A 72,089-nucleotide genomic window follows, 5' to 3' on the forward strand; every position below is an offset into this window, starting at 1 on the left:
TAAGGTTTCTCCAGTTATTAAGTATAATTTCTCCTATTATTTTCCATAATTTCTGCGTATTATTTAGCTGTGCCTTGTATGTTGCAGACCTCTTCTTTTAAGACACAAGATCTTTTCCAGGATAAAAATCTCTAGTTATCTGATTTCAGAGGATAGTTGCCTGGAAATATAAGATTAAGATGGTGGAATGAGACAGACATCATTAGCCTATACATGTATGATTATGCAAATAGTGTGACTCTACATTGTGTACAGCCATAGAAACGAAATGATGTACCCCATTTGTGTACAATGCATCAAAATGCAGTCTGTAAAAATAAAAAATAATAAAATAATAAATGAAAATGAAAAAAGAATGCATATAGAGGATTATTATTTGTTCAACCACCTTTTCTATTTTCATCACCTCCCCATAACACCTCATAGGATAGAAATTTTTGCTACACCTGTTTGAGATGTTCATGGTATAGACACGTAATAGTCACTTTCTTTTCCACACACAAATGTTAGTTCCATAATGTTGTAGCCATCTCTTTCCTGTTTTCTTTTTCCTCTGAATTTTTCAACTATTGTTGCTGTTATGATTATTATTGCTATTTTTATTATTCATTTTCTTTCAGCTAAGGAATGACTTAGCAGAAATTGAGATAAACAAAGCCATGCATCTGATAATTAGAGGGATACCTTCTGGAAAATGTATTCTTAAGCTATTTTGTTTTTATGTGAACACCAGAGAGTATACTCATTCAAAACTAGATGGTGTGTCAATTATGGGCATGTTATCTTGATTTTGATGTGTTTTAGTGATTATTGATTTGTTCAGTTTCCCCTAGTTAAATCAAAAATTAAAATACAGCATTTCAAAAACTCATCTATTTACAAAAGCTTTGAAAATTTTGCCAAAATAAAACCATATGATATTTGATTCAAGCATCATTTTAACCGGTATTTATGGAAGAGCTAATATGCCCCATGCTCTGTTCTAGATACATGGGACAGTATAATGAACAGTTCATAAGATATCTGTCTTCATGGGATTTGCATTCTAATGGAAAGAGGAGGGACAATCAATAACATCAATATGAATACATCAGTTATATAGCACCTCAGAATATAATAATTGTTATGGAAATAAGTAGAGTGGTGCTTGGAAAGAAGATAATATCTTTTCTTTTTTGAAGGCCTGTTAGAGACATTATGAACAATCTGGCCTGCTGAACATTTATGTTTGTGATTATTATTTACTGATAATTCTTTATGTAAACTGATAACATGCAATGAATTTTTGACCACAGCTGATTGGAACAAGTTTCATTAAAATCCATTTTTTCCCATTTTTAAAATACACATTAACATTAGAAAATGAACCCACTAAAATAGCCACAGAATAATTTGCTTTAGTTTCTAAGCAAACTCATAAATGAGTAACTTAGAGGCTTAACTTAAATGTAAAAAAAAAAAAAAAACTGTCTGAATCATAAACTAGGGATCTTGTAGTTGGATGAAATTCAATTAACAAAATTACCATTTTTGTAATAAAGACATTTTGTAACTGATTAGAATTAGTTAAATGGTGCTTACTTATTTCATGTTTGATTTAACTCAAATAACTTCTTTCTCATGGAAGACAGAATTCCAAACAATATTTTAGATAAGGGACTAGAATATAATCAATGTAATAATTAATGAAATGTTATCCTAACCTTTCTTAAAAAGACTGTGTTAAAACTCACATTACCTTCAATATACCAGTATCCATAGCAAATATTGTCACCAAATTTTTGTATATTTAGATGCAAAATTTTCACAATGCTACAAAGAGTTTAGAATATTTGTTACTGAATAGCTTACTTTGCCATGCTATCCCTATACCACACATGGAAGAGTAGCTTCTGAAAGAGATTGCTGAGTGTGGCTGTATATGATAGGACCTCTATTTGATGTAACTGGCAATTTCTTTAATGGAATATGCTTAGAATTGCAGAGCAATTGGTTTCACTTCTTTTCTATAGTGGTAATAAGTGTTCCCACTTTCATTACTGTTACAATGTTAAAGACATATTCAAAACTCCTGAGAAAGAAAACAAAACTCACAGACAGAATCACAATTTATCTTTCAGAATAGCACGTTGTGTACTATATACCTAGGCACAATCAGCATAATTAAAACACGATTTAAATCCTACTTTGAAATTGACCCAACGTCACTTTTTTTTAATGAAGAATTCTGAAGGCAAATTCTCCATAAACTTATTTTTATCCTTTCAATTCAATACTTTATAAAATGGCAGCAGAACTCTAGAAAGCATTTATTACATTCAAAATAAAAATTTTAAATGTTGTAAATGTATATTTCATATACTTTAATGACTACATGATGACATTCGGTTGTTGTATTTGGCATTTGTACCATGTAGCTATGCTCCATTTATTATTTACACATTTTAAATTTACAGTTAGTTAAACTCTGTTCTAAAATATTTTCTTCTATATAAATACTGTAAGTATTCTAAAATCTAAGAAATCACACTGAAAAATCTGTTCTTAAAAAGAAGAATGAGTTAAGTCCCTGATATAATAAATATAATGCATATTTATAAACAAACACATCTGCATATTTACTACGATTCAACATTGAGAATTTTCAGACAAGGCTTTGCAGTTTTCATATGGGGTATGGTTAAAAATGCTAGGGGCATAAGAATATTCCAGATACACCAAAATATATTCTTAGATAGGTAATTCGTGTTAAAGCTTTACTTTTGGTAGACAAGTATCTGAACTGTGATTGTTTGCTTCAAAATAATCTATTCATTCATGCAGCAGTAGCTAAAGTAAATGTACATGTCCTTAATCAAATTGTCATGAATACATTAATCAAGATACCACTTTATGAAATCAGTGGTTCTAAGAGTAGAATGAAAATCAGCATTTCCAACATGATAACTTTGATGAAATTGTTAGGACTAATAATACTATCACATTAATCTACATAATTTTTGACATGTAAAGAACTTTTGAAAATTTTCCTACATTACATTGTTTTGTTTTTAATACATGAAATGTTATAAAATGTGACAGTTCTGAGCTTTAATTCTCATTATAATTTCATTTTATTAAACTCCAGTACTGATCTAACATTGAACAAACACACACAATAAAACATTTATTTGCCCTCAGACATTGGTTTTGGAAGATTTCCTTTGGATGGTTTCTATTGCAGTTTTATGTGATTCATTTCTGAAGGAAGATTACAGTAGTAGTAATATAAAGATATGCAAAACTCTGTGCTCCCAGGTTCAGCATTTATATGCAATATTTTATTTAGCTCCCAACCTTATTAGGCAGATCTTTAAGTTAAAATTATGTTAAATACTTTCCCAAGGTTTTAAACCTGGCAAATGAGACAAGGGATTTAGATTCGAGTTTTTAGGATTGTATCTATTCGTTTCTTGTTATTTATTGAACTATTTGTTAGTAACCCAAGCAAATCATTGAATGTCTGCAACATACAAAGATAAGTGGCAAATTATAATCTAAGATGAATTATGTAATAGATCTTCTAAAAGATATTGGTAGCAGATGAATGTAATCATGAGATTATAATATAAGACAACAAGAATTTTAACTATACCTGAGTCGTGGTGGACAATGGTATGAATTTTGGCATTAATTCAGGAATGGCCATTGGAATTTTCACTGTATTAGAGTTGACTATTTCCCCTCTCCTAATCTTTGTCATGGCAGGAATACAAACATTTTCGATGTATTTTTCTCTAAATCTTAAGATAGTAAAAATTAGGGTAGTTTTGATTTGCATTTCTCCTATTAGAGATGTTGAACATTTTGTCATATATCTATTGATTGTTTGTACATCTTCTTCTGTGAAGTGTCTGTTCATTTCCTTAGCCCATTTGTTGATTGGATTATTTGTATTCTTGGTGTAGAGTTTTTTGAGTTCTTTATAGATTCTGGAAATTAGCGCTCTATCTGAAGTATGAGTGGCAAAGATATTCTCCCACTCTGTAGGCCCTCTCTTCACATTACTGAGAGTTTCCTTTGCTGAGAGAAAGCTTTTTAGTTTGAATCTATCCCAATTGTTAATTCTTGCTTTTATTTCTTGTGCTATGGGAGTCCTGTTAAGGAAGTCTGATCCTAAGAATGGCGATTATCAAGAACACAAGCAACAATAGGTGTTGACGAGGATGTGGGGAAAAAGGTACACTCATACATTGCTAGTGGGGTTGCAAATTAGTGCAGCCACTCTAGAAAGCAGTATGGAGATTCCTCAGAAAGCATGGAATCGAACCACCATTTGATCCAGCTATCCCACTCCTTGGCCTATACCCAAAGGACTTAAAATCAGCATACTACAGAGATACAGCCACATCAATGTTCTTTGCTGCTCAATTCACCATAGTCAAATTGTGGAACCAACCTAGATGCCCTTCAGTTGATGAATGGATAAAGAAACTGTGGCATATATATACAATGGAATATTACTCCGCAATGAAGAATGATAAAATTATGGCATTTACAGGCAAATGGATGAAATTGGAGAATATCATGCTAAGTGAGATAAGCCAATCTCAAAAAATTAAAGGACAAATGATCTCGCTGATAAGCGGATGAGGACATATAATGGGGGGTGGGAGGGGTTAGCATTAGGATTAGGGTTAGGTTTAGGGTTAGGGATAAGTAGGGTGGTAAGAATGGAGGAAAGAAGGACTGTATAGAGGGAAAAGAGGGGTGGGAGGGAAGGGAAAAGAAATAATGAATCAAACATCATTGTCCTATGTAAATTTGTGATTACCCAAATGGTATGCCTTGACTCCATGTACAAATAGAGAAACAACATGTTTCCCATTTGTATACAATAATAAAAAAAGTCATAAAATGTTCATTGTTTCCTTTTAAACTTGAATAAAAAATTGTATTTTTATTAAAAAAAAGATAGTAAAAATTATTTACTTGACAAATAAATGATAATTTTTGAGCTCTACCTGAGTTTTTCCTGGTGAATATACTTCCTAGGTTTCAAGCCGGCAACTTTTGGTCTCAAATCACTTTTTTTTTTTTGGTTTTAGAGGAATTATTGTGCTTTGTCCCTGATATCTAGTACCAGGAAAACTGTAGCACCATGTACTCTGTTGTGTGTGTGTGTGTGTTTGTGCGCGCCCGTAGTTGTTTCAGAACATCCTGTTCTTGCTATTTTTCCTTGTTCTGATTTCCCAAAGAGGCATTCCTAAGTAGTTTTGTTTTCTTCAGAATACTATAACTGATTACAAGTCATTCATTTCACATAGATTCTACATTATAGGAAGATGATGTATTAATGCATGACACCTGGGCTTGAATTAGGATCCAGGTTCTCTGTAGCATATTCTACATGTATTTATTAAATAACTCAAAACCAAAATCAGATTTATTTTTATTAATAGAAACTGACTTGAATAAATTTTTGTGGACATGATTAGCCAAGGAAAAAAATCATAAAAAGAAAAAATATTCTAAATAAACTGATCATTTTTGATAAAAAAAATCCAACAGTCATAACTTTATGAATGTGAAAACTGCATAACATTATGGGTATAAATAGCAGTGACTTTTAAAAAACTGGACTTTTTTTGTTGATTTAATGAATAATCATAATATAGTTAATATTTTAATTAATACTTGACTAAATTCATAATTGTATTTTTATTGATTCTTTTTAATTATACTGACAATAAAATTTATTTTAATATAATTATACAAGCAGGGAATATATCTTATTCCAGTTAGGATCACATTCTCATAGATGAATATGATGGTGGGAATCACTGTGATGTTTTCATATACATACAAAGAAAATTATGTCAGTTTCATTCCACTGTCTTTCTTTTTCCTATCCCCCCCGCTTCCATCTGTTCCCCATTGTCTAATCTCTTGAACTTCTATTCTTCCCCCCCATGCCCTTATTGTTGGTTAGTTTCCGTATTTCAGAAAAAACATTTGACCTTTGACTTTTTGAGACTGGCTTATTTAATTTAACATTATATTGGTGAAAACACTATGGAAAGCAGTACAAAGATTCCTCAAAAAAACTAGCAATGGAACCACTGTTTGATATATATACCCATTCCTCAGTATGTACATATATACATATATATATATATATATGATTTAAAATTAGCATAGTATATTGACACAACCACATCCATGCCTATAGCAGCTCTGTTCACAATAGCTAAGCTATGGAAATAACCTAGGTGCCCTTCAACACATGAATGAATGAAAAATATGTGGTATAGATACACAATGGAGTATTACTCAGCCATTAAGAAGAATGACTTTATGACATTTGCCAGTAAATGGATGGCTCTGGAGACGATTATGCTAAGTATAATTGTGAATCTTATGAGCTTGTGAATCCTTATATTTTTAATCCTTTATTGAATTTGTTCATTCCTTCATTGGACAAATAATTTAAAGTATGCATTCTGTTCTGTTATTTTTCTAACTGCTAAGGATATATTATGAAAATGGAAGTCTGGCTCCTCATCCTTAAAGAACTTTCATTGAATGAGGAGCTATGAGATAAGGAGGTAAAGACAGTAATGGAAGAAATGAAGGTGGTGCTACTATAGAGGTTAATAGGATGGCTATAAAACCTGTGGAGAAGCTGGCATTTCAAAGGGATTTGAAGAAAGAACAGCAGACAAAGAATGGTAGGAATCTATTTCATGAAATACTATGCTCCAAGACTGCAAAGTAAGAAAGTGCTTGGTGTGTTCTAGGATGGTCAGAGCCTAAGACTGGGACTATGCAGGTAGAGAGAGATGGAAAACAGTATGATGTGTGCTTGGGGAGAAAGGTAAAGAACCTGTTATATTGAGACTCATAGTCCAAATTAGGAAGTGTGAGCAGAAGCCATTGATAGGTAGTTAGTAGCAAAGTTATACATTTCAAACCACATTATATTAAGTAACTGGATCCCATTGGGACAGTAGATTGGAGAGGAAGGGGATAAAACTGGGAAGAGGTGGGAGACCAGTTCAGAGTCTCCTATAATAATTTATGTCATAAGATGATGATGCTTGGACAATGGCAGTGATTCAGGAAGTTCTGGAGACTTGGATGCATTTGAGCAAAAACCTGCTTAGCTTTTTGGTACAGCTTTTAATGTAATGAGCCAAATCTGAACTCTGCTGAAGATCAATTGAAATTTTGCTTGCCTCAGCTTGGTATGACATAAGCTGGCTAAGCATTTGTTGCTCAAATGGTTACATTAAATGACTGCTTTTGCCTACAATGGAATAAGCAGGAGGTAAGAGGTGGGAGGACTGCCATGTTTGGTAGTGGATATTGTGTTTGCTGAGGCTCCTGCTGTCTGACTCTGGGTCCTTTCACCAGACTTCCACATTTGCAAGTAAGACTCCTAATCCCATGGAAAAGAAGCTTCTGGGATGAGTTTTGAAGCCTTTGGAATGGATATTTTCTAAATACAATCAAATATCTACTGACACGAAGGTAAGCACAGGAAAATTTCACAGAAAACTCATTTCCTTCAGGTTTCATTATATGGCACCCTTGTAAGGTTTTCTTTTTTTCCTTCTAACTTTTCCTTTTCAATTTCCTTTCAAGACGTTTTCCTCTCCAGTGTACCTCTAAGTATGAGGATCACAGCTCTCAAATCTAGTTATTCTACACTCTAACCCTATGTGATTTTATTTATTTTCATGGCTTTAAATATGTATATCTGAGAAGTGTTATAAATCTATTTGTTTGATTGTTTTTTTGGCTTGTTTTTGCAGTACTTGGTGTTGAACCCAGGGTCTTACATATGTTAGAACTGCCATTGAGATATGTCTGCAGTTCTTTTTATTTATTTTGAGACAGGATCTTGTTAGATTGTGCAGGTTAACTTTGAACTTGTGATACTCCTGCCTTACCTTCTTGAGTTGCTGAGATTTCAAGCATGTGCCATCAGATCTGGTTTTGATCTGATTATTGACAACCAATGTTTAATCACTTTCCTGATTCTTTCACTTTCTCTTTGTGAAATTTTTTCCCTCAGTTTTTTCTTGTTTCAGTGTTAGTAAGTGGTAAAACCTACATAATATTCTAGATTGAACCATAAATATCACTTTATCAAAAATGTCTTGTGCAACATCTCCCCAGTCTAAATTATATCACTGTAAATTGTTTCCCCAAAGCACTCCTCATATTTTTCATACTCTTTATCATAACTAGTCATGATATTTAATAATAGTACTTGGGTCAATATAATCTCAACCAATAGACCAAATGTTCCCTAACAACATGAATCTTGTCTATTTTTCTAACTATCCTATTATCTGCTGGGGAAGATCTGGACTTCCAAGGTAAGTACAACAAATTTGTTTTTTTCTTCTTCTTCTTTTTTCTTTAATGTTGGAAAATATCTTATTTCAAACCACTTCTAAACAAAATTAAATATACTGCATTTCCAATTCATTTCAATTATATTTGTAGTCAATAAAGTAAAAAACACATTAAGAAAGTCGTACTATTGACAACTTAGACAATTAGCAGGACCCTATCTCAAATTAAAAAGATAAAAATACAAAAAAAAAAGTTTTGAAGATGTAACTCAGTGGTGGAGCAACCCTACCTAGGTTTAATACCCTGTACCAAAAACCAATAAAAAATTTCTACTAAATAAACTTATAAATTTCAGCAATATAACATCACAATATTGGTTCTGAAAATGTGAACAAAATATTTTTTTAAAAAACTTACACAGAATAAAGTTTAAAAAAAGTCTTTTCAGAAATTTTATGATCTCACTTTATTTTCAAAATTGTGCACAGAAATATTTGAATTTTTTATTAAATGCACTAATTTCTAATTCATTAATTAGTCATGATCTCTTTCATGATACAGTTTTCTTACTTGCTTAGAAGGCATTCATGAATTAGAATTGAATATGAACTTTAAGAATGAAGAAATTACTTGACTTTCAAATATTAACACTGTAGTAAATTGGAATAATCTTAGGCAATTAGAAAATATTATTCAATAGATGATTTAAATAAACTATTTTAAGTAGGAAAAAATAATAAAAGTAAGAAACAATCATTGAAAAATATCTGAAAAAGTTATTTTAAGTAATTCCATTTTTTCTAAAGTTAAAAGGAAAGTTTGTTTTAAAATATGCTATGTACAAATATCCTAAAATGTTAGGATTTTTACCATACTAAACCATTAATTTACAATGTTTTCTGTAAATCTTCATATATGAAACAACCTATTTGTATTTATTATTATTAAAATAATTAAGGGTACCTAAGGGTTAATCCAAGGTAATTATTATCTTGTTTTAGGGATTTGTTTATTCATTATTTTATTTATTTTACTCTGAAATGGAACAATTTTATAAAAGTACAAAGTTATATATTTAAATATGCAAGATTCAGTAGATGAGAAAATGATATTCAGAGCACCATCTCCTTCTCACCTTAATGGACACATTAACCTTTACATTGTTCCCTCTTTATTATGTGTACTCAATGCAGCATGACACCTGAATTTTTAATAATAGTAAACATGTGAACTGTATGAAAACGTGGCGTGAAGAATGAATGATGCACCCATGACTACATATTGTGACTATGAAATATGTAACTTCCTTTTTAGGATCTCTTTCTTTCCTTATAGAATTTGTTTCTAATCAGGTCTTTTTCACAAAAGTAGAAAATAACTTTAAAAAAGTAACTAAAAATTCTTTCCCCTTCCAACAGGAAAATTTGCCTTGATAATACTACAATAAAAAATTCAAGACTCAGCTAAGAGCCCAATGACTCTCTTCTCCTCCTCTCCTCCTGTTTTCCTGCAAATTAAAATCCAGTTGCTCTGTCTGCAAAGCAGTTTTCCAGATGTCTCCCATATTCAAATGAAAAAAGACAGATGAAGCATAAAAATGGAAAAGGCTAGAAAAAATGAAAACCAGAAAAATTAGCCAGGTTGGGCTTAATGTAGTGTACATAATCTTGCCTTAATTTTCTTACTGACACCTGTTAGGATTGAAATAAATGATAAAACTTAGATCATTAGTCCTAAAATAAAATTCTGTTAAAGAAAATATCACACTGTTATGGCTACTCATGCAGTTTCAGTAGTGCCAAGTTAGTAAAAAATAATTATGTAGGATAGTGCAATCTGAGACATGTATATTTGTTTTTTCTAAAAGTTTATATATACAATTTTAATAGTGAGGCAGATGAACAATGAGGACTTTTTACAGATAAGAAAACAAATAAGCAGTTACTACTAAAATATCAAAAATTATCAAGATTTTTCTTTTAAAGCGCCAAAGAATAAAAGGCAAGCCTCAGAGAATCTTTGAACTTTTCTTTAGTGAGAGATAAGCATTGTAGAAAAGAAAAATGCTACCCAATTATCCAAAAAAAAAAAAAAAAAAAAAAAAATGCCATCAATATATAATTACTTCTTTTTCTTTCACAATAACAGAATTTATAATTTTAAATAAAGAAACTGCCAGGTCTATTTAAATTACCAGACTTGGAATCTAGAATATGCATGATTAATTAAGATGGAAGAATGCTGAAGAATAAAAGCAGAAAGTATGAAAAGGCAGACATGCAATGTCAGCAGAGAGATGGAAGTCCTAAGGAATAATCCAGAAGATATGCTGGAAACAGGAAAATTAAAATAGTCTTTGACCCATTAGGAAATTGGACACAACTGAGGACAGACTCTCACCTTGAATGTGTATCAACAGAAGATATTAAAATGCAAAATGAAAACTAACAAGAATATAAGATGAGAGAGAGAGAGAGAGAAAAGAAAAGCAAAAAAGAACAGATTACCCAAGGATCCATGGATGGTGGGACAACTAACAAAGTTGTACCATACTTGTAATGGAAATTCCAGAAGGAGAAGAAAATGGAACAGACAAAATATCTGCAACATTAGAGATTGAAAATTTTCCAAAATTAATGTTAGGCATCAAACCACAGATCCAGGTAGCTGTGAGAACCCTGAGAAGGATATATATCTTATAAACTATATACCTAGGTATATCATTCTAAATATGCCCAACCCCTCAATGTGTGTGTGTGTGTGTGTGTGTGTGTGTGTGTATGTGTGTGTGCACATGTGTGTGTTTTGCTATTCTAAGAGGTGTGTTGTGGTATCTTATTCATGTTATTCTGTTTTCATTTTCTGAATGGCTAAACATGTTGGGTGCTTTTTTACCATAGTGTCAGGGGCGGGCTCTGAGGGCCCCAGAGCCGCACAGTGGCCTGATCTCTAAGATGGCGCCTGGCAGCTTGCCAGACATAGCTGCACTCATATACAAGTTTTAGGAAGTAACTCTGGTTGGCTGTTGTACATGAGGCGATCCTGGTATCTGCCTGGAGACTGTTCCTTGATAGGCTGACTTTCCTGGTAGTCCACTCTCTGATAGGCTGATGTTCTCAATATAAGTCTGAGACTTGCGGAATAAACCCCTTTTGGTTCCTGTGATCAAGAAGAGCGTATGCGTTGTGATTGTCCCCGCGGGTGGTGGGCGATCATAAAGTAGATATTCTCTATTGAAGTACATTTATATGTACTTTGCCCATTTGCCCATTTTTAATTAGGTGGAAATCTAGTGACATTACTAATATGTATGCTAAGAACACAATGTACTGATTAAATATATAAATAAGATCTAAATAAAGACAGAAAAATTCTTTGCTCATAGATTGCAGGGCTCAATATTAACATGTAACTTAGAAACAAATTGATCTCTAGATTTAATGTCTTCTAATCAAACTCCAAGCTCAATTTTTTATATGTGTAGAACATTTAATTGCAAGTTTTATGATGAAATGCAATAGAATAAGATTTAAATGATTCAGGAAAAAATAAGAATAAAGTTGAATTGATAACTCTACCTCATTTTAAGATCCACTATAAAACTGTGGTAATCAAGAAATGCCATCTTGGTAGAGAGAAAAACACATAGGTGCATGAGATGGAATAGAGAAACTAAGAAAAAGACCTATAAATATGCTCAAATGGTTTTGGACATAGCTGCAAAACAATTCAACAGTGAGGGAGCAGCCTTTTAATAAAAGGTGTCAGAGCAACTGGATATCATAGCATGCGTGGACAAACAAACAAAGCAACAAATCCATCAACTTCAAACTCACAAATCACACAATATGTCCTCAAAATGGATCATAGATACAGATGTAAATCATATATGTATAAAGCTTTTAAGGTATGACAGAAAAAATCTTTAGAATCTATGTATTAATGAAGAGTTCTTGGACATAATATCAAATGAATAATCAATAAAAGAAAAAATGATATTCTGATCTTTGTCAGCATTAAAATGTTTGTTCCATGAAGAAAATAAAAAAAAAAAAAAGAGTGACAGATTTGGAGAGACTACTTGCAAACCACATGGGACAAAGTAATTATATCTATAATGTAGAAAAATGCTTTTAAAACTCAACATTACCCAAATGATATTTAAAAAAGGAGAAAACAGGTAATTCACTGAAGAACACACATGGAAATCAAATAAGTACATGAAAATGCGTAATATAATTGGCTTTAGGGAAACAAAAATTAAAAACACAATGAGATATCGCTATCTACTTATAAAGCACTCTAGGAGAAGTTTTTAACATTTAAATTAAAAAAATATTGACAACACTAAATGATGGTGAAGATACAGAAGAATTGGATCACTTTTATATGCTTGATGAGAATTTAAGATTGTAAAGCCTATCTTGAAAACAGTTACAGGGTATCTAAAAACAATTAATATTACACCCATTTACCTTATTACCCAGCAATTGCACTTTGGGGCATTTATTCCAGCAAAAGGAACACTTATGCACATACAAAAACCTACATATGGATGTGCATAACAGTTTTGTTTTTTTATAGTCCTAGACTGGAGACAACCTAAATTTTTCTCAATAGGTGAATGGTTAGATATACTGATTTATTAATTTCACAGAATAAGATTCAGCCATGAGAAAGAATAAACTATTGATACACATGACAATTTGGATGAATCTCAAGGTAATGTTATATGAAAAAAGAAAGCTAATCATAAAAATAAATAACTTATGATTCCACATGTTTAACATTCTCAAAATGACATTATGAAGATGAAAAGCAGACAAGGGACCACTGGGAGTTAGCAATGATGGAGTGGTGGGGGTGGATATGGCCATTAAGTGGTCAGATGAGGAAGATCTCTGAGAAGATGGAATGGTTCTAGATCTTGATTGCAATCATCCTCACATGAATCCACACATGTAATAAAATGATACAGAGCTATAGATACCAATTATGCCAAATCATATCCTAATGTTGATCGTGAACCCTAATTATGTGCGGTGTAATCATTGGGGTAAACTGTGAAGGGTGTAGAAGAACTCTCTGCATTACTGTGAAAGATACTATGACTGTCATTGCAGTCAGCTCATGATACTGCTGATGGTCTAAGAAGTCATCGCAAGTACCAGATAAGTGGATGCTGAACCACAGCTTGCTGGAAAGCCTACAGATTGCCTTAGGAGAACTCTGGACACAGCACCGTCATCGTCTCATCCATACAGAATCTTTTGTTTGTGTTTCCATTTGAAGATTCCTTAGATTTTTTTTAAACAATTAACTCATGTATTTTACTAATCAATACCTACTATTTTTAGCAATTCATAAGTATTGTTGAGAGTAAAGCACTGTCAGAGAAGGTTTTAATGTTTTGTTCACTGTGGTAACGTGACCATAAATTTCTTTGACTTTCAATGTCAAAAACAATGCTGTCTGTTGACTCAATCACTTTTCCATTTTTTTTTTCATAGCTTTAAGGCACAGTATAGTTATCATTTTAGTACTTTTGAGAATAGTTTCACATGAAGATTGGCAAACATCTTCTTTGTTTTTCTAAATATGATATACTGTTGACTCATTAACATTGAACTCAGGACCAACAGCACTGCAGCGCATGTCTGAGTGAAGTGCAGCTAGCAGCTCCCTGCAGTTCATCTAGCACACATTTTCTACTTAGGGCACAACACAGCCTCCTTGAACTTAGAACTCTAGACTGTTTCAGCACACTATACTTTGGAACTATGTTAATACCAAAATCTCCTACAAAACCCACAAAAACATACTGCACTAAGTTGACTGTAGGTACATATGTCTATAGTATGAGAGCTGAAACAAGAAAACAGCGTCTCTGCTCACTTTCAGATGGGAGAGTGCACATTTGAGGAATCAAGTCCTAGTCACTTGGCCCATGTCCCTGAATGACTAAGAAATCTCTTTTTAATTTAATTTTGTGGTTACCAATAAATTTCAGTGAGTATGTCAATTTGCAAATACAGAATTCATACATAATGAGGATTTACTTCCTTTCAAATTACAAAGCTAAAAATTTTTAAAAATTAAAGAAATTAATGACGGAGGATGGTTGTGCAAGAACAGTCCAGTGCCAGTAAATATAAAACACAAGGAAATGGCCCCTTGTGGAGATAATCAGTATAAAATCAAGACAGTTATCCAACACAAACCATGGACATTGCATATTGCAGGTAGATTATGGCACATATTTAGCCACACCTGCCACTCCTAATTTGAAAATACTAGATACACTGCTGTTTGGGGAATCCTTGGTCTATAAGTGTTAAGCAGCCTCGAATCCTGGCATAGTATTAAAAATTCACAGATGTATTAATTTGGAGTACTGTCAAGAAATATAAAGCTATTCAACTTCAAGTAACACTCTAGAAATAATTCAAAGGAATCCTAGCCAGTTCATGTGGTGCAATGCTAATAGGACAATTGCTTTTAAAAATGAGCCATTATATTACCAAATAGCTCTTTTTCACTGTTTAAGTTTTTAAATGTTATTATAAAGTGATTAGTACTGGCAGAGTAGATATTAATGAACTGCAGCAATTGTAGTTTAACCTCAAACTACAAGGTAAGCAACATATGTGCACATTCCACAGATTAAATAAATTAAATGATTAAATTGTGTCTTACTACAATCCTTGTCTCTTTAAGTTGATACTTGTTACAAGAAAAATAATATTTAATAATAAAATTATATTTAATTAGTGGACCAGTTTTTGCTGAAAATGAATGATCAGGAAAAGGGAAACGTAATATCGTCTTTGTGTTTGGCTTAAAGAATAACTTATGAAGTAACAAAAATGTCTCAAGCAGAGATCATGGATGTTTTTAATCAGTTACTGATGTCAGCTTAGCTATAGTTAGATGGGATAAAACCTAAGACAGCAGCCATTAAAATAAAGCTGTTCTTGGTTTTCAACACCTTTATCCTCTTATTTTGTCACATGCACACGCAAATGGAGGATATTATGATATGCTCTTTTGGAAGAGGTTTAAGTACTTGGTAACATTTTGGTGAGACACTCTTCTGTAACCTATTTAATTAACTACAAATTCCAGATTTATTACTGATAATTACCCTACTATTGCTTTCAAAACATACCTGTAGCTAATTCCATTACAGTTATAAGGTAACAGTTTTCTTGAAAATCAATATTCCATTTAGATGCTTGATTTTCTGCTGTTGGATAGTTGTGATTAATTAAGCTCAGTGTCACATAATTTTATTTAATGGAATTAAGAGAGTATAACTCCAGGTCACAGAGAATTGACAGTGGTTTCACAGTTCAAAGAATATCATCAATGCATCTTAGTTAATATATTAAAATTAATAACGGCAAGGAGTCATCCTTTGTTAGGCAACTCTTAACCACATGAAAACAAAATGTTCTTAATATATTGCTTATTTCAATTGCTGAACTGACTATTTCATAATGAGGACAACTATATGTACCTGCCTGTTCAAATATTCAATAAAATTAAATATTTATAGATACATATTTTGTTTTCATTAGTTACAAATAATCTTGACATATATATAGTGTGAAATATAGCCTCATAATCTGGAATAGTTAGGGTGAAGAACAAACTAAAATCATCTATACAACATTAAAAGAGAGAAGATTTCTCTGCTGTTCTGTCCTAGTAATAATGCTAATCACCAGATCTACTGTCACAGGAGTAAATGAGAATAGTTTTTGAATTGCATAGAGTGTTGCTAAGGCAGTAGAACTGCTGAAGATATTGTTGAAACAGACCTATAATTACTTTCACTTACACACAAAGTCATTGAGGTACAGAAAGATTAAATGACTTCCTACGTTGACACGAAAGTTAGCAGTGAGTTACAAGTTTCAAATCCCTAACTGCCTAGTTTTAGTGCTCATGTCACTTTCCTGTATGCCTCTCACCAAAAGTTTGCTAATAAATTTTAGATTCTAGATCCCAGCTAAAAATTTTAATCCTATTTGTGTTTCTGTTTGTTTGTTTGTTTGTATTTTTCCCTAAGACACCTCCACATTTGATGTTCTGTAAGCAAGTCTTGAACTCTTCAGGGTAGGAACTGCCCTATGTAGGGATCCTACAAGATTTTGCAAGAAAAATATGTGAGTATATATGTAAATATGTACATTCACATTTTATTATTCATATACTTTCAGAAGGTTCCCCAGCTGCCTGAACTTTACCTTATAGGTCATAATTTAGAAACTCATCCCCCATGACATAAGTACGCCACTGATTTTGTCTTTATTTAAAATGTGGATATTTTGTTAATCACTATTGCTTTTGCATTGATTTTTGTTTTAGTCAACTTTTTCACTGCTGTCATTAAAAAATCTGACTAGAACAATTTTAAAGGAGGGAAAGTTTATTTGAGGGCTCACAGTTTCAGAGTTCTTAGTTCATAGAAGGCTAGCTCCATTCCTCAAAGTTGGAGGTGTGGCAAACATGATGGAGGAAGAATGTGACAGAGGCAAGCAGCTCACATGGTGATCTGAAGCAGAGAGAGCGAGAGACTCCACTATGTCCCAATTCCCACCTCCTCCAGCTATACCTGACCACTTCAGTTATCAGTAAGTTAATCTCTATCAGGAAATTAATTCACTGATTGGATTAATAATATCACAACTCAATTATTTCCCTTCTGAATCTTTTTGCATTGTCTCACACATGAGTTTTTTGGGGTCAACATATCTAAACCGTAACAGTTCTTATTTTTAAAATAGTGCATTGACACAAATACACATCTCTATTTGTATATTGATTATATAATCTTCGATGCCTTTATAGCCATAAATACCATGAGGTGAGGGAGTCACTGGAAACATTTTCAGTTTTACACATGAAGCTTTTACATATGAAGGTAGTGTCTAATCTTGACTTTAGCACACTCCAAACATGCCCAACTTTAAAACATTGACTGTTTTATTGTGACAGCTGAAGAAAAGTGACCTGGGTCCCCTGTCTTGGTATATTACTGATTCTCTGAACACAAATGGTTTAAGTAATATTCAAAGAACCAGGGGACTGTTAATTTATCCCTAGCACAATAGTATAACAGCTTCATGGTTGTGCATTATTCTGAAATTTCTCATCTTGATATAATACAATAATATTAAATAAATTAAATAGATGCATTTCTTAAAATGATATTTCATGATAGAATTTCTATGCTTAAAATGGTAAGATTCTGTCTTCCCCAGATCTGTTTTTACTTTTTGAAAAGAAAAAAAAATCCTATGTACAACTGCAGATTTAGAGGGCCTGCAGGTATCAGAACATGTTGTGTATTATATCTCCTCAATGGTTTACCTATTATTAATACCTATGAATAACTTAATCATTTAATCATCTCCCCTTTAACCATTCAACTATAAGTTTCTGCAGCATATCTGTGGCATTGTTGGTGGGTCTTAAGCCCACAGGCTTCTACTTATGATCATGAAATCTTAAAGTTCAATTGCTGCTACAATTCACATAAATGACCTGTAATAGGTTATCAATCTGTTAGTTTTAATATATAAACGTGTTATTTCATAAAACGTTATACTATGAAATCAGTTTGAAATAAGAAATTAAGATGAAATTAGAAGTGGTAGGTATGAACTAACATTTTAGCTGGGGTACCTTAGTTTGCTTTGGTTAGGTATCACAGAGTCAGAATCTGGAGAGACAATGATACAAGTTTGGTGTCTGAATAACTCAGAAATGAACACCTGGAAAATGAGCTAAACAAGTAGAAAAATGCTGCTATTGTTTCTAAATACTTAGGTTCAATGAATTGTCATTAGTGATATGAATTCAGTTTGCAGTATGACAATAATCTTTATAAAAGAAGGTTGCTATGGAATTCTGTTGCTACTCATTTCAAGAATAAGAACATTCATTGTTCATAACACTGAAATCAAGCAAGATCAGGAGTAACATTCACCGAGTATAAGAGAACAGTAAAAACTTATGAAGTAATCATATATTTCATTTGACTTACAGAAGCTACCAAAATATTAAATATCTAAAAACTAATATAACTTCTGAAAGGATAAATTTCAAAGGCCTTGACTTTATTATTTTAGATATGTAATTTATATTTTTGGAAATATTAGGAATACCATTTTCTATGTGCATTAGCATTTTTATACTCAGTATGAATCCTACTCTGTTTAGGGAGTACCCATAAAGGAAACGTGACAGGGAGGTGGAAAGGGAGCAGAAAGTCTCACAGAACTTGAACATAACTTCTTTCTTGTAGCAAGTGGGTTTTCAAAAAAATATAATTGGATTTTTATTTAACTAATTATTTTTTATCCACTACTTATTGATTGATCTTCAAATGATCTGCAGTTCTCATGGCTAACCCATTTTATTTTGATCTCACATAATTTTTATTCTCCTGAAACAAGTAGTCATAATTTATTTTAAAATCTCCCATTTCATTATAGAGAGAAAACCAAAAGAAAATTATATAATGTCTATAAAAAAGTAGATGGAAAGTAATAAACCCTGTGGTAGTTGGCATTTCTCTGGTCAACACAGTTTAAGGGGAAAGAATGGGCATTATTGTGTGAAAGCTCAAAGAACTGATGTGTACTTCACACGATGCTCACTCTGTGACAAAACTGGTGGTTATTACTCATCTCAAGCAACACAGACTAGTCACCCAGAACAAATGTTACATACAAGGTGTTCTTTTCATCTTGACAAAGGAGTTTGGACAGACAAAGGGTTAAATGTATGCACCAGTTCATTAAAAGGAAAATGAAGTAGAAACAATATAAAAAGAATGAATGAAAAAATAACGCACACTGCTTCTCACATATTGATGATGGCTTCATTTGACAAAACTGTAAAGAAGTATTTTATGCATCCCTTGCCCCTAGAATCTTGCATACGTTTTGTTTGCATTTATTTTCTATGACAAACTTGCAGATACTGTTGCAAAACCCAACAAATACATATGTAAATAACAGATTAAAAGCTGAATTCAACACACTCGTAGCTTAACAGGACTAACATATGTCTGAACATTCACTGTGTAGTACAAGGAGTGAATATGATTTTGCCTGAGAGACAAATAGATCACATTATGTCCTGAGGAAATAACATTTAAGTGAATTGGAATTACTTTGAAAGTGCCAAAGCAGTAAAACTTTTAGAGGTGGAAATTTATTTTGGAATTCACAGTAATTTATGAATAATGATAAAAGCAGTGTAGCAGATATAAATTTTGTAGAAATCTAATATTCTGATAAATCTTGCTCTGACAAACTCAGTTTTCTTTCATTTTTTCATTTTTTTTAACTGTGGTAAAATATACATAACATAAAAAATTGCTATCAACCATTTTCAAATGTACAATCATGTGTTATTAAATACATTCATAATATTATGTATCTATAATCTATCTACATAAAACTCTTTTGTATTTTAAAACCAAAATTCTATAACCATTTTCTCTTCTTCTCGCTCATCTACCACTATTCTACTCTCTGTCTCTAAGAGTTTGATAGCTTAGCATCATGTTCTCAAGATCCAGCTATGTTGTAGTATATTGACAAATTTTCTTTCAGTTCAGTACTGAAAAATATTCAATTTTATGTACATACTATATTTTTCTTATCCAATCCCTAGTTAATGGATACTTGGGATCTTGCACATTTTATGTATTGTGAATAATGCTACTGTGAATATGAACATGAGTGTACAAATACCTATTTGAGACTCTGCTTTCAGTACTTTTTGGTTGTATACCCAGAAGTCATGCTAAATCATGTGGTAATTCTGCTTTTAATTTCTGAAAAAACAACTGTACTGTGTCCCGCTGTGGTTGCACCATCCTATACTTCCTCTAACAGTTCACACTGGGTTCTAATAAATCCACATTTTTGTCAAAACTAACAATTTTTAGTTTTTTTAATAGTGTTCATCCTAATGGGTGAAAAATGATATTTATTAGTTTTAATTTGTATTTCCTTAATGATTAATAATATTAAATATATTTTCATTTGCTTATTGACTATTTGCATATCTTTGGAGAAATGTCTATTCAAATCTTTTGTCATCTTCTTAGGTCTTTTGTGTCTTTAAGGTCAAGTTGTAGGAGTTGTCTACATATTCAGGATATTATCAAATACAAAATATTTATAAAAGTTTTCTCCTATTCTTTGTTTTTATTTCTGCTTATGTTACCTTTTAATGTACATAACTCTTACATTTCTATGAAGTGCAATTTGCCTACTTTTTTTGGTTGCCTGTGCCTTTGGAGTCAAGTCCAAAAATCATTGCCAAATCAGGTTCATGGAGCTTCTGCTGTGTTCTTCTCAGAGTTTCACAGTGTTAGGTCTTAGATTCAGGTCATTATTTTTAGTTAGTATGTACATTGTGTTAGGTAAGGGACTAAACTTCAGTCTTGTTCATGTGACTATCCAGTTTTCCCAGTACCATTTTTTGATAGCACTGCCCTTTCTACACTGAGTGGTTTTGGAACACCCTCTAAAATTATTTTACCCTATATTCAAGGGTTTATTTATGTGTTCTCTATTATATTCTGTTGTCTATATGGTTGTCCCTATGCCAGTATCATACTGTTTTGATTACTGTTTCTTTATATTAATTTTTTCAATAAGAAAACAAAATTATTCCTCTTCATTTTAGTTTGTCCTTTTTCCTTAAATTGCAAAATAAGATTGTTGATTATTTTTTGTTGTTGGTGGTAGTGGGTTTTTTTGTTTGCTTGTTTTTTTGATTGTTTTTGTTTTTAATCTCACTGTGTTGCCCAAGTTGGCCTTAAACTCCTAGACTCAAAGATCCTCCCTCCTCAGCTTCCTGAGTACATATAGGAATGGGTCACAATACTTAGCAATCTCTTGTTTTTTATTGTTGTCAACAGCTATGAAACTTCCCCTCAGCATTGTTTTGCTGTTCTGGTGTGTTATGTGTTGGTGTGGTGTGTTCATTTGTCTCTATTTCCTAATTCATGTTTTTTTTTTAATCCATTGGTTGATTAAGAGTAGGTTATTTAATTTTCATGAATTTGTGAATTTTCCAGTTTTATTTCAATCACTTTTGTTATCAGTATTAGTCATATTTCATTGCAGTTGGAAAAGATACGTTCTAAGATTTCTATATTTTAAGATTTACTGAGAATTAACATGTGGTCTGTGCTCAGTCCTGGAAAATATCTTGTATGCACTTGAGAAAAAATGTAAGCCAGTGTTGTGTATATGACTGTTCAGTCAGGTTGTTTTGTTGTGTTGCTTAAGTCCTCCATTTCCTTGTCTATGTGATGTCTACTTATTCTATCCATTACTGAGAGTAGGATACCAAAGTCTCCAGCTATTATTATAGAGCTGCATCCTCTCCCTGGTTTGCTTCACACATTTAGAAAGTCTGTCACTGGGTATGTAAATACTTGTAATTGTTTTATTTTCTTGCTGTAATTAAAATTTTCATTAATATATAATGTTTTTCTTTGTTACAGACTTTTTATTTAAAAATCATTTTGTCTGATATTTGTACAGTCACCTCAAGCTTTTTGCTTAATATGTGAGTAAAATATCATTTTCCATCCTCTCAATTCCTGTTTATTTGTGTCTTTGATCTAAAGGTATTCTCTTATAGACAGTATACAGTTGAATCATGTGTTTTTATGCATTTTTCCAATATCTATCTTTTGATTGAGGCATTTAATTCATTTATGGTCATGGTAATTAATAGGATGTATTTTCATCTGTCATTTTACTCTCTGTTTTCTATTTACCTGTAGCTTTTTTATCCCTCATTTACTGCAATACTGTCTTCTTTTGTGTTTAGCTGATTTTTTATAATGAAAATTTTAAACTCCTTTTACATTTCCTTATTTCTATATTTATAATTATTTTCTTCGTGGTTGTCATAGGGATTACATTTTACATCCTAAGATTATAGTACTCTATTTGGAATTTTTTCTTGCTTAACTTCAATATTATACAAAATAACATGCTCATTTATAGCTCCATCTCCATTCCTTTGGGTTTTAATGTCAGAAAATTTACAACTTAATCCATTCTGTACATAAAACATGAACTGATATTTCTTTAAAATGTGTGATGTTCTTAGATTATATAGAAAAAAAATAAAGCTTTATATTTTTTGTCCTTTTTAAACTACATATATATGTGTGTGTATATATATGTATACACACACACTTATATAATTATACCTGCAAATAATTTAATTAAAATCCCTATCACCCTGCCTTTTTCTCTCTTCCTCCCTTCTTCTATTCTCCTTGATCTACTATAATACACCCTCTTTCCTTTCTTTACTTATGTTTCCCTAGTACTTTCTACATATATATAAAGATGAAATTCCTTTTGGTACATTCATATATGCATATAACATGATTTTGTTAAATTCATTCCATATTTCCTCCCCTTTCCCTTACTTCCTTTCTCCCTCTTGTTCTCCTCCTTCTGCTCCACTCTCTTCCCTATGTATTTATGATATCTGATCCCCTAACCCCCACCATTAACTTCTTTCCCTTATTTTGGTCTAACTTCCATATATGAGTGAAAACATTTGACTCTTGGTTTTCTGAGCCTGGCTTAGTTCACTTAGCATGATGACCTCCATTTCCATCCATTGGCTGACAAATGCCATTATTTTCTTCTTTATGACTGGTTAAAAGTCCATTGTATATACATACCACATTTTCTTGATCCATCCTGTTTATCAGCATCTGGGATGATTTCATAATTTGGCTATTGTAAATTGTACTTCTATAAACACTGAAGTGGCTGTATTACTATAGTTTGCTGATTTTAGTTCTTTTAGATAAGGAATAAGGAATGGAATAGCTGGGTCACAGGGTGATTTCATTCTTAGTTTTTTGAGGAAACTTCATATTGCTTTCCAGGGTGGTTGTACTAATTCTCAGTCCCACAATAATATCCCAGTGTACCTTTTCCCCAACATTCTTAAACTCATTTATTATTATTTATATCCTTGACAATTGCCACTTTTACCAGAGGGAGATGAAATCTTAGTGCAGTTTTTGTTTCCCTAATTGCTAGAGATATTTTTAAATATATTTGTTGGTCATTTTTGTTTCTTTTTTGTTGTTTGTTTTTTGAGAAATATTTGTTTAGTTCTTTTGCTCATTTACTGATTATTTTTTAGTGTTAAGCTTTTTGAGTTTTTTATATATTCTGAATATTAATACCATCAGAAGAGTAGCAGACAAAAATCTTTCATCCATTCTAGTGACTGTCTATTCACTCTCTTAGTTGTTTCCTTTGCCATGCAGAACCTTTTTAATTTGATGACATCCCACTTATTGATTCTTGGTTTTATTTCTTAACTTAAGGACTTAATGAGGAAGTTGGTGCCTGCACCTATATGATAGAGTGTTGGCCCTATGTTTTATTATAGCAGTTGCAAGGTTTTCCTTCTAATTGCTGTCTTTAATACATTTTTATTTGAATTTTGTGCAGAATGAGACATAGGGATCTAGTTTCATTCTTCTGCATGTGGATATCCAGTTTCTCTGGTATTAGCACTTTATATCCACATCAGCTGGAGGGGACAGGGCTTGCAGCCATGAAAAGAAAGGGAAAACAACAATTGCCCTCTTATTGGTCTGTATCTCTGTGACCACCAGCAACAATCTGTTATCTGAGTATAGAGCTGTCCCAAGGACATACACAGAGATAACTGCTCAAACGACAGAGGGATAGGGGATGGCCAGTTGCTATTGTACTGAGTCGATGTTGACTGAAATGACCCACAATTTATCTCCCAAGCTTTCTACTAAAAGTTGCAAGCCTTCAATAACTTCAAGAGTTCCATAGTAGTTGTATCACAGATTCTGCAAGTGCAATTGTTCAGGTGAGGAGAAACATTTTCAAATTTCCTACTTTGCCCTCTTCAAAAAATCCAAACTCAAATAATTTGGGAGAGAACAGCATTTCTGCAGCTATTATGAATAACTGTTGCAAAAGTAAAATAATTATTTAACAAAAGATAATTATACACTAATTGAATAGAATTCCCCAAAAATTAATCATCAAGGAGTAAAAGAGACTCTTCCAAATGTAAGATTGAAATATTCATATTCATGCTGGGTTTTCTTCACATTTTATCTTAAGTTCATATATACTGGACTAAAAATAAATATATATCCTATAAATTTATTAGAGATACACTTAGTTGTACTTGATATGACAGATATACAATGTATAAATTGTTTTTTGATTCACTAACTTTGAAACTAGTAAGAAAGAGCAATGATACATTATTTTATAGTATATTAATTGAATAAGAAATCAAATTTTAATTCTTTTTGACATTTTACTGTTTCTCCGTCTTAATATTTGAAATATGTATCATTATTATGAAAAATATTAAACTATTTTAGGAATTTACAGAAAATGTTGCAATCCCACAAATCAGGTAGTGAGGAATCACATACTATTTCAGTTACAGTATCAGTGTATTTGATTGCAATTCACAACTAAGCAATGATAAGTGGACTCTTCACTGTGGTAAAAAAATTACACAACATGTGTCATGACAGAGTCGATTTAGGATACTTCCACATGGTGAATTTCCACTTTCAGTCTAAAAACATGGCCCAGCAGATGGTGAGATTCTCACTGCAGTCTAGTGGGATATCACCAGCCATGTCTTTAAACTTTAAAGACCATTTCAGGTCACTGCTTGAGATATAGACTTTGGCAGAATGACCCCCATTATATTCTGATGACAGCCAAGTACAAATAAAAAATTGAAGGGGAAAGGGATTTATAAACCATTTTATTTTCAGATACCCTTATATTTAAGTTTGACATTTATGGAAGATGAAGGGGGATATGTGACAGAAATGTCATAGTATGGGTATGAAACTACATGCATATCTTCATGAAATATATAATATAAATCTTCTCTCTCCCATGGCTGAACATAGTTGGTAAGTGAAGATCATGGCTGGTGTTTGTGTATTCCTATTATTTTCTTCCAATGTACCTTATTTGGTCATATACTCATTGAAGTTTAGGATAAACCAATATCTATCTTCCATTTAAAAATGAATGCTTCCCAGTGGCTGGAGAGGCTAAGGCAGGAGGATTGTGCATTCAAAGCAAGTCTCAGCAAAGGCAACTCAGTGAGACCCTGTCTCTAAATAAAATACAAAATAGGGCTGGGTATGTGGCTCAGTGGTCAAGTGCCCCTGAGTTCAATCCCCAGTACTCCATTGAAAAAAATAAATACTATCATGTTTTTTTTTTTTAAATCATGGCAGGTAAATGAAATAATTTAGTATAACTAATATTTGTAGTATATTAATTAAATATCATTTAATGTATATGTAAATAAATACTAATATTTTACTTGAATGAATTATGTTTACCAGTCCTTTAAGAAACAAATAATGTTCCTTAGTAAATATTTTGTTTTTAAATTTCAGTGTTAAAGCCTTATCTGATTATTTGTAATATAAACTCAGTGGTATAAACTCAGATTGTTTTCTATCTCCAGCCAAACTATCTGAAAATTTTAAAAAAATATACGTTCTTCACTAAAACATTATTTTCATTTATAAATACTGAAAGATTTGCTGAGGGAAAGCTGCTACATTTTCATTTACCCTTTTAATTAGATAGACAACAAATCTAAATTAAATTATACCCATATCAGAGGAGATGCACTATACTAAATTATCTTGTAGCCTGGACTCCCTTGTCTTATTGTTGTAGTCGTGTGGATAGTTAAAAGGTACAATTGAGAAAAATAATGCAGCTAGTGATAGACAATCTTTATGCTCAGATTATTAAATGACAATACTCAGTCTCCAAGTCATCCCATATTGCCCATTCTGAGATTCAGCCAGAAAAAACAACTGGGATTTCCTGGAAAGATTAACTGTGTTTAATTGTTCACATAAGTAGATTCACAATTCTGCCCTAAGGGTTGAAATGTAACTATTACAGCAGATCCTGTACTTAAGTGAAATGTTCTGTTCTGTGGTTCCATGCCAGTTAAAGCACAAATGGATATTTTCACCATAATGATAGTGACGAACCATTGTTTTCTCTCTGGTCATTCGAAATCGCAAGTACTACTAAATTCCTTTTTCTTAAGTGTTGTATTTAGCTTCCCCAAAGGGGAAAAGCAAAGCTTAATATAAAACAGCCATCAATAGAAAGCACAGAATGTGAATAGAAGATGATTTGTATGTAAGCTGTGTTTTGCAAAAATGACATTAATCATTATTTTAGTTTTAGTCAACCATAAAAGGTGTGGGGAATAGGAATGAATGAGGAAAGAACATATTTAAGTGTGTAAGTGAAGAATTTTGGATTAAATATAGATAAATAAACTTTCCAAGCTTACCTAAAAACATTTTAGCAAAACAAAATCATACAGAATGTTCTTCACAAAGAATAAAGTACATCTGTAATTTTTAAAGGAATGAAGATCAGAAAGGCATGTGGGTATATCTAGACAAACATTGATTAAGAAACAAATGCAATAATGCCATGTGAGGTTAAAATGGTATTAAGCTAAAACACCTATTAACTAATATGTAAATAAGAAGAGGTTGTGATTAAATTTAATGTGTATTGAAGTTCCTATCCTTAGGGGGAGTATTTAATTTATTTTAAAGATAAATTATTTTAGATTTCAAATGTTTAAAATTTTCTATGGAAACCACTAAATTAATCAAGAATATAATTCCTAACATAGTTGAGGCAAATTTTGGAATGCTATAAATAAGTATGAATGGATAAGAAAGTAGGAATAGGAAAGTAAATGCACAGAAAGGCAGGGAAAATTGAAATCATACAATAGTTATGATATACAATAATGTATATATTACAAAAAATGAAAATGCAGTTAGAGAATTAAAAAACAAGAGAAAATCTATCTAAGAGTTGCATATTAAGAGTTCTATCAAAAACATGTAATATGAAGATTTCAAAAGAATATTAGTGGGAAGTATAATAATAGAAAAAGTTATGCCAAGCAAAAATTTACCAAAAGAAAGTTTTTTTATATCAATAAAATATTGTGTATATTTTATTCTAGAAATAAGAAGGGTGAATTTAAATCCAGTCAACTTTCCCTTTGGTCTGTTCCTGGTGCTCTGACTCTTCAGTAAGGGTTCTGCCCCTTGCACCCTACACCTTCGGCCTCTCTAATTAAAGAGTGGCACCAAAAGGGTGCTGAGGTTGAAAGAAGGGAAAAGAGGGCTTACTTCTCTCTTTTGATGCTTGGCTGCTATGATTTGGATATGGTTTGAGCATGTCCCCCAAAGGTTTATGTGTTAGAAGCTCAACCTCATTCTAGCAGTGTAGAAGTCACAGGACCTTTAAAAAGTAGTGCCCAGTAGAAGATCACTGGGGACCCCGCTTTTAGGAAGGATTAAGTTCATTCTTGTGGGACCCTAAGTTAGTTCTCAGAAGAAAATTGGTTGTTTCTGTTTTTCTGATTGGACCCAGGGTCATACTGAGGATCACCACATGTTATGGTCAAAATATGCATTGTCCCATCAAAACTCCTTGGGTAAAATCTTGGTTCCCAAGGTGATGGCATGAGGAGATGGGTTATTGGGAGGTGATTATGTTAGCATGGAGCCCTCCTGAATAGGAAAAGTCACTTTATACAATAGGAAGGAGGAAGCTTGCTTGCCTTTCTACCATATGAGGACAAAGCAAGAAAGTGCTATCTAAGAATCAATAAATGGGGCTGGGGAGATAGCTCAGTCGGTAGAGTGCTTGCCTTGCGAGCATAAGGCCGTGGGTTCGATACCCAGCACCACAAAAAAAAAACAAAATAAAAAAAACAAAAACAAAAAAAAACCAACAATAAGTGGACACTTACCAGACGATGAATCTGTCCTAATTTTAGACTTCTTAGACTCTAGAACTGTGTGAAATAAATTTCTGTTGACTATAAGCATCCCAGTTTATGGTGTTTCATTATAGCAACTTGAAGGGGTCTAAATAGTATATGATGGTAATATTTTTTCATCAGAAGTGTATAATGATTCTAAATTTTAAATAATTCAATGGGGATAAAACAAAAGTTGATGAAATTACTAATAGAAGAAAATAAGACCATCTTTTTCCCGGGAGACAAAAGTCTTTTCTTCAAATACAACATTTTCCTGAGTTTATCAGCTTTGAATCCCTATTTTTCAGCAAATTGTATATAAGATGAGATTTAATAATTGGAAAACAGTTCCTTAAATTTTCAATTTTAATTTGCAATACTTGTCCTCCCTATTTTTTAAGTGATCCAGAATACCTCACTCTTTTTTAAGTAATACAGAATGCCTGAAGGAGAAAGAAAACTAAAAACCCATGAAGATCTCCAGTTTAGGAGGTGAACAATCCATTTGCATCATCATAAATTAGAACTTGAATAATGTACAGATGGGTATTAAGTGTCAAGGAAAGGGCACTGGCCTGTGAAGAAAATTAAAAGTGGGCTTTGAATAATAAATGGAAGTTTTCAAGAGAGTAAGCCACAAGCATATACATTAATTATTTCAGCTATCCATCCAGTATGCAACATACATTTATCAGGCCATTCTCAGTTTCTGGTACTGAGCATGTATAATTCAACAGTGCAGTGGTTGTCTTTATGGAGCTCATAGTACATTGAAGAACTGAAGAAGACCCAGAATGGATCTCTGCAGAAGGGGAATTTGTGGAAAGCTTCCTGAAAGAGGCAGTAGGAATGAGCCTGAGCTTGGAAAACCAGGTAGAATGGTTATCAGAAGAATGGGGGTGGTGGATGTGGGGGTGGGAAAGAAGAAAAACCATTCTACATGCTCAGAAATACTCTACCTTCCTCTCTCCTTCCTTCTTTCTCTTCCTCTCCTCTTTCTTTTTAAGGTCTCATATATTGCACGAAACTTCCTGGGTCCAGAAAATAAATGTTATGGCATCTTCCCATACAGCCAGCCTTAGAAGAAAGAGTGAAGTTGGGAGAATTGTATGTCCCTTAGGTAGAATTTTCATCCTACTCTCTCTTCTCAACACTACCTCAGCTCTTGGTGCCTTCAGTTTCTTCATAGTAACTGAGTCTCTCTAGGGCAGTGGTAGAGATTATGCAGTAAACCTGATGTATTTAATATGTTTCATGTTAAAGCCTCTGTCTCAAAACAAGGAAAGTAATTTGGCAAAATGTCAAGCAGTATTTTTGGTTGGTTTGTTGTTTTATAAATTATAGCATCAACATGCACAAGGATGATGCCCTTTGAGTATGAAGAGGCATTTTTTTCTCCACCAATCACTTTACTTATCTGAAAATAGGAAAGGAAAGATCTTTCTCCAGTAATATAAAGTTAGTATTACCTGTCAAAATTTTGTTCTCACTTTTTCTCAATTGAATGATCTGTCATTATATGATGCTATACATAATCCCAAAATACAATGAAATCCAAATATTCAATTGTGAATACCATATAATCCACACAGTAGATTATAAATTCCATAAGGAACAGAGGACAACATTCAGACATGAAATACAGGACTTTATGAGTTCAAAAAATATAAAGATTTGGATATCAAGTCTATTCAAGGCACCATTACAATCAATAGCCTAAATTACTAATGAAATTGTTATAATCTCCATGAATATTTGATTTTGTAAACTCTGGATTTTCAAGTTGTTTATTCTATTTTTACAGGAAATAGTTGTTATTCCTGTTTCAAAAAAAAAAAAAAACACCTTTTTTCTTTGGTAATCAGTCTAATTGTTTTCAATGCAATTTACTTAGCATTTTTTAAAAAAGAAAGATATTGAGAAATTGTAAGAGTATTTTTGTATATCTTCATATTGCTATCTTTGTGATAAAAATTCCGGAGATGTCAAATAGCTCTAGAAAAGCACATGATTACAGAAGTAAAAGAATTTACTCTTAAAATCCACACCTTTAAACACACCCTCCAACTAACTGCTAAACCAATATTACTCCCTAGAAAGAATTCACCAATCACATCTTTTACAGCTGTACCAAACTATGCCACATTGCACTTTCCTGATAATTTATAAGAAACAGTTTCAATCAATCAAATAGTATGTTTGAAAAATAATGTCATAGTTTTTTTCAGAATCTTGACATTTCAAGTTTTTGAGACTCCTACTTTTTAAAAAAAATTTGACCTTTTCTACCTAAATATCATATTTTTTGCATTGCATCCTGATAACTCAATAACATTTTTAAATGAATATTTTGTGCTTTCAACTTGAAAGTATACAGAGGAACATGGCAAGAGCAGGTTCCATTTTCAGTTTAAATCATTTCCCTGGCTTTAAGCAGACTTTAACCTTTACAAGAGATTGGATACAATTCTGATTAGCACCCTCACTATTTAGTCTGGTGATTCAATGAAGATGAACTCTCCCTCATGATACTTTCAAGAAAACATTTTCTTATCTGAGCTAATTGGGAAAAAATGAAATATTTTAAGTCACACTTTTTTTATTCAGCATGAAAATGTTATTATTGATTTCTATGATGCAGGAGTAGCAAAACTGTCTAACTGAATTCACAGACTGTCTAAAAGAATATTGACCTTTTTTGTTTGTTTTATGAAACAAAACATTAATATATAGGAATATTTGTGATTTTCAGCATGAATACTTGTCCTTTGTACTCCTATGGTGTGTTAGACTGGCAAGAGAAGATTCTCATACCTATATTTCCAGAAAACAGAGCACAAATTAGGCACTAAAGATCACTTAGGTGAGTAGAGTCAGAGGTCTGATGTATATTGTCCCATCTCCCAGGAAAAATTATCTCCAGTGATAGAAGAATTTTATTTTATTCCATGGTGTATTGCCTATGTTAATGTCAGTTTCTTAGGTATTCCACTATCAAAGAATAATATCTTTTTCACCAGAAAGGAAAATATTGTTATGAATGTTTATGCTGCATAAACACAGACATCTTAGGGTTTGTATTGGATCCCAAAGTCCAAGTGCTTTTGAATTTCCACAATCTTACAGTCACCTTGGAAAGAACTCTTTGTGCTCCAGCCTCTGCCAAGTTACTTGCTTTCTCAGCCTGACATCAGTCTGCCCGTAATTCTTTACCCTAAATATAAGAAGAGATTTTTTCCTTAATTCTACAAAACTCTGTTTAGTCCCAGTTGTAATTCTAAACCAAACTTCACTGAACTCTCGGAGATAGCAGAAAGAAATTACAGCTCAGAAAAGAAAATGTTAGGACCAGACAGGGACCATAAATTCTCCTGGATACCACAAGTGATGACTCTTGACAGGGTGAATCTTTCTGGCTCTCTCACCTTATTGTCCATTCTCATGCCGTCAGCTGGGAAAGGCCAGTTTATTTCCCTCAGTGGTGATGTTGTGAACCTGACTTTTACCTTCATTTTCACTCCAATACTGCAGCAATGGAAGTAAACATTATTTTCTACTCCCAGACTCTTGTCCACCTCTAATCAAAATCTTAATAAACTTTGGAAATGCAAATAATTCTCAATCAAGACAAAATTTTACATTATTGTGAAGAGTAGTTTAGCTTGAATTACTCCTTAACAGCTTGTAATTTGGCTCTACTTTTAAAAACCTAAAATGCCCATTAATGTTTTCCATTAATTCAAAAAACAGCTTTTGCATGAAAAAGGATTAAAAACTACTGCTGAGAGCTTCAAAATAGTTTTTTTCCCCTTTCTGTCAGAGAATGGCAGCTGATACCCACATCCTTTTCCTTTGTTTTGAGTACATGTTTACCAGTCTCCTTTTTGCCATGCAAGTCATGGAATGCAAGCAATGGCAATAAATACCACACATAGAACTCACCCAGAAAAATCTCTCCTACATGATCATCATGCTTTGTCCATCTAGAACTCAAGATATTATTCAGTTTCTCCATATCAACATTTCTCACTGGCAAAATAGATGTGATAGCATTTAACTCCTGTGGTTCCTGTAAAAAATGAGATGAATGAATTTAAATTGCTTACCACATTTTTTGATGCAGAGCAAATAAATGATGATAGTGCTATACTTTGAATCCAAGGACTTTCCTTAATTTTAATCCTCTTAACCTCTCAGAAATATTCAACAATGCTGGGTTGTTTGACACTCCATTTCTTCAAATTTCTGACACAGTTCACAAGTTCTTTTCTTGTGTTTTTGCCTACGCCTTCCTTCTTTGTTTTTACTTTATATCTAATTTTAATTGATGCATAAAGCTTGTACATACTTATTGAGTAGAATGCAATAATTTGATACATGCATACAATGTGCAATTAAATCAGGATAATTCACATTTCCAACTCTGTGAATATTTTTCATTTCTTGGTGGGTATGGAAAAACCTCAATCTTTTCTAGTTTTCTTGAAATATATTATGCATTTTGTAGATTATAGTTACCCTATAGAACACTAGAACCAATTTATCCTATTTAACTGATTTTGGTTAATATTATCTAATTTTTTTCTATTTGCCCCCCAACCCTTTATACTTCCTCGGGTCTACAGAACACTGTTTTACTGCTTTTTATGAGATCAATCTCTTTAGATTCCACAAATGATTGAGAACATATGGTATTTTTCTTTCTGTGTCTGGCTCATTTCCCTTGACATAATGTCTTCTAGTTCCATCCATGTTGCTGCAAAAGACAGGGTACCTTTTCTGTGACTGAACAATATCCCTAATAAAAATGGCTAAATGATCTGAATAGACAGTTCTTAAAAGAAGACATACAAAAGACTAATAGCAGTATGATAGATGCTATCACTAACCCTCAGGAAAATGCAAATCAAAACCACCAGAAGCAATCACCTCAGGCCAACTAGAATGAATGGTTATCACCAAAAATAAAAAATAAAATAATAATAATAATAATAATAAAAATTAAAAAAAAAAAAAAAGACAAGAACTGGCCAGTGGCACACACTTGTAATCCCAGCAACATGTCAGACTGAGGCATGAGGATCACAAGCTCAAGTCTAGCTTGGGCAACTTTGGAATATCCTGTCTCGAAATAAAAATAAATAAATAAATTTAAAAGACTGGTATCTCATTGGTATAAGGCTCCCGGGTCTAATCCCCAGTACCATGAACGAAAAGGAAAAAAAAAAATAATAAAGAAAGGGAAAAAAAAGAAGAAAGGAAAGGGAAAAAAGTGAATTTAGAAAATGCTGATTAGGATGTGAATAATGGGGAAGCTTATGTTTTTTGGTGGAGATGTAAGTTAGTGCAATCTTCTACCATCTTAAAACCGTATAGAGATGCCTCAAAAAGCTTAAATTAAAATAGCTATGTGATCTAGAAGTCCCCCTTTTGGATATATAGCCAAAGAAAATTAAATGATTATAGCAAAGAAACATCAGCACTTGTAGGGAGTGCTAATTTAATCACGGTTTCTGACATCTAGGAGCTCGCCTCTGGTGGGAAGAAACTCCTTGTACAAAGGCACTAGTTGACACTGCCCAGTCACTCTGGTGACGCCCTGTTCAAAGGGGGGGTTCTGTGCATGGCCCCGCACCATCAGTCTTGACCCTGAATTCAGACACTAGATGCCTGGGTTAAAGAATCATGAGTGCAAGTCAATAATTATAATTGAGCTGCCTAGAACTTCAGCCTTCATCCTGCATGCTTTGAAGAAGCTTTCCCACAGAAACCCTTTTGATGTTAAAACCTATATACTAAACATGCTGAGCTAGTACTCTTCAGCAGAGAGTAATGTCCCAACGGGTATCATCTTTCTATGTCTATCTGTTTGTCTTTTCTAACCCCCCATTTCCCCTCCCTAGTTTCTGAATTCATGGCCCTGTGGGTTGTGGCAAGCACTCCCGTGCTTATTGCAGTACTCTTCGTGATGGCTGGAATATGGAATCAACTGAAGTGTTCATCTAGGAATGGGTGAAAACATAACATGCAGTTTATATACACAATGCAGTGTTAATCAGTCGTCAAAAAGAATCCTGACCACTCATGCTTTCTTTGAGCTTCCTTTTTTTTCCTTTGGAACTTTAATACTGGAATTCTCTAAAGATCCCATCTTAGATCCCCATTTGAAAATGTCATCTGCTATAATAGCCTTCCCTTACCTCCATTTAAATGACTTTCAATCTTCATGTTAATGCCTGACTTCTTTCTTTAGCTCCAGTTCTGCATTTCGAAATTCCAAAGAGACTTCCAAATCCCAAAATTTCAAAGAGACTTATTATTCTCAACACTTTGCATCATTCTTGACTTTTTCACCTTTTAGATTCAATTATGTATTCTTAAGTAAAAACATCTGTACCTTCTGAACTTTGACTTTTGATCTCCAGTGCACGTTACTACTTTTATCTTTCTAGTTCAGGGTCTCCTTTTGGAATTAAATGGTTTCCTTTCTTTCAATCCATTTTCAATTTAGAACAATACATTTAAAGTTCACATGTTAGGGAACACAAATGATTCTTCATTGTCTGGGTAGGAGATTTTAAGTCTGTAAAACTTGGCACATAAAGTATATCACCAGAGTCATTATGTGGAAACCGGAGTTTTAGAATAGTGAATGTTTTATTCAAAGAAGCTGCTAAGTCAACTTCACTGAATCCTGCCATTTGTGAATACTCATATAGTGTTATAAAATCTCCTAATTATCTTTTATTGGAAAAAAGATATAAATTCATATTTTATTTTGTTTTCCTTTATTTAGTAATATTAGGGTTTGAACCCAGAGACTCAGACATGCTCAGGAAACATTTCTACCAGTGAGTTACAAACCCAGCCCTAACAAATTAATATTTTATATTATAATTACCTAATTTAAAAGTATTAGCATCTTCCTGAAATATTCTTAAAGCATACTTTTGGGAAAACAAAACATATCTTATGACTGAAAATAATGCAATGGCTGCCAGTTTGGGATCTCATCAAATTATTTAAAAGAAAAGAAAACTTTAAATGGTTGATAACGATAACCTCCCATGAAAAACCAATTCCACTGAAACCAGTGGCTCCTGGCCAATTCCCAGCGGCCCTAGCTGTAAGATGATCACTGTCATCATGGGCTTCAAGTATACATCTCATCCTGACTGGAAAGCATTAAGCAATTAGAACTATGCTTTTAGGACTTCGGGTGTAGTTTATTGGTAGAATGCTTGCCTGGCATGTGAAAGATGCTGGATTTCATCTCCACTAACACCAAAAGAAAAAAAAAAAAGTATATTTTTTGTTTGTTTTTGCCATTCAACATCTTCCATAGCTTACTTGACTACCTTTTTCATGAGCCTTTTCTTTAGACCAGCTAAATATCTGATCCTCCTGAAACACATCTGGAGTTTTCCTAAAATTTTTTCATTTACTTATTCTAGTTCCTACTTTCCACACATTTCCTTATTGATCTATTTGACAAAATCCAAGAGGAATTGCTGTGTATTGTTTTAAAAGCCCAGAATTTCAATGTATTATATAACATCATTGTGCTTTCTTTATCATAATCATCGTGATTGGGCCATTACATAAATTCTTCCTTTTTTTAACTTCAGGAGAATAATCTTACTTTCTTGTCATTAAATAACATTTTAATTTGGTAATTATAAATATGGTCTCACTAGGAAACTTGACTTTTCATTTTCTCTAAGGAACAGATCAGAATCTGGATATGGACTGTTGTTTCTTAACAGAGGTGAGACAAATTAATCCAGTAAGCAATATTTCCTGTGGCATGTTTTATACTCAACTTGTCATTAGTAATTGAAATAGAAGGTAGAGTGGCTTTAAACCTTCCTGATAGGCTATCACTTCACTGTGGTTTGTCAACTTCTGTTTCTCTTTCTCTTTCCAAACAGTTTGTGGTTCAGATAAGAAACTGAAGTTTACTTGGAAAAATAGTGTGGATTAGTTAAGGTCCAAGAGACACAACAGAGATAGAACCCTTGATAATGAAACCTGCAGTTTTTAGGAACACTTTTGATATTTCTTCCTTAACTTGTGTAGTAGTACATTTTTCCAAGTACGAAGACAATGAGGAAATTGTTTCAATGATATTCAGGAAATGGAATGTGTTTATATTCTCAACAAGCGTAGTGATCGGTTATGTCAGTTACAAATATGAGATGATATTCCTACTAGAAAGCAGGAAAGGCAGTTATAAATTAGTCTCAGCTGGGTTCATCATATCACCAATGATGACACCCATATGTACTTCCAAAGATGGTATAATGAAGAGCAAATATTATCTTCTCCATATTTGCTGTTTATAAAAGCCTAGGATATCAATTCTGTATTTTATGTGTTATTGTTATTTGACTGTTGGTGAAAGTACATATATTTCTGAACACTGTCCCTGGTACTAAATTGTACGTAGTACTCTGAACTACTGAGGGTATTTATTTATTTATTTATATATTTATTTTTCATGCCTGGAATTGAACCCAGGATGCTCAACCACTGAGCCACATCCCCAGTCCTTCTTATTTTTTATTTTGGGACAGGATATCACCAAGTTGCTTAGGGCCTCACTCAATTGCTGAGGCTGGCTTTGGACTTAAAATTCTTCTGCCTCAGCCCACTAGACACTGAGATTACAGGCATGTGCCACCACACCCAGGCTGATGGCATTTTAAATGCTGATCAACAGCTTTATGTGAACTATCATTGCAGACCATGAGTCCACATGAAAAAGCAAAACTGAAACAAAGATTAACTTAAGAAGATCATGAAAATCTTATTCTTCCTGTGTTTGCTTTTAGTAATCCTTCTCCTTTATTTATTATTTATTTATATTTTTAGCAGTGGAAGTCTTGAACTGGGGCAGAAGGGGGACTTGATGATCTTTCCATGCAAGCTTAACTTTAGGTAAAAATCTATCATCATATTGACCACTGCATTTTCTACATTTCACCAGTAGCTTCCGTACTGTTATAATACTGGGAGCAGATGGAAGATGCCTCCTACTTTGATAATACATTTACATTAATGTAGTATATTGCTAATAACCCTTGAAAGTAGAAACTTTATAATTTAAATTGGTGACAGTATATTTGAAAAGTTAATTACATAATTATGAGCTAATATATAGATTTCCTTTCCATTCTTTGCCAACAATTCCTGATGTACTTTAAGAGAAATCAGTTAAATTTTCTAGTGGAAACACTTTGGTGCAATAAAGGTCATTTTCTCATCTGATCATAGTTAATCATAATAACTCCTAAGATTTACCAAAATTTAGATAGGTACCACCAGGTACTGATCAATTTACATGAATTTCCTGATTTAATAATTAAATACTCTTATTTTCATCCATTTTGTAGGAGTGAGGAAACTGAGATAAAAAGACTTGCCTAAGATTCTCTAAGTAGTGGGACCAGGAATTGAACAGGAAACCATCTGTTTCCAGAACGCACATGCTCAACTTCTTCCTTTACTACAGCCCTTGTTGTTGCAGAGAGAATAACACCTACTGAGAAGGTGGCTCATGAATGAAATAGCACAACCAGAATCTTCACAACTGACTTTCAGAAATAATTTGACTGGTATTCCTAAATTTAGTAATAACATGTACAAGGTAGACTAAAGCAATTTTTGAATTATAATTTGTAAGGCTTAGGAAACACTAGTCTTCCTGTACTACAAAGGAAAATGTACATCCTCCCCCTGCCAGACTGAATTTCTTATCTGTGACATCACATACAGGCTGGCCTGCTTTTTTCTTCTTACCCAGCTATAATGCCAGTGAATTAGAATGTGCTAGAATATGATATACTACAATAAGATAATTTTTAATTCCAAAATGCATTCTCTAAAACAAAAAATATGTAAGTTGATAACCCATTAAACTAAATATATTACACACACAAACACATATGTTTATGTTCTGGCATAACTTATTTATATGTGATATTCACAATCTTTGATCAAATATCCCCTGATAATGATATCCTAGAACATAAATAAAATAAAAATTTGGAGATAAAAGATTGCTTATCTATATCTAAAATTATCAAAAGTAACATGTTGAACTGATTTAAAATATCATGATTTGGGATTTTCTTATGTTGATAACTATTCTTATATTTTGTTTTTTGGATGAAAAAGTATACAAAGATATAGGGAAAAATTTAAAAATATTAAAAGTGATTTATTTGGTGAGATTTAAAGAAAACAGGAGTTCTTTTGAATGCGAGAAAATCTCTCTCTCAGGAAAATCTTCCTCGCTCCCATTTAGAAGATACTCCTCCATGGGAACCACAACACCCACACTGCTTTCACTGAAGGACAGAATGTAGCCTTCTGTTTGGGAAATTTCCACATACTAATATATTTGGCAAGAAATAGGAATAGGATACAACCACAGGTCTGTTCTCAAGTGTATTACTTGTGAATGATAGATTATTTCATAAAGTTAACTTTTCCTCTGTAATTTTTGAGTTTCAGAGAAATAACCTAGTTTAAAGGAACCAAAGTAGAAATTTTTGTAAAGAATATGTACTACTTGAATTGGAAAGATATATCTTCTTGCCACAGCTCCTATTGAACAAGTAGAAAGCTGACACCCCAAGACCTTCAGTAATCTCTCCATGTTTTCATGGCAAATTTTCACATATATGGGCATATAAAAGATAAAAAAAATTGTACATGTCACTTTATAAAATTAAAAATTATACAGCACATAAATTCAAAATTACAATAGAAGTTAAGATGAATGATAAATGTTGAAAACAACAGCAATGGAAATTTTCAAGGTTTGTCTCAGAATGGGATATGAACATATTTATTTTCTTTCTTAATAGACTTTATGATGTGTAAGATATGGTTAATTGGGTTGGCCCTGAACACAGGGTGAAATTAAAATTTTGCATTCATGTTTTGTTAGTGGTGATACAATCAATTAAAATATTTTGAGAAACTATTTTTATATTCATTTTTTGTGTGTTTCAGTACTAGTTAACCTAGGCCTCCTATTTCATGTAGGTTATCCCTAATAAATAAGCTAAAACAAGGAGCAAGCTAATGGCACAAAGATGTTCAGTCATAGCACTATTATATTGATAAAAACTGGATAGTTTAATTGTCAATAGCCATGGAATTGTGAACAAAATGAAATACTACAAAAAAATGAAATAACAGACATAATCAGTAATGAGACCACAATAACATTGTACTTGTCTGATGAAAGGAAACAAATCTGACCCCACTAAGGGCTACTTACCTCAGAATATAGCACCATCATCTACATATTTGCACAAACCTGTGGTTATTCTTTTACTTCTCCACCCCCTTAACCACATGAAGAGTCAATCAATCTAGTCTGTTGGCATATTAGCTCCTATAAACCTGTTCTTCACATTGTAGTCAAAAGATCTTTTCAAAACAAAAACTAACCAGATTCTCATTTTATTCTCCTTGTTCTTAGGAATAAAACAAAGAAACAAATAACTACATAATCACCATATTCCCTACCACTAGAGATTTTGCTGAGGTGATTTGTCATGTCATTTTAACCTAGGTAATTTTAAGCTGGATAATTACTTTTTATCTTTCAACTCTTTAGTATAATTATGCAGGGAAAACTGCACACAACTTTGCTGACTAGGATAGGCATCACCATCTTTACTCCCCTCAGAGCTCTTGTCACTGCTGCAATACGACAGTTTGATTAATTTTCAAATCTGTATTCACCATCCATATTGTAATCTCACTTCTATGATTGCAGGGACCATGCTTATTTAGTTAATTATCTTATCCCCAACTCCTAGTTGGATAAGAGAATGAAGTCAGTGTTTAACAATCATTTTTTCCTATATGGAATAAAAATTTCTTAAAAAAAATCTGAATTTGTAAGGTAAAAATCACATGTAATTTGTATATAAAAAGTAAAAACAAAACATAAATAAGTGAGAGAACAGAAACCCAATTTAAACGTAGTAGATCTGCATTTTTAAAATAGAGGAAAAGCATTGTATGGTTTTCTAGGAAGGAGGAACTTGATAGTAGTAGCTTAAACATATTGTGCATAAATATATTCTAGAAGATGCCAAAAATTTACATCAAGCATTAAACTGTTTTGCTATTGAAGGTTTTGAGGTATAAAATTCTCAAATGGCTTGACCTTACACCACAAAGCTTATAATAGACCTGGAATCAAACCCAAGTTATTCTGAATTAGGGATCTGGCTTTAATGTCTTTGCTACACTGATGCTTAAAGTATTGATATTATATGTAATTTGGATCTCATTGCTTCTCAGGTGTTTCATATGTAGTTGTAATGACAATAATAATGAATTGGTTTCACAGTTTCTCCAGTCCTCAGTGAGTGCTGACTTGTCTCTCCAAATAAAGTTGCATTACTAAATAAATATTTTGTCTTCAAGGATTTTGTAAACACAATCATATTACAAAATAAAACTATGAGTGATCAAACTGATTTTGGATTTTGATCTATGGTAATTTGTATGAAAATTGTATGAAAACAATTTGTATGAAACTATGAAAACTATTTCCAATTTTGAAGACAACTTTGTTATGGCAAGACTGAAATAAATCACTGAGTCATAAAGCAGGGGATGGAACCATCTTTACTCATGAGCTGGTGGTCCAGATTCACCAGCTGGCAAGATGGAGGGGCAGGCTGCAAGTCTACACCCTTTGGGCCCCTCCAGGGGTTAGAGTACACCTTTTATATCCTAAATAAAGCATGTCAGTACATTAATCATAAGTGGTTGTTGCTATGATTCAGAACTACAAACAAACGTCATGAGATCCAAAATCATAGGCAGAAGGTAAGTGGGTCAAAATGATCCTAGTTGAGTACAAGTTGAAGAATGGTTACTAACATCTATCAATCATTTTCTGACAGAGTACATTGTCCAAGAAAAATGGGAACCAAAAAAAAAGAACAATTTTACAATGTATAAGAATTGCCATTTTGTGTTGCCAAACATATTGTGCTAAGCAATTGTTGATGGGTACAGAGGCTGCGTGTTATCATGGGAGAAGCATTTCTTACATGATATGGAGTCTCAGTAAAATGGAGTCTGTTTGGACATTGCCTATATAGCCTGGCCCATATCAGTGAGACTTTGGTGCAGAGATTTTCTCTTGGTTTGCTTCAAAGTTATGAGCACCTTCCAAATCATTTAATGATTTACATTTTAAATATAAAAGCTTTTTTATAAACTTGATATATACATATGTGTGTATATATATATGTGTATATATATGTGTGTGTGTGTATATATATTTGGTTTTTCCCAAGGGCCTCAATTTTCATGTATTGTAATCCTGACTGTGGCATTGTTTGCATGTCCTTTAGGCTTTTACAGATATTTCAAATCTATGGCGATCACACACTCACAGGTGGGTGTGTATATGTGTTGTCATATGGCATATAGTTGGAAATAGAAAAGAGTAAATCTTTCTTTGTGTCATCACATTGTTTAGTGAATCTTCATTTAAAAAATTATATGAAATTTGTGATATACTAGAAATTTGTGTTTATTTTATTTTCCTGAGATTGTAAAACTACCCAAAAGCAGGTGATGCACACATCGCTGACATTTCTAACATGAATTAAGAAGGCCAATCGGTCTGCAGCAGCACTGTTCTCAGTATAGTCAATTAGTAGAGTGGTTACTATTGGATCTGTTTTGAAAAGAACTGGACACAGGTATCAAATATACTATGGCACACATTTAGGTACATTTCTCTAGGTTGTACTTAGCTGTCTACACTTTGATCAAGTAAAATTTGTTCTTCTCCTAGACCAGTGTATATCATAGATTTTAGAAGGTCAGAAACTTGGATTTTTAAATGAAGAATGTACCTTAAAACTGAGAAAATCTTTTTTGTAATCATTGTCTGTTAATATTAAAGTAATTTAATGTGTCAATAGCCAGTACATTTTTGTAACTTATTTTACTCCCACATAAACATGTCAGTCTATCCTGCAGTACTCAAAAGATGAAGTTTAGATTTCATGAAAAACAAAAGTCAAAAATAATTGAATCAAATTTGTGTGTATTGAAAATAGTTAACCATGTTCACCATTTAAAAATATTTCATTTTATATGTTATAGAAATATAAACTTAAGTTGTTTTAAAAATTTCAAAGTATTAATGTTATATTTCACAATTTCGAATTATTTATAATACATAAGAATATCATAAATATTAAAATTAGTGAAAAAAACATCCTTTTGAGAGAATTTAGTCTCTATTCTCTAGGTTTTTATTCTCCTTTTAATGCTTTTTGTTACTGCTGAGCTTTCCTCACAATTTTATTAGTTTTTTACTTAATGATATTTTACTGTTTCTTCGGGAGTCTTTTTTAGGCAAGAATAGGATTTAATAGTATGACAATGACTAAATGTTACTAGAATGAAGTGTGCAGTTAAAAGAAGCCATTTCTTTCAGCTTCAGAGCACAGAGCTAAAGCTGTGTGGATCACGCTGTTCGGAGAGATCTGCTGAGAAAGGTTTTACCAAGCAATATCAATATTTTACTAAAACTTTGGGTCAATTTTTAGCAAACAAGGACAGTCACTAAAGGTGAGTGTTGTGCTGTGTATGGTGAGAGTCATGTAATTTTGTTAGTATGTATTAAAGCATAAATTGAGCCCAGCAAAGTTAAACAGGTTAAGACTTTTTTCAAGGCTGTATTAATAAAGAGGCAGAATCAGAGCACCATCTGAAAATATGGGAACATTTTTAAAACCTGTGGTGGGGTGTCTAGGAGTTTGGGCCATCTGTGCTTGCTAATTCAGCTTACTCAAAGGAAGAGTAATTTACACTTACCTTCATGAAAATTGGTAATTTTACAAATTGGACGGAGCAAGACAACTGGGGAAATTAGGTTACTATCCTCCCACAGAGATTAGAAGATAGGGGCCTATCTTCTTTGATGATTATATTTCAAACTGTTGGCCCCAGTTCTTTCAGAAAGATAGTCCTGGGTGTGAAACTAGCTAGAGGCTTGAAAAAGGATTTACATCTCTTTTCAAAATAAAACTGTGCATTATAATTATACATAAATTGAGATTCACTGTAATCTCTTTATGCATGTACATAGCAATTTGGTTGATTTCACTCCCTCATATGTCCCCTCTTACTCCCCTTCTTTCAAAGGTGAAGAAGAAGGGTTTAAAATTATCAATTTTCTAAAGTAAAAATTTTAAGAAGGAAGGAGGTCATGGCCTAGTATTAGGGATAAGCCTGTTTTAAGTACTGCATGATATATCAGCAGCTGGGGAGGAAGAAGTAAAGAAAGGTTGATCAATGGGTACTAAGTCACAGTTCAGTTAGGAGAAAGAGGTCTTGGGGTGCTATAACACAGTATAGTGAGTACAGATAGTATAGATGCACTGTACATTTCAAAAAACTAGAAGAAAGGATTTTGAAAGTTGTTACCATTAAAAAAGATGTGTTTGAAAGAGATATGGTAGCCTGATTAAAACATTACACAATATATATATTCATTAAAGCATCACATTGCTCCATTAATATGTATGGTTTTTGTACTTTCACATGTCAGTTAAATATAAATTTGATTGAGGGTTAGGGATTAACACAGTGGTGGAATGCTTGCCTCACATGCACATGCATTGCCTGGGTTCAGTTCTACAGCACTGCCAATAATAAATAAACAAATTTCAATTTAAATTTCAAAAAGCCGTTTGCAAATTTTTTTTTTAAAGTTTGTAAACTTGAAGAAAACATTAAGACTCACTTGGGCACATAATAATTGACATAGTATTTTTCTAAGTTGCTTTACAATATAAGTATATCTCATATCTCTTTTTTGGGCTCCTTCTGAGTAATGAAAGAAAGGTTCAGAGAATTTGGCATTAGTCACCAATCATATAAATACTTCAAATTCAAATTGAAAGTGCTACCCTTTTCATAACTGTTGCTGCTGTTATTATTATTGTTGTTGTTGTTTTTGTTTTGGTGAATTTCTGTCTCCTTTTTGAAGAAGATTCCTTCTTTTCTTAATTTCAACTGCTTCATTATTTGTTCACCTGTCTGGGAAAAGAGGCATAAAACCAAATTCTGTTATTTCTGTCCATCTCTGTTTCACCTGGCTACTGCAGCTAGCCTGATGCTATGGGAAGTGCTCACACCTAATGGCACCATTAGTGCTTTGGCATTCTGAGCTGGGGAGGATTGTCTTTTTTTTTTCTCTCCCCTGAGAAAAATCTGGTATGGTCTGGCTATTCTTGAGAAGTATTTCCATTAGACCCTGAGTCAGAAGAAATCTTGCTAATCACTGAATCAGCATAAGAGTTTCTGCAGTTTTTGAAGGCAACATGCCAAGTACTCACTCAGATAAATGGGGCGTAGCTGAGTGGATTTGACCAAGAGAGGACCAGATACACAGTGGCTTGATATGTTTAAGCAGGCATAAAAATAATGAGCAAAGAAAGTTCACAGATACCACAGTGATAGTTGTGGAACTAAATAATGTATAACATTAATGGCTTGAGTTTAACACAGCATGTTATTAAAAATATCGTCTTGCTGAGGATGCAGCTAAGTGGTAGAGCACTTGCTAGAATGTGTGAGGTTCTGGGTTTAATCCCCAGCACTACAAAAGAGAAAACAGAAGAAAAGCAAAACAACAACAATGCCCAAACCTTCTTTCCTGAGGACTGAGGTAAAACTACAGGGGCACAATAAATTATGAGATCTCCTGTATATGTGGCATTATAGTCAAATGAACTACTTTAACTTTAAACCTAAGAATGGATGAATTTCTATCAAGAATTGATGAGCTTAGCCAGTTCAAATAGGTAGAAATTAAATATTTGTTAACTTGTATTCTATAACTTTGCAATTTTGGAGTATTGATTTTGAATATTTTTGTGAAATAAAATTTTAAAAAATGATCTATCTTCGTTAATCACTATATGGTTTCATAGCTCAATGACTGAAAGGAGAAGCAAATCAAAATCATTGTAGTTAGAGAAATAAGCATTTTGGACATTTTAGGGTTATGAGCATCTCATCACAATATACCTAATAAATACAGTGAAATATCTGAAGAAGGGTTTATATGAGGGCAAAATTTTACATTTTCAATACCTCTTGTGATTTTAGTGATTAACAAAATCTGTTATTAATAAATGTATACTAAAATGAGTATTTAATAAATTATTAAATATTAAAAAATGAATAAAACAGAAAAAAATCATTTATTCATCATTTATTTTTCACTTTATTTTTCAACATTTACTGAAATGCCATTGTAGTAGGAAGTTTATTTATGTTTTATAATTTAAATTTTTTTCTACAATATATATATTTTGAATCCTTAGATTCTTTTCTGAGCACTGGCAACAAAGTGATGTTACAATTTTTAGGATTAATTAAAATTTTTATTTTGTTATCTGCAGGAATATGAGATATTATTCTAGTGAGGTACTGTATGACATAGAGCAGATATGATTTTAACATGAAAAGGAGGGAGAAAAAGGAATACCTGTTATGAAAATATGGACAAAAAATAGAGTCACTGAATAAAATATTAAGCCTAACAGTCAAAAGTGGTATTAAAGTACAGAACTTCAGCAACCAGTCAGGTGAAGGTTAGAATACAAATAGGAAATGTTATATGATTTGCAATAAGAAATTGAGCACAGACATAATTTATACTTACCATTTCTAGGTAAACAAGAAGATAATAAGAGTAAATCTCATAAAAACAAGACTATGGTAAATGAATACTTATATGTAAAATAATTCATTAAAAATGATACTAATAGCAACACAAGGTATTGGTCCTCTATTTTATTTAGGTTATAATTCAGTGTAATAAAATATCAATATGCAAATATAACTATAAAAGACTCAGTGTCACTGAATTCAAATTCAGACTGTTATTCTAATCAAAGAGTGGGTAATTAGAAAGCTGACTGGTAAATTAGAACTTATACTTCTGAGTGAATCCTACAGAATAATCTCTAAACACAATTTTGATAGCAAGTACAATGAGTTTACCAAAGTTTTTATATGTGGTAGCTTTTTACAGTCTTGGTGTTATGGTTTAGATATGAGATGTTCCCCAAAAGCTCACGGGTGAGAAAATGCAAGAAGGTTCAGAGGAGAAATGATTGGTTTGGAAGAGTCTTAACCCAATCAGTCTATTAATCCCCTGATAGGGATTAACTGATTGATAACTGAAGTGGTAGGGTGTGGCTTAAGGAGGCGGAAATTGAGCGTGGCTTTGGAGTATATATTTTGTATCTGGGGAGTGAAGTCTCTCTCTGCTTCGTCTTGATGTGAACTGCTTTCCTCTGCCACACTCCTCCGCCATGATGTTCAGCTTCACCTTCAGCACAGAGGAATGGAGCCGGCCTTTTGTGGCTCTGAAACCGTGAGCCCTCTAATAAACCCTTCCTCCTCTACAATTGTATGGTCTGATTATAAAGTCACAGCAGCGAAAAAACTGACTTAAACATTTGGTCTCCTTTTCACTACAAAATTTCTCTAACATTATCACTACACCATAGTTTTATTACTTCTGAAACATTCCTAAAATCACAACTTACCACTCAAGTAAACCTGGACTTAGTCACAGGTTACAAGTTGGGTAACCTACAGCTCTTATTAGTTGGGTAATTTTATTCTTGTTACACCAGTTATCTTCATTCATAAAGCTCAGAGCACATAACATAGAGGCTTTTATTGGAATTATACTATTTTTAATACAGTTCTGACATTTGAAATTGTGTCAGATAAGGTAAATATATGGTAATTATTTCTGTTATTCTCATTGTCATTATTATTATTCTATTTCTTTTTTCATTGAAAATCTAAAGTGGAAGCCTATTGAATTTTTGCACTTAAATTTCTTTTAAAAGCATAAGTATTGTTTAAAAAACTAGTTCATATTTTGTCAAGTCAATCTAGCTATTTTTTGAATTATAATAATTCACAACTACTCTAAAATTTCTATCACCAAAATTAAATAATTAAAATGCAATAGAGGAAAATATTTTCTAAAATACTTTCAAGGAATCCTAGGAACAAACGTACATGTGTTTCTTCTTATTATTCCCACAGTTCCTGAAAAAAAAAATATAAATGTTCAGGAATTATTTGGCCAATTTTCTCTGATCTCAAACTTTTTGCCAAATGGTTTTATAATTTTTTCATTAAATGGATATGCTGTGATCATTACCTTTTTCTGATTTCTGATCTTATTCAAAACAATGATCTGGTAGTTTTGCAATAAGAATGCTAGTATTCACATACACTGGCATATTTATAAACCAAAAATAGCCTTAATAAAATCCTTAAAACTATAGTCCAAACTGTAAATTTATGAGTCCTTCAGGTGTTCAACTATTAGTTTAGTTGATATTTTTAAAGTAATTACTATGTGTTTTTCCTTTTTTATACTTTCTTAAATATTGATTTAGAAGTAAGGCAATTGGAAAAAATTAACTTTGACTTTATTGAATGAAAGGATGCTTCATAATGAAAATCCATATTTAGCAAAATGATTTTAGTGACCAAAGATGGAAGTTTTCAAAAGATGATTTATTTTTCTCTTAGCACATATTTTTCAAAGATGAATACATTCTAATTCTGAAATCAATAGTATTATACAATCCCTGATGCAAATGACTTGCAAAATACTCATTACCCAACTTACCTAGGTTACAGAGAAATGATTAAAACAGGACTAGATATTTATAGAGATAAGTAAAGAAACATTTGTACTAATTTAAAAATGCTACTCTTATGTTAATCTTACAGTCAAGCAGGGAAAATAACTTTATATTTTATTTATAAATAAATCTCTGTGAATAAATATTACAAATGCCTAATTTAATAATGAGTTAATTTGTAGATTTTTGTTTGTTTTTTGGTGTTAGGGTGAAAAACCAGGGGTTTGTGCATGCTAGACAAGCTCTCTACCACTGAACTACATTCATACCCCTTGGATTTCTTAAATGTTACATGCTCATTTTAAAAATTTTGGTTAGAGTACATAATCCAGTATCATATCTAAATAAATTTTTGAAGAACAACTGCACCATTAATTCAATTTCAAAATTTTGGAAAGTTTTATATTTTTGAAGTAGTGGAACATGATATAGAATGTTTTATGACATATAAAAGCATTGCAAGTTAGGTATTTCTATCTCATTTGGGTTGCATCATTTCTATTTCTCAGAAATGCATACTTACAAATAAGGTAATGATTGCACCAAGGAATCACAGATATAGAATAGAGAGATGGTTGGCCAGGTTGCCTGACAGGCTAAATTATAATGAGCAGAACTTCATGTAACTTATATGGCAGATAAGTTTAAAAAGAGCTTGTACACAATAAACAATCTGAATAAATATATGTACCTTACATATATTTTAATGGTATAATGTAATTATTCATTATATGGTATTAGTGCAACATATAGTTACATATCGTTTATCTGTTACATAATGTCTAGTTGGGTAAGTAGTTTACATAATGTTCTCATTAATATTTTCAACTTAAATAAAAGAAATGATATCTACATATGCACTAAAATTATATTCAACAATGATATTAGATATAATGTGAAGTTATATTTTCTTAAGACCATGTGGTATTATATAGCAATTCAAAAATAACTGAAAAATATAACTGCAGAATTACAGAAATAGTTCTTACAATTGTGGTTATTTGGATAAGTATGTCAATACAAAAATAAGAGTTAGAAATTAGATGGTTAATAGGGTTTTTATTAGATACCTTTTATTAATACTAAAATGTTAGAACCCTGTTCTAAGATACTACTCAGAGGTCGTTATGTTCATGTATAAAATTGCTGAAAATATGGCACTGGGAAAAAATGACTTGAATTTTTACAGTTTATCTTCATTATAATAAAATTTCTTTCAAATAGTTTTAGATTTTTGATGTCAGAGTTTGAGCTGCATTAAAAGTTATCAACAGTGATGAGATTTATATTAGTTCTAACTCTACATTGCAAATTAAAACTTTAATAAGTTAATCCCTGCATGAGAATTTTACACTGGTCATGTTGCTCACAAGCTGAGAACAGCATGCTCTTCTTTCATGACTCTTCCCACTTACAACACAGAAATGTTTCCAAGAAAGTCTACATCAAGGGTAGTAATAAGATTTGATCTGGGACTATAAAAGGAAGATCATAAAATTATCATCATATTTCATTGTTTTATTATTTTTTACAACACTCAGAACATAGACAACCAGTATTGCTACCTCCTTCTTACAGATTGTGATGCTTTGACAGAGTTCAGTGATATATTTGAAAAACAGAAAAGAAATACTGAAAAACAATGACAGTACGAGTACTTGCTTTTTTTTCACAAATTAGGTGGTGAAATTTTTTTTTTCATTTTATTTGTTCTTTTTAGTTATACATGACAGTGGAATCTGTTTTGATATATACAAGCATGAAATATATCTTATTTGAATTAGGGTCTCAGTCTTGTGGCTGTGTTCTTTATAGGATCATGATGTTACCAATTATGGCCAATGATAATGTTTCCATTTCTCTTATTTTCTGAATTGATTAAAAAAAAAAAACTTATTTAAAGTTTCTTTATGGCAAGAAGGGTATCTTTCTATTCTTTGTTCCTCATGTTGGCACCATTATAACAGGGCAACTTAGAAAAACAAAAACACCTTTTACACAGTATACACTTTAAAACTGAATTAGCAAAGCATTACAATAGTGTAACATTATTAAGAGGTCTTTAATACAGAATACAAGGAAATTCATTATGAAGTACTACTATTGCAATATTTTTAATTAAGTAGACTAAAGAAAGCAAATATATAAAATATCTCAATGAAATTTCAAATAGCATATGATTAAAATTAATGTACTTTCCAAATTAAAAAGTAACAATAATTAAGTAGGATTTGAAAGACTAATTCTTCAAACTAAGACAGAATGCTCTTTTGGATCAAACCCAATCCTACTTTTTATCATTAATATTTAAAGGTCATTTTAATTAAGCAGATCGTATGCAATGGTACCCTCAATCTTCACTATTATTTTAATTATCTTTGGAAGTTTTTCCCAAGGCAATTAAATATAAAAATAATATAAGTTTTATTTATTGGAACAGAGAGAGAGCATGCACAATCTCAAATTATATACATCATAATTGGCTACTTGAAAAATTCCAAGAAAGCAACTCTAATTTATTAGAACTAAGACAGTTTGGTAAAGTGAGCTACCAAAAAGAGTCATATATCCCAAACAATTTTCTGATTACAGTGACAATAAATTTGATACTGCTTGCAGAGAAAACAATTCCATTTACAGTAGTATCATACTCAATAATAATAATAATAATAACAATAACTCAAAATAATCTGATGTCATGAGTGTAAATATTTCAGGGCCTAGATTTTAATGGAGTGTATAGTATAAAACACCAAATTTGATTCAGAGAAATTTGGGCAGCATCTTTTATGTCACAAAATTTGATTGATTTACAAATGAGAAATATGAGGAAGACTTCTTATCTTTTAAGTCAGAAAGTGTATCCTGCAAATAGAGAATAAACATAGATTAATATGTACATGGGCTGATCAGGAAATGACAACTTCTATAACAACATATTTTCTAGATGATAAAGATTATAATGATGCTGGTGATAGGCCAGATTACATTCAGGAAACATTTATTTTGCTTCCTTCAATTTCTGACAGACTACAATAACAAATATGACATTGTTGTGAATTTCAAGTAGCTTGACAATCTAGTGAGAACACAAGTATAACGTATCAATATGAAAACTATCATTTCTGCAATTACAACCCTATATTTTTAATATTTCAGTTACATAAAAAAATACAGTGGGAGAAGTCATCACAGCCTCCAAACCATAAAACGAAAAGCATATTTGAGCATTAAAATTTGGTTCTCAAATTGCTACATGATTCTTGTGTAAAGTATCTTTCAGCTTAATCATAAAATTCTCATATTTTCCCACTTGAATGGATACTTTCCAAAGTAATTTAAGATCCTATATTTCAGTCTAGAGGTCTATTTAAAGAGTATAGCCATGTGAAGGTTTCTCAGCCAAGTCCCAATTGGGTGAGAAAAGGGTTAAGGCTGGAGGATAATGTTGGCTATAAATCAATCAATTTCCCATAAACTCATCTAATCAATAAACACACCAGAGTCAATACTCTCTTTAAAAGAGAGGGGAGTGATGGGAACGGGCCATACCAGATCTGGCCTCTAACAACATGGAGTAGCCCAACTCTCTTTTATTTGTAGTCATACAGGTTAAGGAGCCTGAAGTGGGAGGGGCTTCTTCTGTGATGAACAGGATAGGGTGGAGTTAGGGGATCCAATTTGCTCAGAGAACCTATCATATAACCAGGCAGGGAACCACTCCCACAGTGCCACACACTCTCTGGCAATATGGGGCAGACTTCCCTGTCTGCCAGTTATTAGGAATCAGGCCTCTGTGTCCTAACACTCAACCTCATCTAATTCTTCTAGATAAGGATGACTTCCCACACAGGCATATAAAGTTGAGAAGTCCTATACTTTTATTTTATAGATTAAAAATAGTGCCTTGAAGCCAGAGTGGTGGCACACACCTGTAATCTGGGTGGCTCAGGAGGCTGAGGCAGGAGGGTCAGGAGAATCAGGAGTTCAAAGTTAGTCTCAGGAAAAGTGAGGTGCTAAGCAACTCAGTGAGACCCTGACTCTAAATAAAATACAAAATAGGACTGTGAATGTGGCTCAGTGTTTGAGTGCCCCTGAGTTCAATCCCTGGTTTAAAAAAAAAAAAAAAAAAAAAAAAAAGAAATAGTGTCTTGAATTGTTGCATAGATAGTTCAAAATCTTTAGTCAGTTGCAAAGGCAGTACCAAAAAATTACATAGAAATTTTTAATACTTTATGTTAGAATTCTCCCCCTCCCATCACCCTCCTTAATAGTAACCCTGTGTTTAGAATTAGTATTTTGAATATAGAATGGAGTGACACAACTTTCTGAAATTCTCTATTTAAAAATATGATGTTTTTGTTAGCCTTATTTATACTATCCACCCCTAATATTTTATCAGAGTGAATCAGAGCATGAATACAGAAGTATGCTTGATATAGTTGAGCAATTTATTCCATGCTACTTAACAAACCATTAGTCAGGAAAAAATATTAAACAATGGAGGTTTCCAGGAAATTAGTGTTACATGTTATTCACCATAAAACTTAATAAAAATTTCAGATATTCTAAATCTGCTTATGAAGGGAACCTTTATTAATGAGGGAAGTGAAGTATATAGAAGTAAAGTAAACAGAACACAAATAAAAAGTTTATCTGAGGAAGGAGTAAAGATAGAGGTGGTTGTAGTGTCAGGGTCACTGACTAGGTTAGCAAGAACTGTAGACTATCTCATATACTGTCATTTAAAATGAATATATCCCTGGATGCTTCTTGTTTATTGTGGCATTGAGCCAGCCTAGTCATCGTTCCTTTCAAATGTATTCTTATTTGACTACTGTGTATACACAGTGCTACAGGAATCACAGCATATTTAAAACTAACAACCAAACATGGGTAAATAAATTGTGGGATCATATGAAGAATGATTCTTAAATGTTTTCAGCTTAAAAATGTAGGCTATATGGATGGTGTATTTAGCCTTCTCATGGACTATTTTGAAAATTCTCTTATTTTTTTCTTGTTTTGAAATTTCATTTACATATTTCAATGTGTTATTTAGCTGATTATCTGAAAAATTAGATATTTTTATATTACAAAGAAGCAATCAACTAGAATGATATTTGTGTACCAAAAATGTCAGCTGCAGGTTACAACAGATGGTCATTTCACCCTCTCAAGTGAGTTACTAAAATATAATTTTACTCTCACAAGAACTCAACAAAGGAGGTATTTTATTTTCTACTCAACCATCTAGGAATATAATTCTTAGACAAGTTAATCTCCTGTTTAGCTTCCCAAAATATACTTCTTAAAAGAACACAGAAATGAGTGCCAACCTCTCATATCAGCTTTGATACATGATTCTTTAATATACTTTGATTATTGACACTGCCTTCAAATCTGTGGTGTGGGAAAATGCCTTATGCCACCATCCATGACTTCAGTTTAATCCCACACTTTGCAATGTGAATTTCAGACACATGAGTTGATACTGCAATTTTTTTTAAATATCAGAAGTCCTGAAGTTCGATTTAGTGATCCTGTCACTGAGTGTATAATTTTTAGAAGGATTAGTTGTATGATGGCTTGTAAAAATTCTATAATCACTGTAATACAATAAAATTAAAGTGGCAATAGGCTAAAGAAAAGTAATTGTCTAATTGCAGGAGTATAAATCTAGTTCTATAAGTAATGAATAACAGGTGTTCCCACTTTTATATTACTTCGTAGACTTCAGAACCTTAGAAAGGGATGGGAACAAAGAAGATAGAAATTTCGGTCTGTACTATAACAGTCCTTCTAGAGCACTCTTCATAAGTGTCCAGTTAAACTTTGAATACTTCCAGTGATAAGAAGTTCATCACTTTGTATGGTGTCCTATTCCATTTAAAAAGACCTTATAGCTGTCCTTAATCTTTCATAGGCTTTAACGTATTCTGGATTTTATAGCTGTAATTATAAGAACTATAAATTACTTCTGCAAACTGAAGGATAATAGTCTGTGATACTGATTTAACCCTAATCATGCTGGTTTTATTTACCCATTCAGCAGGACACCATTTAATCTAGAGTCTTAACATTCTGATCTAATGTATCTGCCTTAAGTATGTCTGGAATATGCAAATGATGAATACCTGTTTTCAGAACTTTACCATGAATCATTTATTGAACATTCCATTTATCCGCTTTGGAGAATTTATATCATGGGTGTCAGGGGTGTAAATAATAGTTGCCAATATAGAAAAGTTTGGTTAGCCATTGACAAACAGTGGTTGATAAGATTGCATTATACCAAAAAAATACAGAAAGTATTTCTATATTAATAAAAAACATGTGTTCTCTCTATTCAATTACCTGGCTATAAATTTACCCATTCATGAAAACATAAAATATAGGTCTGGAGAGTTACACGAACTATAGGATAATGTGTACATTTTAATATTTTTTCCATTTCTTATTGTGATATATATATATATATACACATATATATATATATATAACATGAAATCTATCTTCCAACTATATAAGTCAATGGCATTAAGTACTTTCACAATGTTGTGTAACCATTACCATATTAATATTTTCTAAGAAACAGGGAAAATTTACAGATATTTTCTGTTACTTGAAGAGTTCAGTGGTAAGTAGAAAGATGCAGCCGAATGCAAAATATAGAATAAAAGGTCTGAGGAAACGTTTATGTGATAATATTTGAAAATTGAAATAAGGAAACTAGATCTAGAAAATTCTTATTTCCGGAAAATAAATTTGTTTAAATCTTCTCTGGTTTGAAAGAGCAAGTCCTCAAATAAAAAAGACTTATGGAATAGTAAATGAGGCCAGTGTAGAAAGTTGTCTACCACAATTACGATGAAGTTTCAGAGTTTCTCTGATAGAAACATACAAGGATTCCACAACACAAGTTTCATAATGGTTATTTTCTTCTGGTTCAATCCATTTTTTGCCAACTCAAAGAACACCTGCTTTCTATGTAAGTGCTTATTAAGAGCTTTGTGTAACAAATAAAGAAATAAAATGAGTGCCAGATCTCACATAATAGTTTTATTTTGACTTTTTTAAAAAATATATAATTTTCTCATTGATTCTTTTGTTGAAAACATGGTATCGTGGGTTGGGCAGGATAACATAATAAAACTCTCTTATAAAAACGGAGATCTATACATATACATGGAGTACTCCAGGAACTTATTGGTATGCTTTCATAAATAATCAAAACACTATTTTTAAATTGAAAGTCAACAGAGTGGAGCAGGTGATAAGACTGGATGTGGCAACATAAACACTTTTTACATCAAGCTATTTCACTCCTCAAATCCACCTACTTCCACATGGAGCACTCTAAGTTGAAAAAAAGAATGACATTAAAATGCAAGTGAAAATATCTGTATCTGAATCCTAGAACTGATTTTATACCTATTTAATTATTTCCAGTAATATCACAATGTCTATCTTTCTGTCTAAAGATGTTCTCACCCTATTGATGTGTTCTCACTAGAGGGTGAAGCAGGTCAAAAAGCAAAGACATTAAGGTCCTAAAAGCAACTCTCAGTCATTGAGGGACCCAAAGTGGTGAATACCCTCACTTTCTCCCGTATGGAAAAATTTATAAATGTATTCTACAACTTGTTCTAGGATTCACAGTTGGATTGAGTCTCCCTTGACTATTGTGCATAACCCACTAAGGACTGGCTATTTTATTGTTATTTTATTTACCTGCTTTCCTACTCCCTTAAAATGGTTTTTGAGTTACCTTCCAAATAAACTGTGGACAAATTCTTCTCAATTTGGACTTTGGTGGAATCCAAACTAAACAAAATTTTATATTGAAGAGAAAATATCTTAAATTAAGAATGAAAACTTTATATTTCTCTAAAAGATAAACCCCACAAGAGAATACAAAGAACAAAACAAAGTAATGTATCTGAAAAGCAATTATTGAGAGGCAGTATTCAGCCTTAGTATGGAAAAGTTTAAAAATCACCACTACTATTCTTACAATAAATAAAAAAGCTGAACAAACTCAAAATAACATCTTTATTATATATATATATATATGTATGCTGCAATATATATTGCAAATCAGAGAAATGAATTCATATATCAAACAATCTCTGAGAGAAAGGTGAATCATAAATAAAATCAACAGACATGAAATAGAAACCACAGGAACCATGAACTAGTAGCAACCTTTAATTGGTAATTTTGACAAGTTGCTGGTGGCGTAGTATGGATTAGTTTGGAGTGAAATCTTTTGGGAAATCACACTGGAAGCATGCACAATTTTTGGGTCTTACCACCAGAACATCTTTATGTTCTCATATTGAAGACAGAGAAAAGTACAAACTTGGCTCTGGCAGCGGGGAGGAACTGCAAGTGATCTAAAGTGTAATCCCAGCATTCTGCTGGCAAAGACCTGCTCTCTAGGGAAGAGGAGTGGGGTGGAATCAGGCTCAGGAGGAGGGGCATTTCAACACCAGTTGTCTCTGATGTCTCACCTAAATGCAGGAAAAAAGCTGAGAAGTAGTTGAGAAATCACACCCAATGACACTGGCACAAGCGGAGACTCTCAGTTGTTTTGTTTATAAGACTATCAAGTGCTTAACCTTCATACCTTTTCTCCACATCAACTATTACACAATATAACAATAGAAGATTATAGTTGAAGGAGGTGCAAGGCACAGAATCTGTTTAAAGGTGAGTTCTTAGGGAAATCCAAAGCAGCAAATGACACAAAAGTAAGCCTCAGTGGTATTTCAAACTTCTCGTGCCAACGGCTACAGAAAACACTAGATACACACCAACTTCTAGTCAAATTAATATACGACTTTATGTTAAAGATCTATTTTCCTCAGTTCTTTTTTTCCCAAATATCATGTCTGACTTTTGACTAAATAAATAAATAAATAAATAAAAATTGAAGGAATGCCATGAAGTGGGAAAACTTAAAATCGAAGAGAAAAAAGCAAGCATTAGAAATGTCCGTGTACAGAATTGTCACACAGGAAATTTGAAATAATTATAATCTGTATATTAAAGCTCCTAGCAGAAAAAAATGTAATAATGAACGGGTAATGTTAGCCAAGAAAGAGAAAGTATATCAAGAATAAAAAATAAAAGAACTAATCAGTAAAGAATGTATAAAGCCTTTGATGAACTTCATAGTAGACTGATAAAAACATAAATGATTTGAAACATATGCCAATTTCAATATCAAACATAAGAAGAAAAAATAAAGAAAAAAAGCACATATTATTCAATGAAGTGTGACAGTTGCAAAAGATATAAAACACACTTGCAATTTGAATATGAGAAAGGGAAAGGGGGAATAAAGCAGAAGAAATATTCTAAAGTAATAATGATTGAGAATCTTCCAAAATTAATGGTAAGCTCCAAACCATTGACCCATGAAGCTTATTGAAAAGCCAAATGAATAAATATCAAAAAATCTACACATAGTCATATCATTTTCAAACTGCAGAAAACCAAGACAAAGCAAAAATCTTGAAAGATATCCAAGATGTAAATCTTATTTCTAGAGGAACAGGTATATGAATTACTTTAGACTTTTTGCCAGTAACCTTGCAAGTAGAAGATAGTAGAGTGAAATATTGAAAACACTATTGACCTAAAATATGACGCCAGAAAAATCATTCCTGAAAAACAAAAGATAAACAAAAACTGGAGGAATTCATCACTGGCAGAACTTCCTTGTAAGAAATGTTAAAATAAATTATTTAGTAAGGAAGACAATAACAAAGGTAAAAACTTGGAACTACATATTGAAAAGAACAAGGAAAAAATGAAGGTAAAATACAATAGATAGTTTTTCTTATTCCTTACTGATCTAAAAATAACTGGGTTTTGTAATAATTCCAGTCATAAAAATGTATTGAGTTAGTAAAATTGATGGTAATGATTTTATGAAAGATGAGAAAGAAGGATTAGAATATTCTGAGGTAAATGTGAAACAATAATGTTATTTAATTTAGAACTTAATTATAAATGTGTTGTTCGAAAATTCAGTACTTTTAAAAGAAGCTTAACTGATACACCAATGGATAAAATGTAATTATATGAAAAATTAAAATCAGAAAAGGTCAAAAAAAGTGAAAAAAATGAAAGAACAAACACAGTACAACAAATTTAAAAACATTTTAAAAAGAAGGCATTGAAAATGATATCATAGAAAATTAGCCATAGTAGATAAAATCCTATCATAAAAATTATCACTTCAAGTAGAAATAGTCTAAATGTGCCAATTAAATATCAGAGGATGTTTGACTGGATAATAATAACAAAAACAAAGTGCTTATCATCTATAAGAAACCTACTTTAAACACAGAGACACAATCATGTTAAAAATTAAGCAATGGGGAAAGATATAATAAGCTAAAAGCTATCAAATTAATTTCCACCAAACAGTTGAACAATGGAAATTATCAGGCATAAGAAGGGGTATTGTATATTAATAAAAAATATTAGTACTCCTAGAACACAAACCAATCCTTAACATGTATGCACCAAAAAATAGAATGTCACAGTTCATGAATCAAAAACTGATAGACATGGAAGGAGAAACAGACAAATCCACAGCTATAGACTTCAACATCCCTCTCAGTAGATAGTTTCAATAGGCATAAAATGAGTGGGGACATCATCAATTTGAACCCCACTATCAGTTAAGTTGATTCAACTGATATTTATAAAGTAGTTCATCCAGCAACAGCAGAATACATGTTCTTCTCATGCCTACATTAACCTTTCACCAAGATACATCACATTTGAAACACAAAAACATGCTAAATTTTTGAAAAGATTAAAAATCACACTGTGTCATTTTCAGATCAAAATGGAATTAAGCTTAAAGTTAGTAACAGAATGATGATAATAATGAACTATTTGGAGATCAAACAACACACTGTAACATAGACCAAAGACATTGAAACATCTCTATCTTGACCTAAATGAGAATGAAAATATAACACTAAAATTTGAGAGATGCAGCAAAACAGTACTTCTAATGAAACATATAGCAATAAATGCATACACTACAAAAGAATAAAAGTCTAAATTCAAAGCATAATATGGTATCTTTGGGAATTAAGAAAGCAATAGAAACCTAAAATAAGCACCAATGCAAAAGAAAAACAACAACAACAAAAAAAAGTAAAAGGAGAATCGTAATACAAATCACGAAATAAAAAGTTGGATTTTTTGGAAAGACATGTAAGATGATAAAGCTATGTCAAAGTCATAGCCAATATCAGAAATGAAAGATGGGCCTCGTCCTTGATCTCATGGAAAATAAAATAATAGCAAAGGAATACTGTGGTCAGCTTTATGTCAAAAATTTGATAGCTTACATGTAATGGACAAATTTGTTGAAGAAAAATTACCATAACTCCTGTTACAAAAAGGATAGATAATCTAAATGAACAGTATCTATGAATAAACTGGATCCATAATTAATACATTTCCAAAAAATGAGGTGACAAACTGGAGTGATTTGCATGGCTGAACATTAGAAACCAGCAAGGGGCCATGGAAGATTAAGAAAGAAAACAAACACTTAAATGGAGAAAGCTGAGATTAGGTGGGAACAACCCAGAACTAGTACAGCATGTTTGTTATATAGAGTTTATCATCAAAAATTTATTTGTGGAAAATTTTCTGTAAAACAGGCAGAGTTGAAGACACCTGTGATGCATTGTGGTTATCTTGTTATACCCAGAATTCTCCATCCCTGGAAGCTAGTATGAGCTCAAGGTCAAGACTGATATAGTTCCATGCCTTTGCACAGAGCTTCTCTAGGCAGGGTATCACCATAGGAGCTAGGCAATCTTGTACTACACCTTTGCATAGAAAGTTCCAACACAAGCACAGCCACAACCACAAGGCAGTCAGAGACCACGATCCTAGTCACTGCTTCCCACTCCAGGCCCAGAAAATTTTACTAGAATTTTACCAATTATTGGAGAATAAATGATACCCAATTCTCAGCAATCTCAGAACATAAAAGAAACATTCACTAATTCTATGTGACCCATATTAAACTTGAATCATGTGAAATCATAAAAAAGTAGAAAAAAAGAGAAATATTTATCATTAACATAGATGCAAAAATCTTCAACAATTTGGTTTATTTCACTTAGCATGATATTCTCTAACTCCATCCGTTTACCAGTAAATGCCATAATGTCATTCTTCTTTAAAACTGAGTAATATTCTATCATGTATATATAGCACATTTTTTATCCATTCATCTGTTGAAGGGCATCTAGGTTGGTTCCATATTTTAGCTATGGTGAATTGAGTTGTTATGAACTTTGATGTGGTTGCATCTGTAGTATGTTGACTTTAAGTCCTTTGGGTATAAACCAAGAAGTGGGATACCTGGGTCAAATGGTGGTTCCATTCCAAGTTTTCTGAGGAATCTCCACACTGCTTTCCATAGTGGTTGCACCATTTTACCTTCCAACCAGCAAAGTATTAGTGTACTTGTTTCCTCACATTCTTGCCAACATTTATTATTTCTTGTATCCTTGATAAATGTCATTCTGATTGGAGTGAGATGAAATCTTAGAGTAGTTTTGATTTGCATTTCTATAATTGCTAGAGATGTTGAACATTTTTTCATATATTTGAAGGGAGGGGAAGAGGTATGAGGGTAGGAAGATAGTAGTGAAACAGACATTATTACCTCATGTACATATATGACTGCATGAGCAATGTGATCCTAAAATATGTATAATCAGAAAAATAAGAAATTATACTCCATTTATGTATGATCTATCAAAATATATAAATGCATTCTACTCTCATGTGCAAAAAATTAGAACAGATTTTTAAAAATTTTAAAAATTGAATATATCAATAAGAAAACAAAATAAAACATAAAAACTTTACCAATTTGAATTCAAGTATTCAATTATTTTAAAGATTATTTTATAAAATAATCTGTGTAGGAAATCTCAAAAAATTGCCATGAATTTTTTTTGCAATTAATAAATACACCAAGGTTCTAGTATAAAAATGCAAAAATACACCAAAAGTATAAACATAAACAAAAATTAAGTTGTGTACTGTATTTTGGCAATGAACATTTGCAATTTGAATTTTAGCAGTATGACTTTCAATAATACAAAAATAAAATACTTGTGTAAAATTAGAATATAATATATTTAGAATCTCCACACTGAAAACTAAACTGTCTTGGTAAAAGAAATCAAAGCATATCTAAATAAATGGTGAGCTATTTCATTTTTATAGACTTGAAAACTTAAAATTAGAAAGCTAGAAATTATTTTCAAATTAAGTTATATATTGCATTTGATTCTAGTAAAAAATCCCAAGAGGCTACTTTTCAGATATTGAAAAATGATTCCCCTTAATACCTATCCATTATATTAATGTTATCAACAATTTCTAGTGGTATGCATAATTATACTTGTCCAAGAAAATAATTAAAAATAAAAATAAACTTTATTTTAAAGTTTAATTGGAACAAAAATATATCTGGAATATCCAGTGTAAATACTGAGGAATGATAAAATTGGAGAACATTCATTAATCCATTATATTTATGATTTAATACTATAATAAGACAGCATTAGATTGATGTAAGATCAGAGGCCTCTTTCAATGGAACATAATAAAGAGAAAAATGGATCTTGTTGAATGAAATTGACTTTTCTTTGATAAAAAAACAAAACAAACTGAAAGACAAAATGTAGTTTTTTTGCAAAGACTTTATTCACATATAATGTCACATTCACAGGTACTAGAGATTAAGACTTCAGCATAATTTTTTGAGGGGGGAATCACAATTCAATCTACAATAGTAGCATAAATATAACAAAGAGTTTTCCTATATGTGAACAAAGACCAATAAAAGCATATTTGCATTTGATTCTACATATCAATTATGTATAAAATAGTCATATTTTTATATTAACATTCAAATAACTAAAATATTATATTTGTATATACCCTTATAAATGAATGTTCATATATAACGTTATATAGCCATCTATTGGTATCCACAGAGGATTTGTTCCAAGACTGTACTGAGATACCAAAATCTGCAAATGTTTAAGTCCCTTATAAAGATAGTGTACTGCAAACATGTAATTTGTAAATAACCTGTTCTATAATTTTAATCATTTCAAGTTTACTTAAATACCTAATTACAATGTGTATGCTATGTAAATAGTTCTCATATGGTGTGGTTTAGGGAACAATGTTAAGAAAAATATCTCTATATATACAGGTATGACATATATTTTGAGAATATTTTCAATTTATGGTTGGTTGAAACTGCAGATGTAGAATCCACTTATACAAGAGGATGATTAAATATGATTTTGTAGTGCTTATTTTCATTATGTTTTATAAAAATGTAGAAGAGTTGAGTTCATAAACTCTTAACAGAAATATATGATAGGGCTGGGGAGATAGCTCAATCGGTAGACTGCTTGCCTTGCAAGCACAAGGCCCTGGGTTCAATCCCCAGCGCCGCAAAAAAAAAAAAAAAAAAAAAAGAAGAAATATATGATAAATGATATATGATAAATGATTACAGAGGTAGAAATTCTGATTAACCTGATTTGAATATTCTATGCTATAGACACAAATTGAATCATCATCACTCTGTACTCCATAAATATGTACAATTATTTTGTGCCGAACAAATATAAGGAAATAAAGATTTAAAAAGAACAAACAAAAAATGTGTAAAGAAAAGTTTGTATCATTTGGACATATCATCAAATTAGTCATCTATTATAAAACAATACATGGTATTAAAATGTTTGGAGAAAATAATCTATCATTTATCTATACCATATTGGCTCCATCACTCTGAAGCTCTATGTTGTTAGGTGATTTTCACAACCTCTCAGTATCTTTACTTTTATAGCTATTAAATGCTGTAATAATAATAATAATACAGGGACCACGCGGTTTGTTATGGGGCGCAACTTAAGAGCAGACCAATCATCACTGAGAGGTCCAAATTTGAGAGTCTTTATTAAGCCAGCCGGCTGACTGTCTCACACAATGTCCCCACAAAATGGCTATTGGGAGAACAATCCTGACCATAGGGTTGTAGGGGTTCTTATACCAAAAATCAAATCAATCATAAGTGTCTGTTGCTATGATTCAAAATTACAAACTAATATCGTGAGATCATCAACAGGGGGAAGTGGGTCAAAATGACCCTTACCTAGTACAAACTAAAGAATGGTTACTAACATCCACACAATCACTGTTCACATGGTACATTGTTTAGGAGCAATAGGGATCAAAAGAGAGCAATTTTTCATTACATAAGAATTGTCATTTTGTATTGCTAAACATGTCATGCTAAGTAACTGATGATGGGGACAGAGGCGGAGTGTTCCCATGGGAGAAGCTAAGCAATTGTTGATGGGTACAGAGGTGGGGTGTTCCCAGGAGAGCAGCTTATTTCCTACATAACATGGAGTCTCAGAGTAAAATGGAGTCTGTCTGGCCTATAACATTCTCATGGAGCCAGATCTGTCAGCCCATCACAGGGTTGTAATGAAGATTAAGAGTGTTATTTATAAGAACAGGGCCTAGCTTTAGGTAAATTCATGAAAATATCACTCAGTAATTAATTGCAAAGAATGAAAGTCCTTTGTGAAGAGCCATACAAAACTTTATTATGGTGCACTGAAGAATAATTTGTTTAATAAATATTTTTGCATGTGAACAATAAAATTATAAAGATAAAATTTTCCCTTAAAGTATAGAGTTCTAATGTAAACTCAATTAAAGCCCAATTTCTATTTATGGAAGAACCTGATAACTATAATCATATGTCATTCTGATGCAGAACTCTGTAAGAACCATAAAGAAGATTTTGAAGCATAAAAGTAATAAGGAGAGTGGTTTAACAGGAAATTAAAATCTGATTTAAAAACTATATTAATTTAACAGCATGATAATAGAGTTTGAATTTATTAGACTTATACTTAAGTCCCTTTTGGATGAGTGTATAAAAATTATTCAATATTGTTTTTGAGAAGATCAATTATATACTTGAAAATATCAGATTATAGCTTGCATTTGAAAATATTTTCACATTGGATAAAACATTAACTATTACATAAAACCCTAAAAGTATTAGGCAAATACTTGTTAAAATATTATTATATGAAGTTATGAATTAAAATTTCATATGTATTTTTTCCCAGTAATTAAAACCCCTACCCATGGGAAAAAAAAATACTTTGGAAGAAAATATTTATAAAATTGTAGGAGACAATAGCAACAATAACATAAGTGTCAAATAATGAAGAAATTTATTGAATATAAATATAACCTAATATAATAGAATGACATCCAATAACTTATATTTTGAAAAATATCAATTGAACAAAATCCCAAATGAATTTATCAGAGTTAAACTAATGAATTGAGTATGCTCTCCATTTTTAAAAACTTAACATGTAAGTATGCTTTGAGAAACACTCATGAAGGTACACGACTAACTACAACTATTGTCTGATTTAATTCTAGAATAACTATCCATTATTTATAGTCTTAATAAAAGGGCTACCATTTGAAAACTAAAATAAGAAATAAAAATTAAAATCATTATCTCCTTTAATATTATACTGCAGTCCATATTTATTTCTATATAATGGATTAGAATGGTTCTTTCTAGTAGTACCTGGTGTGTAATTTATCCTATCTCATTTTAAACATTAATGTTTTACCTCCATTTAATTATAGTTACTATGTCAGACTAGATATGCAGTTGAAGTTATTCAACTTAAACATTTCTTCATAGAGTCCAAATATTCTGTAAGTAGAACACACAAATTTAGGCAGGGTTAGTTCACAGTTTACAAAGAAAATACATTTTGATGTGTACTAATGCCTCAGTTTTCAAATCTTTGAACTAAAGTCAATTATGAAAATCCCCCCAAAAATCAAAGGCTGAATGTTTTCCCTGTTAAGTGGACGATGATATATAACAGGGGTTGGGAGGTGGGAGGTGAGAGAAGAATGGAGGAACTTTAGATTATGTAGAAGGAAATGAGAGGGTGGGGGAGTATGAAAACTGGTGGAATGAGACAGAAATAATTACCCTATGTACATGTATGATTACATGAATGATGAATCTACATCATGTACAACCATGGAAACAAAAAGATGTACCCCATTTGTGTACAATGAATCAAAATGTAGTCTGTAAAAATAAAAAAATAAAAAAATTAATAAAAAAGAAAAAGAAAAAATTATCTTTCTCTTACAAAACTATAATAACTCTGGAGTTAGTTGTAATTGTCTGCATTGTTTATTTGAAATCAAAATAAAAGTTGAAGAATGGGAAAAAAAGTCAATTATGGGCTAAATTCTATTAGCTCAGTATCAATATTGAATCATGTTCTTTCAGCACCTGTATACTGACAAATTCTCAATAATGAACAGTATGAAAAATGACAGTCTTCAGAATTCAACAAATGTTAAATATAAGTTTGACAATCTAAATCTTTAAATATATTATTGGTTTGCTGTGGGAGAAAAAAATCTTGGAATACTTGTTATTTATGATGTGAAATGTGATAAATGTTGAAATATTAAAATAAAGAAAACTTCAATAGTACAGAATATTTATCAGATTATAAATTATTAAAACAACAGATAATAAAATAATACTAATTTGGGTTAATATTAAAGAAAACATATACTCAGATTAAAGAAAGTAAAGAATGGGTAAAGTATGGCAATAATGTTTCATAAAATACAAAAATACATTCTATGTTTAAGCAGTGCTTGAATCATGCACATAAGAAGGTCTTTAATTATTTGCTAATATGAAACTTGGAAGACTTTTATAGAGTTTAATTTTGAGGAAAATGGAAGAAATTAATTTTTTTAGATATCAAGGAAAAGACTATAAGCTTAATTAAATATTGGGTGATAGAAAATGGGGACAGAAATTTTAAAAATGGTATTACTTCATAATTTTAATATGTATTTTTACAATTCAGATGAAAATTAGTTTCTGGATCAGAGATTTTTTTTCTTTTTTTTAAACCTCAGTTTTCTCCACAAATTATTAGACTGACATCTAATTGGTTGGTGGCCTTAAGCAGATACATTTTTCAAAGTCTGTTTCTTTACCAACAATACATTTCTTAATCTTGTCACTATTGATATTTTGTGTTATATAGCAGTTGTTTACAATGTGTGGAGCCATCCTGTGCATTGTTTAACAATATCTCTGGTCTCTACCGACTAGATGCTTCTGCTCCCTACTTGCCATTGTGACAAACAAAAGTATCTCCAAATATTGCCAAGTTTTCCTGGGGAGCAAGATTATCCTTGTTGGATGATGGACTTCTATACACTATTTAATTCTATACACTATATTTGTTGTGAAAAGTAAATATTTCGCTGGTCCCTGGATCAAGGTTTGGGAGAATTGCAAGAAATAATAGTATGGCAAATATAGCATAGTTCCAAGCACTTAGAAAATGTCACAGACATGTTGGTTATTATGATTTTATTTAGAGCCCTGTTTCATTCAGTAAGAGCGACCAAAATCAGCTGAGTACTGTGGTACATGCCTGTAATTACAGCTACTCGGGAAACTGAGGCAGGAGACTTGCATTAGTCCAGAGTTCAAGACCGAACCTGGGAAAATCAGGAAGACAGTGCCTTAAAAATAAATCAAGGTGTATAACAGTAATACTCAAGCTCCTTCCTGTTTTACAATTTTTAATGTTTATTTTCACAATTCAATTAAAAATTAGTTTCTAGATCAATGTGATTTTTCTCTTTTTGACCTCAGAACTTCTAAGGACTGATTATTTCTCTCCTTATAAATGGCCAATTTCTTACCAAATTAATAGAAAATTTCTCTGCAGATTACTAAAATGAAATGAATGGAAATCACAATTTTTAAATTATCCTACAGAAACAAATAGGAAAATGAAAACATGTTTTTCTGACATAATTTATGGGGGAAAGACATATATATATTATTTGCAAGTTTATAATAATATTTATCATAAAGTAAGGATGCACAAAACCTGTTAATAGTTTTTATTGTAGGCAGAGTAAGCAAGTCAAAGGCATTGATATTGGCAGACACATTTACCCTTTTATATTTTATCATTTCTTTTATATAAATAATTTTACTTAAAACTCATGCGGAGTTTTGAAAGAGACTTTATTTAACCTCCTTATTTATGAAAAATTCCCTTTATTCTACTGGTTCATAACAGAAGTCCTTACTTGTCTTAAAATCCACTAAAAACTGTTAGTTTTCAGAACCTACTGGTAATTGGATTAATGCAGCAATTCTAAATACTTTGAATATATAACGTCCCAAATCCAAGAACCATATCAAGCAGAGACTCTTATGATGTCAGTGGGTACAAGATGCAATAATTTACAGTCTTACCCTTTATTACGGGAGGAATACTTAATTACCTAAGACACTGTATCCCTAAAACTTCATCAGTGTGAAAACCCCCTGAAACACTGTAGGTCATATTTCAAATTCTTACATTTTTGTATATCAAGAAGTGACATTTCTTTTTTTCAATTAATTTTTAAAATTTGCCCTAATTAAACATGACAGTAGAATGCATTTATACATTTTGATAAATCATACATAAATGGAGTATAATTTCTCATTTTTCTGATTGTATATATTGTAGGATCACATCAGTCATGCAGTCATATATGAACATGAGGTAATGTCCGTTTCAATCTACTATCCTTACTACATTTCTTACTCACTATGCCTGAGAAACCTTATCAATACAGTGAGCAGTATTATGTTCCTTGTAACTTCAAGGCTATTAAGATAACTTTAGACCATAATATAGCAGAGTGCCATTATAACCCTCAGAAAGACAAAAAGTGTGTTGTATGATTTATCCCAAGTGAATGAAAACACCTTCTGCTATAGTATTTTAATTTTCCCATATAGGTCCATGTGGTAAAAGGTTGGCTCCCTGGGGAACTATTGGCCATGAGTAGATCCTTCAGGAAGTGGGGCCCAGTGGGAGATCCTAAGGTCATTGAGGGCATGACCTTAAAAGGAATTGTGGGACTCTAGTTCTTTCTTCTTCTCTCTTTTGCTCCCTGGCAATGAGAGGAGTAGTTTTGCCCTGTCACACAGTCTCACTATGATGTTCTGCATTACTATGGGCCAAAAAGCAGCAGGACCAACTGATCGTGGATTGGGAACCCTGAAACCACCAGCCAAAAATAAACTTTTTCTTTTTATAAGTTAATAATCCTAGCTACATATTTTAGTAACATGAAGCTACCACACATTTTATCTGAATAAATGAAGGAGCTAGAAAAGTTTTCTTTGTAAATTTTTATTCAATCAGATTAAAATCCGATCCTTATAATATATATATATATATATGATGTATATATACATATGATGTATATTATACATCTATTTTGATAGTATATTATGATTCTGGTGAAAAAGTATGTGTATATGCATAACTATAAATAGATATATAATACTATTGACACAGATCTTTGTAATTACAGTCCCCCAGACTGCCATTTCAGATTTGATGCCCATGGTGATAATCATGCCTACCCATACTCTAACACTTAAGTACTTTAATCTGTTCTATTTACTTTTAAAGACAGTATTTCACCCACATCATATCCTAAAGCACCAAAGGTGACATGGAACATATCAGTGTTTGCTGAATAAAGCAAGGGTAACCGTATTCAGGTTCTCTAGAGAAACAAAACAGAGAAGGGGGCATGGGCAGAGAGAGAGTGAGTGAGAGAGAGAGACAGAGAGATATTTTAATATATTAGCTCATGTGATTTTGAAACCTAAAAAGTACCAAGATCTCCACTTGCCAAGGAGAAGGAATGGTATTGTTCCAATCTGAAGCTGAAGGTCTAGTTCAAGTCCAAAGGTAGAAGTTCAATATCTCAGCTTGATGACAATCAGGCAAGTAAGAGAAAGTTTTCTTACTCAGCATTTTTGTTCTACTTAGACCATAAATTGGGTGGATAAGACCTACCAATATTAGGCACTATAATATTCGTTCTGTATTATACTAATTCAAATGTTAATATCATCCAGAAACCATCATAGGCAGACCCAGAATAATGATCAATCAAATGCCTAGACATTCTGACCCAGCCAAGCTTGCATATTATATTAATCATTCTGATATTCCCATTTCATTTAGTATTAGAAGTAGGATTTTATTACCCATGACCAATGACTGATCCAAATTCAACATCCCATTTTGAATGTCTGCTTTTCAAGGCCATTCATTTTTTTTTATTACTTTTTAAATTTTTTACATACTGCATTTTGATTCATTGTACACAAATGGGGTACATCATTTTGTTTCTATGGTAGTGCACGATGTAGATTCATAACATTTGTGTAATCATACATGTACATAGGGTAACAATGTCTGTCTCATTCCACCATTTTCCATACCCCACTTCCTCTCTCCCTCTATATAATCCAAGATACACCCATTCCTACTACCAACCATGTAAATTCTGGATTCCTCAAAAGAATCAGTATGCGGAAGAGTTATTTGCATTCTTAGGTTTATTGCAGCACTATTCACGATAATCAATATATGCAATCAGTTTAGATGTCCATCAGTGGATGGATAAATAAATCAAATGTGAATAAATATTCACAATTCAGCTATGGTAAAGTGAGAAATTTTGATATTTAGGACAGCCTGGATGAACATGGAGGACATTATGTTAAGTGAAATAAGCCAGACAATGAAAGACAAATATTGCATAATCTGACTATCCAAATTAATCTTATAGAAACAGAGAGCATAATGAAAGCTATCAGAGTCTGGGGCAATTGGAAGTGGAATGGAGGTTTGGTTAAATGACAAAAATCAATTACTTAGAAGGAATAAGTTTAAGAGATCTGTTTTATACCTCATTTAGTATAATTAATGACAATAAATTGTATTCTTAAAAATGCTAAAAGAGTGGAAATGAAGTCTTCTCACAATAAAAATTTTGATCCGTGAACTAAAACATAATATTAATTAGCCAGAATTAATCACACCATCTGTATATATATTTCAAATATCATGTATATGATAATTATGTACAAACTTACCTATAAATTCAAAATAGTAATAATAATAAGAAAACCTGAGACAAGATATAGGTGCAAAAAATTTATTTAAGCAGTGATCCTAGGAAATAGAATGAATATAAAAATTGAGGCAGAGAAGTGAGGAACGTCAATGAAAGATCTGCTAATGAACAAGGTACTGCTGTAGGCAACGAGAACTTGATCCTTTTGGGAAATCACTGAAAGATTAGGTAAAAAATAACTCAATTTTTACACTGAGGTAAGAATTTATGTATTCATACACAAGCCTTCTTTGCTCATTACCTGAATATTCTTCTGTATTATTAACTGGCATTTCCATCTTGCCCTGTGAGAGGACCTTCAGTATTCTCCAAATGAAAGAAAGTGGATACCTTTAGGCAGAAGGGTAAAAGAAATAGCTAGCTATAAAAGAATATATGCATGTAACCGATGAGGTATGAGTGCAGCTAAAGAAATTTTGGCAAAAGGCAGACAGTATTTGTCATGGAATTTTTTTCTTTGGCATTTTAATGAACTCAAAAATAAAACTTCAGGATCTGAAACATTTTTTTAAATAATAGGAAATCAAAATTTCTTTCATTGTTATACATGTACTCAATTATTTACTTCTTGTGTCAAGTTGACAATTTTTATTTGCTCAGATTAAGATTCTTTGTATTGAATATGTCAAGTATAATATACTAAAATACATCTTTAATTATGAGTCTGGAGAGAAGGTGTTTGTACATCTATGTAAATTTAGAAATTTCTGAAAGGATGGTAAGTATTTTATTTTTATTAGTGCATTATAGTTCTACATAATATTATAGTCAATGTTGACATATTCATAAAAACATAGAACATACTTTGCCTCATTCCAATCTCCATTTTAACAATGGTAATAGCTTGTTCAAACAATTCCAGATACATTTTTCCATATATGTTTTCATGTAGTTTTTCCAGCAACTCTAGGAAGGGCAGAAAGCAATGATACCCATGTCACAGGTAGTTGATTGCAAGTGGACTTGTCTTTTGACAAAAGCTCTTTTATTCTGTCTTGTTTTGAGGACCAAAAGTGAATCGACTTTCCTTACATGGAGGCTGTCAATTATTTACAAGATTAGCAGCTAATTTTTCTCTTTCAGAGCTCAGCTTACTTAGAGTGTTAAGCTGTTGAGGGAGCCCAGGGTCAATCATTGATCCAGGAGGATTCATTAATGACCTTGCCTTTAATGGAAAGGTGTTGATTTGCATATTTTAAGTATTCCATCTATTAAAGCTACTGTCATAGTAGTCCTGTAGGCATTTTGCTTAGCAAGGTTGCAAAATATTTCTAATATATACTTATTTCTAGTGCAAATGTGTTTTCCCAATTTATACTTATGTGTTGTAGAGGGTGCTGGAGGGAGTAGTAGACCATAGGCAGGCTTGAGATCATTTCTACCTAGAAGGATAAGATTTTCACAAATACTTCCATTCACTGAGTACAGAGACCCATCTAAAATATGAGGATATATACATGTCTTGGGTCACTGATAAGGAAATCAGTGGGCAGGATGAAATTCTTGGGTAACAAAAATAAATCACTTTTATGGAAAAATCAGTGAGCATTATGTAGGAAGATACTGTTGGAAATCTTCATTCATGATAACTTAGGTAACTTTCTGGTTAAAAAAGAAATATGCAACTACCAGTTATGTGATAACAGCACAGTCTCTAGTAGTTAACTATCATGTGGATCACAAATGTCAGTAACTAGTATTATCTAATTGGCAAATATATATAATTTCTCCTTGTGAATAATCCTGTAGTTCCTGTCTCTCTTACTTTAACTGTATCAACACCTAATACTACATGAGAAGAAAAGAAAACTGGATGATAATAATTTTTAAATATTTTTGGTTTTGCACTTT

The sequence above is a fragment of the Sciurus carolinensis genome, chromosome 6, assembly GCF_902686445.1.
Source record: "Sciurus carolinensis chromosome 6, mSciCar1.2, whole genome shotgun sequence".
Taxonomy (NCBI): Eukaryota; Metazoa; Chordata; class Mammalia; order Rodentia; family Sciuridae; genus Sciurus; species Sciurus carolinensis.